The sequence below is a fragment of the Typopeltis vanoorti genome, chromosome 15, assembly GCF_054136105.1.
Source record: "Typopeltis vanoorti isolate ZY-2024b chromosome 15, IOZ_Tvanoo_1.0, whole genome shotgun sequence".
NCBI classification, from domain to species: Eukaryota; Metazoa; Arthropoda; class Arachnida; order Uropygi; family Thelyphonidae; genus Typopeltis; species Typopeltis vanoorti.
In genome coordinates, this window is record NC_143563.1 from 39571596 (window position 1) to 39643684 (window position 72089).

The 72089-nt window shown below is 37.5% G+C and overlaps 1 protein-coding gene across 1 annotated transcript; it reads left to right on the forward strand.

Annotated features, from left to right (window-relative positions):
* Positions 1–13570: 13570 nt before the first annotated feature.
* Positions 13571–46213, forward strand: LOC150098667 (uncharacterized). The gene is made up of 3 exons (XM_090405011.1): positions 13571–13808; positions 30753–30838; positions 44335–46213. The coding sequence occupies exon 3, from the start codon at positions 44615–44617 to the stop codon at positions 45893–45895; it is 1281 nt and encodes a 426-aa protein (XP_090261137.1). The 5' UTR covers positions 13571–13808; positions 30753–30838; positions 44335–44614; the 3' UTR covers positions 45896–46213.
* Positions 46214–72089: the final 25876 nt, after the last annotated feature.

Consider the following 72089-nt stretch of genomic DNA (forward strand, 5'->3'; position numbering starts at 1 on the left):
GTCCTTTGCATCAGTCACTCTATTCCCATTTCTATCCCACACTGTCATTCTCCCACAATCATTTCTCCTCCTACTGGCCAGATAGCTAAGAAATTCCCTAGGATTTTCTTTGGATTTTGGGGTCAGTCTTCTCATATTCCAGTTTTGCCTTCCTTACCATGCCAGTCACTCCCCTGGCCTATGTCTTATATTCTTCATGCATCTGCTCTTCACCTGTCTCCTTATATCTCTTCCATAGCCTCTTTTTCACATGCAGTTCCTGTTTAATATTGTTTGTCATCCACTTTACACCAAATTGGGTCTTCTTCTTCACTTGTGGAATACAGCTTACTATTGATGCTAACAAATATTCCTTCACAATTTCCTTACAGGTGATTATAATTACAATTCCACATATGTTCCTGTCTCTTCAATACTCTTGCATGTCTATTCATCTTCCAAGTCAAAACCACATGGTCACTCTCTCCAACTGGTAGGCATGTAATGAGATCCTGGACTGTTGTGGGATGGACATCCATTGCCTTCACCCCACACTCCAGTTCAATCCACAGGTGTTCAGTGGGGTTAAAATCAGGGCTATGTGAAGACCAATCAAATAAGGTGACATTCATGTCAACAAACCACGTAATAGCAGCAGTCTTATGACTACGTTTACTTGCTGAAAGAGACAGTGATCAGTTCCACAGAAATGCCTCAAAGCAGCTTTGCATTGTCCAGAATGTTCAGATGCCTCAAAGTTCAATGTAGGTCCAAGTGTAAACCAGGAGCATATCATCACATCGCAACTCCGAATTTCATAGTCGAGGTTATCACTAGTGAGAGATGTCCACCAGGCATCCGCCACACTCACGCGTCATCTCAGTAGAGGGGATGTGATATGTCACTTCATAACACAGCTTTCCAACCTTCCACGTCCCATTATACATACTCTACACTGCTGAGGATGACAGTGCATGTTGGATCATGTCATGTGCGACTTTAATATTGTGGTCCTACCATGGAAACCCATGTGGTGAGCCTCTGTTCAAAACATGAGAATGTTTTGTGCACATTTTTGTTCCAGTCAATGCTCGGGACTCCACATTGAACATGTTGACTGATGAATGACAATTTTTACATATCTTCGTAGCGCACTACACTATGGTCACGTTTGGTGAGTTATTTTTGATTTTTATGGCACAAAGACATACTGTACCAGGACACAGGTTACAGCATTACATATGGTAAATGGTTAGTAGGATAGTCACATTCATGTCCCTTTCAGGATTTGAATCTGCAGCCTCTTGGCTGGAGAGTGGATACACTAACCACTCAGCCAATCAGGCTGGCCATGTTTGGTGAATGTGATGAGCCTCCACCGCCAGTAGCACTTGCAGTTGACTCGATGCACTTCCATCTCAGTCTGGGTTCACTGACTGTTGACCTGAGATGGCACAATTTCTCAACAATTTGCCAAACATAGGTCTGCAACAAGACATCGTATCATAAAGCCCCTTTCAAACTCCCTCAATTCTTCTCACAGCCATTTCATCTGGATATGGTTGAACGGACTTAAGAACATCATATTTCTCCAATTTATGCTGGCTATAAATATGTGAGTGGTTTCATGACACAATGAATTGTATCATGAAATCACAATTTCATGATACAATGCATTGTGTCATGAAACCACTTGTGGGTGAATGCTGACTTCTTTTCAAGCAGTGTATTCATTCCCCACCCATAGCACTAATGTGCTATAAATGTTTTAACTCATGTAGATAGGATTTTAAAAAATTAAGTTACAATCACATATCAAGGGAGAAGGGTTTTTCCTACTATAAATGCATGAGTTTTATCCTTCAAAATATATCAAACCAACCAGAGAGAACATTTAATTAAAATGTGTGCAATTTTTTAATGTGCAAACGTGCAATTAAGATATGAGCCTCCTAGCCTTTAGTAGCTCTGGCTGTAATTTCAAAGCTGCAATTCAAAATGCAATCACATGACATCGTTAATTTTAGGTCTGGATGGACATTGGAAAATATGACGCAAAAATGAAAACAAAAAACATTGCATCTTGTAATGTAAGATGAATATTTAGTATTCACTGGGAGATGTCTAACAGTATCACTTTCATAGGCATCAAGGTAGACAGCAAGGCCCCAAATCCTAACAGGTATATATTGGTGTCTGAAACAGTTAGATCTACAGTCAATTTTTGAGTTTTCCTTGAAGAAATACCTGACCTGTAACAAACGATGACTTAATTTTCGAACTGGTTGAAAAACTACAAATGTTCCTCTCTGTCAAATAGAAATTGAAACCCTATTTGACGTTCTTCTAACGGTTAACACTATAGGCAAATAATATTTTCACTTTGCTACACGGCCACCTTTTGTTGCTAAGATATATGTAAATTGATCAGCAAGTGGTTGGAAGTCAGTTACAGATTATTACTTTATTTATGTTAGGTTGAATAATCATGAAAACTTTATTTTTTATTATGTGACATCCTCCAGGGAGTCCAAAGACTCATCGAGGGAGGGCACCTATTCTATATAACTCTGTCTTCACCACTCAATCCACCAACTACAATGAACCGCAACTAACTTCATCATCTACACCAACACTATCTTCTGTTGACCACCACCACCATTAATATTTTTGCAGACAATCACAAACATCCATGCCCATGGCGGCTTGCAGCCTTTTGGCTGGAGAGCAGATATGCTAACCACCCAGCCAACCAGACTGAGTAGTTATTTTCGGGTTGTATGTTAGTATTTTTATTTTTTTAGAGTTTTTCTTTCGGAAACGCAGGTTTTTTATCGTGTAAACTCAAGCAAACTAGCCATAGAACTCGCACTGCTTCAGAAGACAATTTTGCATCTTTCAGGTCCATCCAAATGTCATTAATTTGTAGATTGAACTACTGTGATCTAAAGCGAAATCCATGCGAAACTCCATTTACATACACATTGACATCTGTCAGTAAGCCGCCCACTGATCTGAGTAATTGCTTATATTTCAATCCCATATTCTCCAGTTTATACAAAAGTCATTCAGGTGGTATTCTATAAAATGATTTAGTAGTCTTGAGCTTATAATAAAACACCCTCCTTATTCAACTCACCTTAATTAAGATGATTACAAAATTGCTGAGACGACTTCCATTTAATAATTCCAAGCTGTTCCTTGTAGAGCAAGGAATATATGTTAACCCATTTCTCTCTGAGTTCCAGACCGTAATAATACATAAATATAAATAATAATAAGATAACGCCTTTTATTCCCTTATAGGGAGTGAGTGAGGCCTTTAAGTTTTTGGAGGCTGAGTGAATAGTTCAGTCCCCACCAGTAGCCAATCAGAGATAGCTGGCCCATGTCTATCACTAATTATAGCAGCCACCGATGAAGAGGCTGGCAAACAAGTGCTGACATCTCTTGGTACCTAACCCTAACAAGATATGTTACTGTCTTGAGTTTACTGGATAAAAAAACCGAGTTTCTGGGAGGAAAAAACCCGCTTGCCGTGCCAGAGATCGACTAACTCGGGAATCGGTCGAAGAAAGGCTTAGAAAAAGTTCCTCCAGTTGGCGACTGGACTTGAACTTGTCTGACTTCGAGCGACCAAGTGCAGAGGACGCAAGTGCCACTTCCACTGAGCTACACAAGCCTTTCCCATCAGTTACAATGTGATAATAGTAATACGTTGTATTTAATATTTCTGGTGGTGTGGAAGAGAAGACCTGTGGCTTTAACTCCACCAGAATAAAAAATAAATTATTTAAAAATGTTGCAACAATCTATTAATAGCCTCACATTTATGATCCTTACTTTAGGGACCCGGAGCTTATTCGTTTGGAATTTAACCGCTGGCCACTGATGAAGTGACTGGCATCTCTTGGTAGTTTATGGGAGAAAAAACCTGCTTGAAGAGATTGACTAACTCGGGAACCGGTCGAAGAAAGTCTTAGAAAAAGTTTCTCCAGTCAGGGACTAGACTTGAATCATAAGTCTGTCTTCGGGTTCGGAACCAACTTCTTTAATCTAGACAAACTACAGCGATAGATATCAAATTTTACACTACCTTATACAACTGGACTCTCATACAATCCATTACAGTGGGATCTTTCCGAACAATGTCAAACGCTTTACCAGTTCCACTGAACATTCCTTTAGTGTACGTAGTGATTTCCCATCTCTCCCTGTTACGGAAATCTTATTCATGTTATGCAGCCTCTCTAGAACCTCCTCGTGTGCTTTTATCTCTTCATCCAATCTAGCAGTAGCAATGTAAACTATAATACACCTGGTTGATAGATCATAATGAAATCAGCACTCGTTATTTGAACGTGCGCATGTGGTGGTATAACTACTGAAGGCAGATATAATTCTGCATACCTGTTTTCTTTTACTTGCAGCATAGCGATAAATCTCTTTAGGGATGCCTTTATCTTGCACAGTCAGTCTCTTTCCATGCTCATTTTCTGCTGTGCACTTTATATAAACTTTGACAAAATTAAGAGAAGAAAGGCTAATATCAAATATTTGGTAAAATAAGTGTTCTGATATGCAAATTCCGACTATGCAATAGAAATTATATCACTCGCTAAATAGATTCACAAACCGTGCAATTTTTAAGATGACAAGTCATCGTTTAGATGATTCTTTAGATGGTTGGACAACTTGACGCGGCAGGCGCGGGCGATATGCTATACTGGATTAATGTCTGCAAGTGTCATTTTAACACTATGGATGCACTTTTAGAATGCAGGAACCATTACAAGAAGAGATAGCCAACGTTGCACGAAAATTACGTTAAAAGAAACAGATCCCTACCTGGTTCTAACAAGACGGAATCCTAGGATGACCCTTCACCAACTCGCTGCTCTTGAGGCTGTAGTGGCCAGAGGTGAAAACATTTTCAACCAGGCTATGTTTAAAAGGTTAATTCAAATGGACTGTAAGCAAGGAAATCAGTGGTTTCTATGCAATTAATTTCTGGAGGCCGTAATCTTCCACAGAGCTCTTCAAATCTAGTGTCATGAACTTACGACAAGGAGGACTGACAAATGGGGAATAGTTCTGTTCTTTTGATGAGTCCTGGTCCAGCCTACAAAGGATTCCAGTCCTCGTTTGTTCTGGAGAGAAAGAGGAATTATGTATCCTCCTTTCAGCTTCTGATGACGGGATGGTTATGGTGAAGGTAGTGTGCGGAACAACAACCAGTGGCCGAAATACTCCATGTTTTTGACGGGATACTATATCTTCACAAAAGTATCGAGAACAGATAATTGACCCCCATGTATGACTTTATAGTCGATGAAATTGGTTCAGATATTTTGTTCATGCATTATAATACTGCTACCATAGAGCTCCATCCATCTGTTCATGGTCACTCAGATGCTTGGTGATGCACCACAGCAGTCAAGTGGTCCTGCTGTGTGTTTTTCTGGAGGCTACAATTCTCTGAACATCAGTTACTCTAGACACACCATCCATCTCACTGACGGGCTATCTCTTCTTTTTCTCCTTGTTCAATGTATTCGTGACTATGTGATAATAAATAAGCAGATTGCTAACACGTGATCTTACTTTAGCAAACCCATGTAGTCCATTAAATGAATTCTACTGGGGTCATTCCAGTTCTGCCTTTTCTCAGATCATCACAAATCTCATTTGTAGTGCAGTTCATAACAACACTTGGCATTCCTCTGGCATAACAAACATTTCGCTCAATAACTTCCACACTATCGATTTCCACACTTCAAATGCAAACTGCAAATCATACCTAATTATGATTTTAATATGTCTACTAATTTCAAAGCTAGTATACCCAAATCCAGAAACAAAGATCAACTCTCTTTTCTGAGATAGTTCTAACCTTAGCAGTCTTTAAAGAATAAACATATCAAAAGTTGTGTATTTTCAGCATTTTAGAAGTTACATTGTAATGTAAATTCATCCTAACCGTGAAAGGTCTTTTTAAAGTTTAGTTTTCAACTTTATCTTTAGAGTCAACTCTGAAAGAAAGAAAGAAAAAGGAAAGGTTTAACTCGGTAAGTTTGCAATCACGATTGACTGCAATTTAGCTCTTACTAATGCGCTACTCTCAATTGTACATATATATATATGTACAATTGAGAGTATAAGGGATTAATTTGCAACCTTCTTCGAAATCTGTTAAGTTATAGGGCTGATATTCAGAGCATTTACAGATAAACTCTAAACTCACATATGTATTTTCTTCCTGTTTATTCACTAATTCTTCTAATTTATAGCATTTACTCTTGAAATAAGAAATTTCAATTATAAGAAAATTATAATTGAAATAATTATAAGAAAACGCTCCTTCTTTCCCCTCGAATTTTGGTGAGTTTTTAATTTATTATATGTTGAACAAGATTGAGACTTTGCAATTACATTTAAAATGTTTGGCATCACTATTATCATCAAATTCCTGATATGTAATATCAAAGGTGTATGAGATAGTTATTTTATTTCATTTGATGATACTGTGTTCCCCCTTTTTACGGGAGTTCACAGCACCATCTAGTCCACTCAAATTTTATCCAGGCTCCGGAACCGGCATAGACTGACGAATCAGACCTATGGCTGGGTCAGTATTCCTGACTGTAATTAGTGTGTCCTCAGACTGGTTTGCCTGCTTGTGGGATGAAAAACACCAGATAAACTGGCGGAAAAAACCCTGCTGTCCACGCCCAAGAACAGCTAACTTGGCTATGGCTGAGGAAGATCCTTAAGCTCCTCCCGTCGTTGACGGGAATCGAACCTAGGACACTCCTTCCCCATGCATATGGTTGCGAAGCGCAAAGCCACTAGGCTAACTGCGCGGACTATGGGATAGTAGGATACTACTACGTGAATAAGTTTTCGTCATTATTAATTTTCAATCAACAATATCCTTCCAAATTATTTGTCAGGTCTTTAATTGTCAAGACTGCAATTGTTGGATCCCTTATTAGGACTCCATAATATAATGCTGCCACTAAAGCAATCTGATTGGTCTCTTAATTTTTTTTCAAAACTCTCACAGCTAGAGCCTGTGTAGCTTAGTGGATGTGGCGTTTGCATACCAAAGCGCTTGGCCGCACGAAGGAAGGGTTGGTTTCGAGTCTAGTCGGCGACTAGAGGAAATTTTTTAAGCCTTTTTTCGACCGGTTCCCGAGTTAGTCGATCACGGGCAAGCAGGTTTTTCCTCCCGGAAACTCGGGTTTTTCGTCCTGTAAACTCAAGAAAATCGACCGTAGAACCCACATTATTTCAGACATTAAATATATTGTGTTAGGGTCAGGGACCACGAGATGGCGGCACATTTGAGCCGTCTCTCTTCACTGCGTACCACTTAATTAGTGATAGTCTTGGGCCATCTGTCTCTGATTGGGTACCAGTGGAAATTGAACTGCCCACTCAGTCTCCAAAAGTTAGATAGGGCTAAATGGCCTCGCCTACTCCCGTTTACGGGAATAAAAAGGTGTTAGTTGATTTTTTTTTTTTTTTTAACTCTCACAGCTCTGGTCTCTTGTCTCTGATTTATAATTGAATGTTTAATTTACTACATGGTTTCTCTTTAGAATTATGGTAATGTTTTGCAGTTTCCTGCTTATTGTCACTATTGTCTTCTTACTGCTGATTTTTATGTCCCGTTTGTTAAAGCAACAATTAAATTTAGGAGCATAACATCATTTGAATAAAGTAAGCAACTTACCGTAGTTCTAAAAAAAAGCAGCTAACGCCTATGTTGTTCCCGTATAGGGAGTAGGCGTGGTCGTTTACCCTATCTAACTTTTGGAGACTGAGTGGGCAGTTCAGTCTCCACTGGTAGGCAATCAAAGAAATAGCTGGCCCAAGGCTATCACTGATTCATTGGTACGCAGTGAAGAAGGCAGCACGCTAGTGCCGCCATCTCGTGGTCGCTAACCCTAACACAATATTTTTAATGTCTGAAAATAGTGCTGGTTCTACAGTAGATTTTCTTGAGTTTACGGGATGAAAAACCCGTAAGAAACGGGCCAACTGGTTTTTTACTCCCGTTTCTGGGAGAAATTTTCTCTACTCGGCGACTAGATTTGAACCACCAAATCCTTTCTTCTTGCGGTCAAGCGCTGTAGAATGCAAACGCCACTTCTAGTTAGCTACACAGGCTCTCTACAACTTAGTTGGATACCCCAATTTTGATATCAGGTTTAATGCCACTTTCTTTCAAAATGTGATATAGATGATGAATAAGAGTAAACCACTGTGTACCTTAGCCTTTGCATCTGGTTAAACTGCCATCCTGCAACGCTTAATGAGAAGTTAAAGGATATTAAAAACAGACTGTGTACCGCTCTACATAATGTGTTGCTTATACATAGCATTTTGAACTTCATTTTCTGTTGGCACTTTTTGTATGCGTTCCATATCGACAAATTTTAAGTATATGATCTACATACACACAAACACACCATGATTTCTGAGCTATTTGTCTTAAAGAAAATACCTGATTCCAACAACTTCTATTTGGCCTGAAACCTGGTTGTTCTTTTTGAGAAGATGTTAAGAAAATTTGTTGAGGTTTGCTTTTTATAAGTTTTCTTAACTTTCTGTTAAGTGTATCTGCATGTATCCTATTATTTGGAGTAGTGGATGGAAAAATTCGTTTGTAATTCTTATAATCAGTTTTATTTTAGTTTTTATATTCATTATTTAGCAGAATTTCACTAATTTAAAGTATTTTTGGTGTTCGTTAACACTAACTATGTTGAGAAGGTATTTTTGTAGTCCTGCTGGTTAAATCTCTTTTTAGTTAATATTCTGACGATGAATGTGTTTATCTTCGGTTATGCTGATGACAAATATGTCTCAGTAGCTGACTTTTCACTATATATCCTGTTCTCTGGCTAAGACAGCAGCAGCAACTTTCTTTAACCAAAGCAATCTCCCAGTCACCATGATATTTCATCATGTTTACTATTTTTGCTTCTGGTTTTCACTAATGCATAATTCAGTTTAGGTGTCTAAGACAAATTTCCATTCCGTTCACTTTCGTTCTGGAGTTATCCAGATAGATGCCTAGTAATGGGGTACACCACATGAACTTTAGGATTGGATACTAGGTCGAAATTTCTGGTTTGCTCTCTGCTTTCCTTAAAGGGTGTGTGGAGACGTGGAGGTCTTCTCGTATTTATTTAGTTTTTTACCCTTAAGTGATTATAGCACGGTGGAGACTAAACTGCCCACTCAGTCTCTAAAAGCAAGATAGGGTTAAAATGCCTCGCCTACTGATTTATTTTTATATTAATATTATTATTATTGAACCTTTGTAGCTCAGTCGGTGCAGACGAAGAGTTTTGGTTGGAAAGAACTGGATTCGATTCCTGCAGGTCTCCTAAGGAGGTAGGGTTTTTTCACCTGGAAACTCGGGTTTTTCGTCACACAGAACAGGCACACTTTACACTTGTAACATTGAATGGAAATTCAATGTTACAAGTGTAAATCTCCACACAACTCATCCATTCAGACAACCTGTTTAGGTCTTCTTGAAAAGCTACATCTGCTCTACTTCTCATAACTCTCCCCAACTTTGCATCATCTGCAGCCATTCAAGCCCTTTCCAATGTCATTTACATGCAAATGAAACAACAATGATCCCAAAACAAACCCTTGGCATGCCACTGGTGATTTTCCTCTTGTGGGATATCACTCCCTCCATAATACAACCTGTTGATATCTATCAGACAGCCTCCAGATCACCAATCCAAGGAGGCACTAATTTAGTATCCAACGCAATATGTTCCAATTTAACTACTATTTTGTCATGTGTTAATCTGTCAAAAGTCTTTGCAAAATCTAATTATACTACTGTATATGCAATATGCATCTCCTTTGTCCAATATATTTGTCACCTTGCTATAATTATAATAAGTAAGCAGATTGTAAAACACGATCTTCCTTTACCAAACCTATTGTGTCTGTTAAAGAGAATTCTACTGCTGCAACTCAGTTATGAATCCTTATCCTCACTAGCTTCTCCAGCACCTTGACCAAAACTTCAAACAAGCAGATTGGCCTATGATTCGAAGCTTTAGTCTTATCACCGCCTTTAATGCAGAACACTTTTGCCATCTATCCATTCATTTGGGACATCGGATAATCTAAGATTCATGTTGAAAATGTACATTAAATGTGCTGTTAACTCTCCCGAACATTTGCTCAAGACACGAGGTGATATACCATCAAGCTTACTGAAATCCTCATATACCTCCTGTTCACTCACCATTAGAAGTTCCTCTCCTATTCCCACTGCTGTCAAGCTCTGCAATATGTTTCAATCACAAATATAGAATTCTTTAATGAACTGCTCATTTAACGTCTCTATTATATCCATCAGCTAAACCGTTGCCAGATTAGATCGCGCCCCGAGGCGAACAATTAAATATCGTCCGTGATGGATTATAAGACCAAAATATAAGAAAATCTCCAATGGCTATTTTGTTTTTATTACAAGAGAAACATTAATGCAAAACGATTATATAACAATATTAATTCAATGTTTGTTCTATGGGGATATCGCACAATAAAACTGTTTATAAGCTCTTCTAAATTTAAATTATGAGCTAGGTACGCCTCTATCGATATAGTTGCTAGACCAACCAATCTCTCTTGGGTCATTACTGTTCGCAAATAATTTTTAATCTGTTTAAGCTTGGAAAAACTTCTTTCCGCACTTAAACCCAACTACTCAAAAATCGACCATTAATAAATTCATTCATGTATACCTGTTGGCCTTCGAGCTTTTGTCTGCGGCACAATAATTTCGGATGCCTATGCATTCAGTGATAGCATTGGACTCAGCTATTAGTGAAAGCCAAGTATTGAGACCAGCTGCCAAACATTCTCCCCGCCAAAAAAAAATAAGTAATAGTTAGTTACGGCTTAAGGAGTTCCAAATACCGAGTTCCCACCTGGTAATATGGATGGTGCTGATAGTGAAATGTATAGTCATATTAGCCAAGCAAATAAGAAAAGGGTGATTATTATGGGTGATTTTAATTATGGCAATATAGACTGGAATGATGAGATAGCAACTGGAAGTAAAGAAAACGAGTTTCTCGAGTTTTTGAGGGATAACTACCTCAGACAGTATGTAACAGAGGGCACACGAGGATTAACGGTCTTGGATTTGATCATCTCATCAGAGGATGTAATTATAAATGAGATGTCAAATCATCCACCAATTGGTGAGAGTGACCATGAGGTAATTACCTGGGTGGTTGCCAGCTGCGCGAGGACGCCTGTGAGAAAAGGGTATATGTGGAATTACAATGGGGGATTATGAAGAGCTCAGGAGACAGCTTGTGGGTGTAGCATGGAATGAGGAGTTAGCTGGAAAAGAGATCAACGCAGCTTGGGGGATTTTCAAAAACTATCTAGTAGATGCAATGTCGAAATGTATTCAAAGTGTGAGAAGGTTAAATAATATAGGTGTGAGATGGATGAATAAAGCGATTAAGCATGCGATACGGAAAAAAGGGGCTTTGTGGAGGCTGCATAAGAGAAGTGGAAATAACCAATTTCATGAGGTCTACAAAGACTAAGCAAGGAGGATGACTTGGTTGGTGAGAGCAGCTAAAGAGAGGTATGAACAGCAGTTAGCTAATGAAGCCAAAGAGAATCCTAGGGAGTTCTTTCAATATGCAGCCAGCAAAAGAAAGAATGATTATGGAAGGATGACATTGATTGGAGGAAATGGTATAAAGACAGCTGTTGCAGAATGTGTGGCGGAGATACTTAATGAGCAGTTCATAAAGATCTTCCAATCTTGTGAATGGGACTTCATGGAGAGATTGAGAACAGTGATGATGGGGAGGAGAGACTGACTAAGTGAGCAAGAGGTGTTTGGGGAGTTGAGTAAACTAGATGTAAATAAGGCTGTGGACTTGATAATATATCACAGCGTATTCTGAAGGAATATGGCAGGGAGTTGACACCTGCCTTGACATATTTTTTAATACGAGTCTTGCACTTGGCCAAGTTCCTGAGGAGTGGAAGGAAGGCAAGATTGTGTCACTTCATAAAGGAGGTGATCGAACTCAAGCATCAAACTATAGGCCTATTTGTGTGTCAGGTGTTGTGGTTAAGTTGTTGGAGAAGCTTGTGAGAACTAGGATCCAGAGTTGGGTTGACAACAATGGTATTATCTTTGATGGACAGCATGGATTTGCTAAAGGAAGGTATGTTTTAGTAATCTACTTACTTATTACAATAAAGTGACTTGGACAGAGGAGAAGGATACACAGTAATATACTTGGATTTCGCAAAGGCTTTTGATAGAGTACCTCATGATAAGTTGACAGTCAAACTTGAGCAGATGGGGTTGGGTATTAGATTAGTGCATTGGATTGGAGACTGGTTATCTGATAGGTATCAACAAGTTGTGTATGGGGGTGCGATATCCAGGAAAAGGAAAGTCACTAGTGAAGTGCCTCAGGCGTGTGTTTTAGGGCCATTTCTGTTTATCTTGTATATTAATGATATTGGCGAAGATTTGGATGAAGATATTCAGTTGTTTGCAGATGATGCAAAGTTGGGACGAACCATAAAGAGTAGTGAAGATGTTGTGGCCTTATAGGAATACTTAAATAAATTGAGTGATTGGGCACGGAAATGGGGATGTGAGTTCAATGTTGCAAAATGTAAGGTTTTAAAATTTGCAAAACAAAGATGGGATGCAGAATTTATGTTTGGTGAGAATATATTGTTGGAGGTAGAGGAAATAAGAGATCTGGGGGTGATAGTCGATAAGGATTTAGGTGACACATCGCCAAAATTGTGAAGACAACACAAAGGCTTCTTGGAATGATGCGGAGGACACTGACGTGTAGAATTAGGGAGATTCTGGTTCCGTTGTATAAGGCTTTGATTAGGCCACACATGGACTATTGTGCCCAGATTTGGTCACCGGGTTTTCAGAAGGATGAAGAGATGTTGGAGAGGGTTCAAAGGCGACTGACTAAGGTAGTTTCTGACCTCTGGAATGTTGAGTATGAGGAAAGATTGAGAAGATGTAATTTGCAGAGTCTGGTGGAGAGAAGGAAGAGGGGAGATATGATAGAGACCTAGAAGTTGGTAAGCGGTTGTTATAAGATCAATGGAGGAGAAGTTCTACAGACAATAGTGGGAGATCAGGGGAGAAACTGTGTAAAGAGGGTGTGAGTAGGGGAGTGAGAGGCAAGTTTTTTTCGTGCAGAGTTGTGAATGATTGGAATGTCTTGCCTGAGAGTGTGGTGTCTGCAAGGAGTTTGAGTGTGTTTAAGACACGATATGATGAGATGTGTGTGTGTGATAAAAGGACCTCCCAGATGAGTCTTTGACTCCATGAGGTCTTGGAATAATAATAATAATAATAATAATAATAATAAATACCCTCGTTGATATCAAAGGTGTTAGAGGATTTATATTTGTTTCCTTTTTTTCTATTAAACATAACATAAATAAGAAATATTTCTTTTATGATAATTTTTTTTTATTATACGAAGTAATTCTGGCAGGACACTGCTCTTTAGCTGTTGGTGAATATTGCAAGGAAGGGTTTGCTAAATGATTTTTTTTTTTTTTTCAGTGGCGCCTCTTCAAATAAGGCAGCTTTATGGCTTTGGGGAAATCTGTTTTGGTTTTTGTTAAATCGTTTTCTTTAACTTAGGCGTGTGATATTATTTAAAGTCGTTTATCCAGTTTAGTAAACAAAGAGCGGCTTAAAAATTTTCAACGTAGTTGTAGCGGTACGGCGCATAACAAGTTAACTAACACAAAGATGTGTAAGTATCCAATTAACATTAATATCCGTTAAACATGCGTTGGGATTAGAAAACGTTTTTTTCTCTTGCTGTTAATACTATTCTTCAAACTTCCATAGAGTCGTAGAGATCGTCGCTTCGATTTTCCGCAAACCACAATGTGTGTAATACCTTCTGAATTTATTTTGCGTTGGTGCACACTCCAGCAGTGCAATGCCACTTTACGTCTTGCACGCGTTGGAAAAAAAAAGTTACTATTACAAAGCTTCCAAGGTTGACCCTCGTTTTTCTTCTCTGTTACACTATGCAGTAATTCGCCTATGTGATAAATTCCTCTCACTAACTTATGTCTCAATCATCATCAATATTTATTATTACAGACAACTTCAAGGAGTCCTTAGACTCATCAAGGGAGGCCCTAAATCATACTTTGCTTTTAGCTCATTCACAGTCATGGAAGCCTATTCCATGCATTCAATACTTTCCAAGCTATAGACTTAATTCTAACATTCTTGGTAACTGTTGTAAGTTTTCCACTTGGTTATGCTATAAATTAAAGATACCAAGAAATTATATTCTTGGTTTAATCCTTTATCCAAATGTAAGCAAACAAGTTTGCACCTGAACTATTTTCAGGACTGTGGCAACTGAAGCTAATGACTTCACATCACTTGCCTTAGTATCCCATAATACAAAGCACATATCCTTATGGACATGTATAATGCTATGCATTATGGGAAGGGTCACTACCTAGACCAGTTTTGACCTTTATTGAGGTCCAGGTCTGGCTCCCCCTGATGAGACCTCAGTAAAGATCGAAATCGTCGGAAATGAAGCCTTCACAAAAATGATTAGCCAGCAACTAAACTATTTCTTTTGCATATGTTACCTTCTACCATGAGCATTGTTTAAAGTCTTTCTGCCATAGTCATTTCCCCTCATATTTGCTACTTAACAAACAAACAAAAAAACTCTTTTGGGTTTACATTAGCCTGCTTAGTTAATTTTCATAATCTGATTTGGACTTTCTTACTACACTAGTTACCCTTCTTGCTTGCACTTCATACTTATTAACAGTGCGAAAGCACTGTTAATGAGTATGCTGATCACATTTTTCTTTATATCCCTCCACAGTGTTTACTATTTTTGCAGCATTTGCTTTATATCTCTGCTCATCCACTTAATTCCCAATTGGTTTATCCTACTGACCTTGGGTGTACAGTCTGATACTGCTTCTCTCTAACAATCCCTTACTTATGCACTTCTGACATTCTTTCATTGTAGCTTCTCAAACAGTGGTGCTGTTCAAAGATGACTCCTAAATCTGTCATAATTATTGACTTTATGGTTCAACATAAACCCTTTCTTGACAGAGAATTCCACAAGTTTGTGAACTTCCCAGAACAAGACTCCTTGGTCGCTCTCCCCAATTGAGGTAGTGCTGCTAACGGCACTAGACTGCCAGAAGAAAAAATGCCACAGGTTCTGTTCTAGTTACCCACTAGAGGGATTTTTACTAAACTTTTTTTTGCTGGGCTGGTTAACGTATCCGCTCCCCAGCCAAATGGCTGTGGGTTCGAATCCTGCTATGGGCATGTATGTTTGTGATTGTCTGTGAAAATACTAGTGGTGGATGGCATTGGTGTAGATGATGCCGTTTGCTGTGGTTGGTGGATTTGAGTGATGAAGGCAGAGAGTTGTGGAGTGGATGCCCTTCCTCGATGAGTCTTTGGACTCCTTGGAGGTGTCACTTAATAATAATAATAATAAAACCCTTTAAATAACTTAAATGTTTCTATCATATCCCCTTAATTATTAAAAGAACACGTAAGGCCACCATATCTGTACCTTTATTAATTAAAATAACTTTTAATTAATAAAGGTACAGATATTTCGTACCAAAACTAATAGTACATCTTCAGTGTCAGTTATAGGAATGGAATACAAGTAACGAACTTTCGGTGGACTTGCCACGTGCTAGGAAATGATAGAAAATAATAATTAATCTTTTATTGTAATCAATAAAAAACCAATTATCTTAAAAATTAATTATTATTTCTATCATTTCCTAGCATGCGGCAACAATTGTATTTTAATAGGTGATCCACCGAATGTTCGTTACTTGTATTCCATTCCTATAACTGTTTGTGTGACACTGAAGATGTACTATTAGTTTTAGTATGAAATATCTGTACCTTTATTAATTAAAAGTTATTACTGTGGTCTTACGTGTTCTTTTAATAATTATACTATGCCACAGGTACCTCTAAAAATAAGTATCATTTCTCCTATTTTTCTCCTGTCAACAAACTAATGCAATTCACACATCCTCAACCTATATTCATAGGGAACAGTCCACAGACCATTCACCATCTTGATCACTTGCCTCTGAATCTTCTCCACCACTTCCCCATCCCCAAGAAACCCAGGAGACCAGACTTGAGCACAGTAATCTAGATGTGGATATATCGTAAAGTAAATTACTAAGGTATGACCGACCCTTCAAAAGCCATGTTGTCCCTTCATACAGTCATATTTTCATCCACCCATTCTTGAATTCTCTTTTTGACCAATTTTTCTAGTACTTTTATCACCACACCTGAGATACTCATTGGTCTATGTATACAAAGTAGAAGATGCTATTATCAGATCCAATACTCTCAAAGCTCCTGGATTCCCTATATAAATTCCACTTCCATCTTGCCGTGTCCCCTTTCTCCATGCACTCTGTCCCCATAGTTAAAGTGTCCCATAATAATTGTTTAACACGCACTCATTATGCTAATCTGATGATACATGGTATCTGCATCTTCCTTTAGACTCCCCCCTGGTCTAGAGAAGCAATCAGTAATATGTTTTGTCTGATTGGCCTCTATCTTACACCAGACAGCCTCAAATGAACCATCCCCCCCCCCACCTAAAATCCTTAAACTTCTTATTTTGTTGGTTGTAATTCTTCAGCTATTATCAGAATATCCCATCTCTGGTTCCTATTCCCTCTATTTTCCCTGAAAATAAAACATCCTTTTCATTCTATTTCTGCAGCTATATCATTTTCTGTCAACCAGATCTGAGTGATGCCTATAATTTTTGGCCAAGTTGAGCAGACAAAGCAGCCTTATTCCTGATATTTCTGGTTTACATGCATTTCAACATCTTGCATCCACAGTCAGCCTAGTGTAATGTCATTAACAATCCATTTGAATTGGAAACCTGTGAAATCACATTCGGCATATTCAGCCACATACATGCTTGATTGTACCCTTCTCCTTAATATCTACTTTCCATGGTTTTGCACTTCCAAACTCTTATTAAACAACAATTTCTCCAAATGTCTAATTCCAGAACCATTAAATGTCCTTTTGTACATCAAATTTACTTCATGCATTAATAAACTGCACACCATTCATCCTCTTATGCAGTGTTTCCCAACCTTTTTGAAGTCGCAGACCCCTGCGGTGAACGCTAACATGTCACAGACCTCCTGTAGTGAATTTTAATTCACCAAGGCCCCCATAAAATCCAAAATGGAAATTTTTTATATTTTACATATAAAGATGAAGTAATAAATTACAATTTTACAACACTAAATGTGTCATTTATGACAATGCAATACTGTTATAAATGGAGATATTCCGAAGAATATGAACATATCAATTAGGCCAGGTGTGAACAACAGGTATGAGCAACATGATAAGATAAAGTTTAATGAAAATAAACTATCCCGCGGACCCCCCCCCTTTGAATTACTCGCGGACCCCCAGGTTGGGAAACACTGCTCTTATGTATAATCCACATCCAGTGTTGTGTGAGATGTTGCATCTGTTGTAAAAATGAAGACCCTTAATTTAATGTTCGGTTGTGTTGGATTCTCAGCCATTGGAATTCAGGGAAATGAGACTGCAGATACAGCAGCTAGATCACCTCATACTTTTTTCACATACTATGTGATAGTACCATATATAGACTATAGACAGTTTATAAGATTAAAGCTAATTACCCAGTGGTAGTCATCATGGCAGGAAGCACTGATAAACAAATTATATGATATTAAGCCTGAAATCAAGCATTGGCATTCTAGTCTGTGGAAACAGAAGAGAGGAAGTTGTTCTTGCTAGGCTTTGCATAGGTCACGGTCATTTAACACATTCTTTTTTTTTTTTTTACTGAGAGCTGATGATTCGCCTATATATGAAAAATGCAACATGCATCTTACCATTTGCTATATTATCGTGGAATGTGATGAGAGAGGAATGAAATTTTTATATATCTAGCTGAGCCATATACACTCAGGTAGATGTTATCAGACTCAGACTAATTGCATGTTGTTTTTAACTTTTTACAAAGAATTAATTTATGCAAACACATTTGATTATATATTTAAAAAAAAAAATTCAGCTAATATCTTTTATTCCTTTAGGGAATAGGCAAGGCTGTTTTAGCCGTATCTAATTTTTGGAGACTGAATGGGGAGTTCGATCTCCACTGGTACTCAAAGATAACTGACCCAACACTAACATTGATTATAAGTGGCAACCGATGAAGAGACTGTCAAACAATTACTGCCAACTCATGGTCTCTAATCCTCACAGGAATATGTTGATTTTTTTTTATTTTAATGGGAGAAAAAACCTGTTTGCCCGTGCCAGAGATAAACTAACTCGGGAAGCGGTCGAAGAAAGGCTTAGAAAGAAGTTCCTCTAGTCCGCTACTGGACTTGAACTTAAGTCTGTCTTCCATTCATGTGGCACTTTAATGGAATAATTTACAGCACAAAGAGAAATAATTAAACAACAGGTTTCATAGATTTCAATATTTTGTCTCTCACAGAGACAACATCAGCAATACAGTGTTAAAATGGTAATAACACAAAAACACACAAGAAACAATAAGTGGGAGAAATTAGCTAGAATAAATAGATACAAGTCCAATGAGGGACACCCTCTATGTCTGCTGTTAGCTAGAATTAGACTTTGAGTGGAGGAGGCCTGAGAATTAAAGGTACGGGAGTGGGGATCCAGTTCAATGTTGCAAAATGTAAAGTTTTAAAATTTGGGAAGCAAAGATGGGATGTAGAATTTATGCTTGGTGGGGATATATTGTTGGAAGTGGAGGAAATAAGAGATCTTGGGGTGAAGTGGATAAGGAACCGAAATTTAGGGGAAACATTGCCAAAATTGTGAGGACAACACAAAGAATTCTGAGAATGATGCAGAGGACACTGACTTGTAAAAGTAAGGAGATTCTTGTTCCATTGTATAAGGCTTTGATTAGGCCACAAATGGACTACTGTGCCCAAATTTGGTCACCTGGTTTTCAAAAGGACGAAGAGATGTTGGAAAGGGTCCAGAGGGGACTGACCAAAGTAGTTTCTGATCTCTGGAATGTCAAATATGAGCGAAGGTTGAGAAGATGTAATTTACAGTCTAGTGGATAGGAGGAAGAGGGTGATATAATAGAGACGTACAAGTTAGTAAGAGGTTGTTATATGATCAATGTTGGAGAGGTTTTACAGAAAACAGTGGAAGATCAGAGTAGAACCAGAGGTCATCCCTGGAAGCTGTATAAGGAGGGATATGAGCAAGGGAGTGAGAAGCAGGTTTTTTGCATGCAGAGTTGCAAAAGATTGGAATGCCTTGCCTGAGAGTGTGGTGTCTGCAGAGAATTTGAGCGTATTTAAGGCATGGTATGATGAGCTGTATGTATGACAAAAGGACCTCCTAGATGATATATAATAAACGATATGATAAATAATAATAATAATTTTATTTATTTATTTATGCTTATGGCTACATGAAACTGGTAAGTGAAGAATACAATCGCAATTTCCAGCAACAAATGATGAAAATCTTAACATATAAAAATTCATTACATAAAAGGCACAACCAGCTTTCTAAGTCTTTCCATTTGTTTTTTGTTTTTTAAATAAAGCAAAAGTAACTTGTCATAATCAAGCCAAGGGCAATTATCATCCTACTGTAACAGGTATGACAAGGCTGCATGTTCTCACAATGCTTTACAACATAAATGTAGCCGTATCCTAGGTTTAATTAGAGAGCAGTTGTGTCTTGTGTGAGAAAACTTGATCCATTCGAGGGGGCCCATTTCACATTACATCATCTTCTAACATGAGGAGCAATTCTGTTGATACCATGACGAGGACAAAGTGACTACGAGAATAACGTCTTCATGGTGAGATGGGACCGTGATCTTCTGTTTCCTCCATAACCATTGCCACATCAACTACAGGTCAAGGTCCAGGTTGGAAAGCCAATTTAAGGCCTCATCCATCCCTTTGTGGATGTCCTGTAGACCACCACCATGAAATTGGCAGCTTGGGCAGTCGTACACAATATGAGTAATCGTCTGAGCCACAGGAGAACAATCACAATAAGGGTGATCTGACAGCCCCCATTTATGTAGAAGGTAGCCACATCTGCCCTGACTAGTTCTGATCCTGCTTATTGATGACCAAATTTTCCTAGGAAGATCAAAACCAGGCCGCAGAGCACAGGGATCTTCTACTAGGAAGCTGTTTGTTGGACCAGTGTTGTCTCCATATGTCAGATATTGGTGGCAGTACAGCTGAAGAGAGTTCGTCCATGGACCAGAGAGGCTTTCTAGATTTGAGGCGTAGACTAGGTGGGTTTATGAGAGTCTGATGTAGGGGAAGGAGTGGGTTGCTCAATGCTTTATTAAATTCCTTAATCGAAGCTTGTCTTCACCGTATGTGTGTGGTGGAGCAATGTTAGATAGAACAGGAAGCCAGGAGAGAGAGTAGTGCTTCTCGCTGTCCCACTAATTGTGCGCATGGTAGTTTAGCTGGTTGTCTATGATGTTAGTGTGGGCATTTCTTTCCCAGACAGGGGCACAGTATTCTGCTGCAGAGAATGTGAGGGCTAGTGCAGATGACCTTAGGACTTCTGCACCACAACCCCAGGTTGTTCCAGCAAGTCTTGAAATTATATTATTTCTGGTTTTAATTTTATTGGAGAGGTTGATGATGTGCTTTTTATAAGTTAGGCTTCTGTCCAGGCTCACCCCAAGGTATTTTGGGTGAGGCTCGTGTTTTACCATTTTTCCACAGAAAGAAAGGTTGAGTTGTCGATTCGCCTCTGCATTGTACAGGTGGAATACTGAGGACACTGTTTTCGTTGAATTTGGCTTCAAGTACCACTGCTTAAAGTACTCTTTCAGCAGTGGTTCAAGTCTGTATTCAAGGTTGATTCTAGGTTGGTAAAGGAGGTGGATTGATGTAAGATCGCTAGGTCATCGGCATACATATACTTGCTTGATCTGGTATGAGGTAGATCATACACGTAGATGAAAAAGTATAAGGGATAACACAGAGCCCTGAGGAAAACCGTTGTGAAGGAATCTGGGCCTGCTCTTTTTTCTGCCAATATGGACCCGGATCTTTCTGTTAGAGAGAATAGAATCAAAAAGTTGCAAAGTTTTTTACACTTTATAATATTTCCTAGTTTTAGGATGAGGCCCCTGATCCAGACAGTGTCATAAGCAGATGTTAGGTCAATGAAAGTGGCTCCAGATTTAAGTTTCTTCTGGAAGCTATAATAATAATGTAGTGGTAGCACTGTGCATCAAGTTACATACACAGGTTGATAGATCTTGGTGAAGTGAGTACTCATTATTTTAACTATTGCATTTGCTTTTGATACAAGGATACCATCTGCATTCAGTTAAATTCTTCCACATTCATTCTTTCTTTAATTTGCAGTATAATGATAAAATTCTTTTGGATTGACTTTAGCCTGAACAGCCAGTTTCTTTTCAGATACTCTAGTTAGCTATCTGTACAATACTCTGACTGTTTGCTTGATATTTGAATTAGCTTGATTGTTGGCAACATTTCTGATTTATTATTGAAACTGGAATGACACATTAAACATAAAGTTTGCCTCTATTTTCATTTTGCTACACATGCTTTTTTTTTCAATTTCAAAAGCCATCCAGCCCATCTGAATTCTTTTATATTTCTTTATATACTGCTCAAAACAATTAGGGAATATTTTGGTTTTCTTGTAAATTATAAATTTTTACAAATAATTTACAAATGTAACACATTTATTTTAAAATATTCTTAATATAAAACAGTGTAGAACAGGTTACCATGTACAAAATCATGTTAAGACTTGTTGAAAAGTGTCTTAGCCATATTAGCATGTGGGGGGGGAGTATAAAAAGCATGGCTTGTTGCGCTCACTTCCACAGTGCATAATTATCACTTCAATTGTAAACTTGTGTCACCTATCACCTATTATTTTGTTAAAAATGGCAGAGCAACATGATATCGCAGAATCCATGGCTTGGAGAGCCATTGGTCGAATAGAAACTGGACAAACGCAGCAAGTTGTTACTCAAGTGTGTCGTGTATCGCAATGCGTAATTTCGCAACTTTGGAATCACTTTCTGGAGACGGAAAATGTTCGAAATTGTCTTCATGCCATAGGTTTATATGCTCGAAGACCAATGGTTTGCATTCCACTTACTAAAAATCACAAAAGAGCCAAAAGAATTTCGGCACAGGAACACTGCAACTGGACAAATGAGGATTAGGCTTGTATACTTTTTTAGCGACAAGTCCAGGTTCACTCTGCAACCAGATAACCAACGTATCCTGATATGCTGTAAAAGTGGAACAAGAAATAATCCACAGTTTGTTTGTGAAAGACCCAACATCAACGTGGGAGTTTGATGGTACTGATCTCTATTTTATCAGAAACAGTTCCTTAACAGCCCAAAGGTATCGCAATGAGATTTTGAAAACTATAGTTCATCCATATGCTGCTGCAATTGGTCAAGAATTTATTTTTATGGATGAAATGCTTGTCCACACCATGCAAATTTGGTACAAGAGTGGGTTGAGGAAGAAGGTATTGAAATAATGGACTGTCTTGTCTCTTCACCGGATGGTAATCCAGTCGAACATGCATGGGATGCTTTAGGTAGGCTGTTTCTGCTCGACTGGTGCCACCACAGCCGCTTCAAGAGCTCGAAATTGCTCTCACAGAAGAGTGGGGAAATATCCCACAAGAAGTGTTTGATCATCTTATCCAGTCCATGCAATCAAGATGTACCGCTGTTTTGACTGTTAATGGAGACCATGTGTCCTATTAAAAATTAACAAAAGCATTTTTAGCTATTCTTGTTGTTATTCTTGTTAAAATTGTTTCATGCTAAAATGTATAATTTGTGATAAATATTGATTATTTAAATAATATCTCATCAATTACACCATATCCATAAGTAAGAAATATTTATTCATGTATAATAAAATACCCAACAGTTATAATTATTTGCAGAAATTTATATTTTTCCGACAGAAATTAAAATATCCTGTAATCGTTTTGAGTAGTATGTGAAAGTTATTGTGAAAGTTTTTCCAAGGTGCTCTATTTAGCTCTATTTTATTATTGTCTGTTATTTGTTCTTCAGTTATCTGGTTTTATTCAGTATTTTTCATTAATTTTTTTCATAGTTTATATATAATCCTAATTTATTTGATACTGATTTAATTCATTCATAATTTCTTCTAGTTCTGTTTTTCTATTGGCAATTACCATAATGTCATCAGTGTAGTGTAAATGAATCAGTTTTGTACCATTCATATTAATAAAATTTCATTTTATTAATATCAACAGTGGACAAGGACCTGAAATTCAGGGGCCACATTGCACAAGTTGTGAAGACATCACATCAGATAATGATGCAAAGGACCCTGACATGCAGAAATAGAGAGGTTATGATGCCATTGTATAAGGCCTTGATCAGGCCTCATATGGATTATTATGCACAGATTTGGTTGCCGGGTTTTCATGGTGATGAGCAGTGGCGGCTGGTGATAATAGAAACAGGTTGGGCCAGGGGGAAAAACAACTTAATTTTTTTTATATTTATATAGTGGTTCTATTATTGATTTATAGTTACTATTTCTATTACAATAATGTTTAGTCAGACTCCACTGATGCATTGAGCTATTAATTTTTTTTAAATTGGAAAAACAAGAAACGTGTTTCCGCGCGGTTAGCCTAGTGGCTTTGCGCTTCGCAACCATATTCCTGAGGAAGTAGTGTCCTAGGTTCAATCCCCCGTCGACGACGTGAGGACTTCGAGGATATTCTCAGTATTTTTTCTCGCATACATACAAATCGGCCCTTCAGAACACACGCAATTTACAGACAAAAAGAGGTGGGCGGTAGATGGCGTTGATTCGTAGTAGAGGTAAGGTGTAGAGATAGTTGAAGATGTCCTCCCGCGATGAGTCTTCGGACTCCTTGGAGGTATCAGGAATAATAATAATAATAATAATAAACTATCGATTTTGTTCATAGTTAAAATATATTGTTTATGGATGTAATAAAAATTTAAACTTTAAAATAAATTATAACAAAAAACGACAACAAGAATAAATAATAAAACAATGAAAGAATCGCACGCTATTTACGTACAAACGCAGTGATTGGGCCAGACTAAACGGGTCCCCAAGATAAGCGTTGCCCCTTGTAAACAAACATGATTGCTACTGCACGTACCTCATACATGCGATGTGCTCTACACGTATAAAATAGTATGGTCTCTGGTGCCAGCCATGGCTGGCCCGAGAGACCATACTAAGTCGCATTATACAATATTCCACAAACCTCTACAGTAATTTTTTTATTAAACAATAAAACAGATCAACAAAGAGAGAATAAATAATAAGACAATGAAAGAATTGCACGCTATTTACGTACAAATGCAGTGATTGGGCTAGACTAAACGGGCCCCAAATTAAGCGTTATGCCTGGTAAACAAACACGATTGCTAGTGTACGTGGTTCACATTCAAAGAATCGCATGCTATGTACTTACATACAACAGTGACTGGGCTAGACTAAACTGGCCCCAAGATAAGCGTTGCACCCGGTAAACAAATACGATCGCTAGTGTACGTGCACATACATGCCCTGTGTTCTACACGTATAAAATAGGGCCAACCCTGGCTGGCCCCAGAGACAGTACTAAGTCTCATTATACAATATTGCCACCAAATACTATAGTATTTTTTTTATTAATCAATAAAACATGTTGGAAATAGATCAAAAAATAAGGTAATAAGGTGGGGCCTGGCCCCTATAGACAAGCCGCCATTGGTGACGAGGATATGTTGGAAAGGGTCCAGAGAAGATTCACAAAGTGGTCAGTGATCTTTAGAATGTGGATTATGAGTACAGATTGAGAGAATGTAAGTTGCAAAGTCTTGTGAATAGGAGGAAGAGGGGGGGGGTAGTTGAGACATATAGGCTTGTCAGTTGTTATTAGGTTAACAAAGAAGAGATTTTTCGTACAATGGGAGGGGGGGGGGAATAGAACAAGAGGCCATTGCTGGAACCTAAGGAGGGTGTGAGCAGAGAAGCGAGGAGCAGGTTCTTTGTATGGAGAGTGGTTGGTGAGTGGAATGCATTGCATGAGTTTATTATGAATATAGACACATTGAATCAGTTTAAAGCACAGTTGGATGATCATTGTGTGTAATAGTGTGTACTTCCCACGATGAGTCTCTAACTCCATGAAGGTCAGATGTTAATAATAATATTAATCCTTTTATCGCTCTAGTTTAGTTCACTTAAGGCATATTCTAATACTGCATTCAATAATTTGGGTGAAACACTATCTCCTTGCTGCACTCCTTGATTTATTTTTAGACTGCTCTGTTCATATATAAGAAGATATGTGAAAAAGCAGTTGCTTTTTCATATATCCCATTGTTTATTATTTACATATTTATTATACTTCTCCTTGAACTCATTCACTGAAAAAGCACCTGCATCTGTATTCTAGCAACCCATTCCACAACAAGGCAAAATCATTGTTAACCACATTCTTATGTTATTGCCAGAGATGATCCCTTGCTCTCGTACTTCCCACCATGTATTGAAAAAAAAAAAGTGTTCTGTGTGAAGCTTATAAAACCCCTTTAATTGCTTATGTTTCTATTATATTCCCTCCTTTTATGCCTATCAACTATCCTTTGTAATCCATAGGCCTTCAATCTCTTCTTTGGGAGAATTCAGAACCTCTATGGAATGGAATAGAAAGAATTCATCAGACAGGAAATTTCTCCATTCTATGTTTTAAAGATCTCCTCTGGGATCCCACAAAATTGAACATATTACAGTTATGTAACAGTTGCATATGCATGTACATACTGCAGATTAGGCATTGCATTCTGCATCCACTCTCTCTTCCTCACCACAAAAACAAACAAACACAAACAAAAAATTAATTTACATGCTCATTATTATCTGACACGTCCAAGGACACATCACTGGAAGGCACTGCTCTGCTCCACTTCATTATACACACATCTAACCATCTTCCCTACTACTTAATTCTACTATTACACACAGCTACCATCAATGCTATCTACTGCTCACTGTTATTCTGCTTTGTAAAGTTTCTTTTCCCCCTTGAAATCCAGATTAACCAGTTTGCAGCACAAGTCTCCAGATGTGTTCTGATTAAGTTTACTGGAGAAACCAAACCTGAACTTTGTCTCTACTGGTTGGTCCTCAGCCACTTCCAATATTGTCTCCATCTATAGAAATCACCTATTTCTGAATGCCAAAATTTAAATTCTTACACTTGACACATTCAATTGGCATATCCATCTCATTTGCCCATCTTCTCTTTATTCAGGTGGAAGACTTAGGAATAAAGGGAAGGTAGGCCATTACATTAATACTATTTCTGATAATAGTATTAATGTGGTGACCTACATTTCTTGACATTGTATCATCTGAAAACAGCTACATATTCCTCTGCAGTCCTCTCAACAATATCATTAATAGTAACTGTTCCATAGGTGGTTCCCTTTGAAATCCACTTGTTACCCTCCTCGTCCTTAATGCTACTCCTCACATGACTTTTTGGAATATGCTACAGAGCCAGTTGCTTATCCAGTCTAATATAGTAGCTGATTATTTAAACTTATTATTGCAACTTAAATATTAACTTGGCATCTGACAACCTGTGAAAAGTCTTTGCAAAATTCCGAAAGATCACAGCATATTTATTTTCATCATCAACTACTCTTTTTACCTTATTATTAAATGCTTCTAAATTTCTAGACTGTCCACTAACATATTTATGCTATCCCCTATATTAGGCTCTTGTCTTCATTCTCCTATTCTTATACATTATTGTTATTATGTAACACCTCCAGGGGATCCAAAGACTCATCGAGGGAGGGTACCTACTCTACAACTCCCCGTTGTCAACTTAGCTACAGCTCTTGTCTTCATTCTCCTATTCTTGTACATTATTATTTTTACATAACTCCTCCAGAGAGTTCAAAGACTTATCGAGGGAGGGCACCTGCTCTACGACTCTCCGTCAATCCACAAACCGTAACTACCTTCACCATCTACACCAATGCCATCTACTGCTGACTATCACCACTAGTATTTTCACAGACAATCATGAACATCCATGCCCATGGCGGGATTCGAACCTGCCGCCTTTTGACTGGAGAGGGGATATGCTTACCACTCGGCTAACCAGGCCAGCGTACATGACCCCTAGGCATGTGTAAGTACTTTCATGCATTGCTCCAGTGAACTGACTACTCCCATTCTTTTATGTAATCACAGAGCAGGCAGCCACTTGCTGACATCCATATACAGTTCATTTCGAAACTTATCAAATTATCATCTGCCTTAATCTACCTCTGTTCTTTGAACAGCCTTCTCCATACTGTTTATAATCATTTTTGTTGTCTGCTTTGGTAGATCATAGAGGTTTTTTTTTTTTTTTTTATATCCTGTTGTTTTTGCTGTCTACCTCTGTACCTTCTATAAGGTTAATTTAACCTTTTCAAATCCTAGTGACTAGATCTAGACACAGTAATCTAGATGTGGCCTGATCAGTGATTTATACAATGGAATCACTGCATTTTTTATCTCTACTGATTTCAGTCCTTAGTATTGCAGCAGTCCTCTAGGTTATCTTTGCCAACTTCACAATATGGCTCCTAAACTTCAAATTTTTATTGACTATCACTCTCTAAGTTCCTGCCACCTCCACTTCCTTTATTATGAGTCCATGAATAGAGTATGCAGTCTTCCATTGTTGGATCCACTCATTTGTCCATCTGTCCACCTTATTTAAATCCTACTGAAGGGCTACCACATTGGCACTGTTACTAATATGAGGGTGTTAAAAGTTTATTTTTCACTTGGTTAGACTATAATAAATTTAATTTAATCCTTTATCCAAGTGTGAGCAAACAAAATTTGCACCTGAAAATATCTTCAGGACCGGGGTAAGGTAGTACGTACTACCTTACCCCGGATTAAACTAAATTTATTATAATATGAGGGTGGTCTGAAAAGTTCTTGGCCTAACAATGGAAAAACAAATTTATAATTGCAAAATTATTTTTATTTATCAACATAATTTCATTTCTCTTCGAATCACCTCTTGATTCGAAGAGAAATGCTGACCAGCAAGGAAGAGTTTTGGGAGGAGACAGAAGTCAGAGGGAGCCAAATCTGGGGAATAGGGTGGATGTTCCAACAATTCATAGTGCAGATCCCTTAATGTTTCCATTGCCAAAACACCTTTGTAGAACTCTAGTCTTTCGTCCACATGTTTTAGTTAGTTTTGTGCTGCTGTGTGTGTTTTAAAAGTCTTATTTTGTACTCCCTGACGATGTCTATGCAACTGATACAAAATATTGGAAGCATAAATAGTACTTTTAATCATTTCCTAGTTCTGTTTCACTCCATTAAACTTTTATCGTGAGTTTTTCCTAGCACTTAATCCTTAACACACAGATAATGATCCAAAGTGAGTGACCAAGATGGTATGTGGCCAGTGGAATGTTCTCTACAAGAATAGATTGAGGGTTTGGTTGCAAAAGTTGGGTGATACACAGAAAAGAAGAGATGCGATAGAAACATATGTTACTAAAATGCTTTTATGGAATTCACACAGAAAAAAATTTAACACATGGTTAGAGAAATCAGAAAAGGAGTTATTCTTGAAAATTAAGTAAGACTGGTTAGCATGGGCATCAGAACTAGATTTTTTGCTTGGAGAGTGTTGAATGAATGGGTTGTCAGAATCTGTTGTGAGTGCTTTGTTGATAATGAATGTGTTCAAGGAGAGGTATGATAGGCATAGTGTGGATAGCATAGGCTTTGGATTCCATTGATATGTCCATGCAATAATCATAATAATGCATTGACCAATAGTATGATTGAGTTCAGAAATAGAATGTGCTTAAGATGTACAGAGGCTGTTCAATAAGTTATAAGACTATATTTATACAGAAAACAGATTACCTTTAATCGTCATCACTTACATGGTCTTTTTCGAAGTAACTGCCATGAGACGCGATGCATTTGTCCCAACGTTGCGTCCACTTCTTAAACGCATGGGAAAGTCTGTTTTTTGAGAGTTCTTTCAAAACCGCCTCCGCAGCTTTTACATGCTTTGTTGCTTTCGAAATGGCGGCTCTTAGTGGTTTCTTGAGCTGAGGAAACAGCCAGAAATCACATGGTGCGAGATCAGGACTGTATGGAGGGTGTGGTAGGATATCTATGTTGTTCTTCTGCAAAACGCCCACTACACAACCAGCAATATATGGCCTTGCATTATCGTGGTGCAATAAGAAGCCATTCTTCAATGGACGCTTCCTTTTGACGTGCTGTACCATTGTCCATAAAACATCCGCATAGAATGAGCCGTTTACAGTATTCCCGGGTTCTACAGTGTGTTGGTAAACAATGCCTTCGTAGTCAAAAAATATTATGGTCATAACTTTACCAGCCGATTTTACAGTTTTTGCTTTCTTGGGGGTAGGCGAAGACGGATGCTTCCATTCACTGCTTTGTTGTTTCATTGTAGGGTCATAGTGATACAACCAAGCTTCATCTGCTGTAATGATGCATTTTAAGAAGTTGTCGCCTTCTTGTTCCAGTCTTTCTTTCCATTCTGTGCACGCATCCACTTGATGCTGCATTTGCTTCGGTGTCATTGGGAATCCATCGGGCACAAACACGTTTCAGTCCCAAATGTTCAGCCATGATTGAGTGAACACTTCCCACAGAAATATTCAGGACAACATGCAGCTGGCGTACTGTAATTCTGTGATCCTCCTTGATGATAATCGCTGCTGTGTTGATCATTGTCTCTGTGATGGACGTTGAAGGTCCTCCCTCATGTTCAAGATCTTCCATATTTTGTCTTCCTTCCTTAAAAGTTTTATGCCAGCAAAAAACACTTGCCCTCAACATTGCTTCATCGTGGAAAGCTTCGCGTATCATGTTAAAAGTGTCCGATGCCGATTTTTGCAAATGCTCACAAAATTTAATCGCATAATGCTGTTCCAAGGACGCTTCCATTTCGACAACTGGTCGTGGCTCGTAGGCGTGCCGAAACAAGCTTGCATTTAGTCACGTGACACTCTGGCACATCAGCGTGTTGTTAATACAGACAGCATTTCTTTATTCCACAGAAATTAATATTGTGATGAGTGGTTTCGCTACAATAAAATTTGTCTTATTACTTATTGAACAGCCCTCATAGTTTCTTGAGCATTGCATTTGATTGTAAGTATCACTTGTGATGAGGCATTTCACTCCATGGAGTGAGTACTAAATGATGTGATGAATACTAAAACATCACCTTTGTCTCTACTAAATACAGTAATCTATTTTATGCATCCATTTTGCTTTCTTGGGCACTCGTTCACATCCTGAATCTTTGTACCTAGAAAACATGATTTTGTCACTTTCCACAATGACATCAATAATTTCACAAAAGTAAAATTACATTTGCACAAAAGATTTCTTTACTTATAGATGCAATTCTAAGTTAGTTTTTTTTTTTTTTTGTAAAATTTAATTATTTTACAGAGATATTTTCTACACTCTGTTTTATTACTTTTGTGAAATTTTAGATGCAAATTCGCTGTTGATTACTCATGGTATCTACAGGTAGATCCCAGTGAAAAATGCTTAGATCAAAAGAAAAGAATCTAATGAGGTAAGGAAATTATTCTTTTTATTTTATTATCATTATCAGGTCTCCATGGAGCCAAAGACTCATCACAGCAGGTCCTCCATCACACACACACATACACACACACACACACACACACACACACACACACTGCTCATCATACCATAACTTGAATATATTCATTGTCTCAATGTCCACCACACTTCCAAGCAGTGAGCAATGCATTCCACCCACCAACCACAACTCTCCACACAAAAAAAACCTACTCCTCACCCTTTAGTCACACTCTCCTTATACAGCTTTCAGGGATGACCTCTTATTCTTTCTGTTTTATATATCAGATGAAAGGAGGAAAATAGATCAGATGAAATATCTGATCCACATTAATCTGGTAATAACTCCTTATCAAATTATATGCCTCAATCGTCCCCCCCCCCTTTCCTTGTATTCACTATTCTTCGCAATTTGCATTCTCTCAATCTCTCTTCATATGAACATTCCAGACACCACCTTAGTCAGTCGTCTCTGAACCTTTCCAACATCTCTTCATCCTTTCGAAAACCCGATGACAAAATCTGTGCACAGTAATCCATATGCAGTCTGATCAAAGCCTTATAGAATGGAATCATAACATCTTCACTCCTACTTGTCAGTGTTCTCTGCATCGTTTCCATAATGCCTCCCAATTTTAGCAAAATGTCTCCCCAGAATTTCAGGTCCTTGTTCACCAGCACTCCAGATCCCTCATCTCCTCCCCCCCTCTAAGATATCCCCATCTGTGATTCCCAAACTTTAAAAACCTTACACTTTGCTATGTTGAACTGGTAGCCCCATTCAAAAAATATTCAAGTCCTCTTTTAAGGCAACAACATCAGTTCTACTGCTTATAGTTCTTCCCAACTTTGCATCATCTGCAAACAACTGTATATCACCATTCAAGCTCTTCCCAGTATTATTGACATGTAAATTAAACAGCAATGGCCCCCAAAGCAGACCTCCTGGCCACATCATTAATGACTTTCCTCTCTTGGAATATCGCCCCTTATAAACAACTTACTGATGCCTATCAGATAGCTTATTTCCAATCCTGTGCACTAACCTGTTATCCAACTCCACCTGTTCCAGTTTAATTACCATTTTGTCACGTGGCGGTCTATCAAAGGCTTTTGCAAAATCTAAATATAACACTGTGTATCGAATCCTACTCAGATACTGGAACAAGCTCAACATCAGCAGCAGAACTGAAGATACTTACAATCAGGATAAGACATATCAACAGAAAAAGAAGTGCATCTGACAGAATTAGAGAATTATGAGATCAGTGGAATTGATGTTACCAAAACAAAGAAGACAAAATTGGGTGTGATTCTTCTAAATAATAAATATGAGATATATTCAGGCAATCATGATCAGGGAAAGAAGTAGATATGGTATTCAATACTTAAGCACAAGAATAATCTTGAATGGCAAGCAGTATCAAGTAGAGTGAAGTTTTTACTGAGAGGGATTTTTTGAGTCATTAGAATAGGCAGCTAATACAAAAAGCTTGCCCTTATTACAGATCTTAACAGCAGTGTAGGAAGTGAATACCAGACATATAGAAATGCTTGAGGAATATTTGGAAGTAAGAGCAAAGCTAATAATAATGATACATAACCTGCTGGATTTCTGTAAGCAGAAGAGTACATGTTTCACCTATTGTTGTGCAACCTTTCTCATGTACTGTGAAGATATAGGTGTCATATTTTGCTTAATTAACATATTATGTGATTCAGTTCAATTATTTTTAATAGTTATGTGGTTAATATTCATATATCATCATGTTCATCAAATTACTAATAAGTACCGTCAAGAGATGTACAGGATATGTGTTAATAATGACATAATTAGGTTTGCATTATTGCTAACTTGCCATCAAGGATTTCCTTTCAAACTGATCTGTTATTTATTAGGTCTCCTGTATTGTCAAATCTTATGTTTTGCTATTAAGCAATTACTACTAACTGCTATTCCAGCAACAACATGCTATCCTTATCTTCCCATTCTGTTTAAGGGAACTATGCTTACACTAACAGTGCTACGTTCTTGCTAATATCTTCATTTTTAATATGATTTTGCCATCTGTTCACTCTCCTAATTTTTCTCAGAACTTTCAGATCTATGGTCTTTAATGTTTAAGCAACTGCTTTATTTCTAACCTAACCTTCACATCTATAAGTTAGAATTGGTTTTTATAATGTTTTGCATGCAGCCAGTTTAGTGTTTGGGCTAATTTTTTTCTTATTCCTCTGTATCCTCTAATGCCATTTATTCACAATGGGAGCAAGCAGAGCTCGTTTACCCCTAATAAACTTTTTGGCTGCCTTCAACCCTTAGTCTGCACTGAAAAGTGAGTCCAAGGCTTTAGGTGGTTTCATAGGCATAGGAGAGAGAGAGTAGTGCATCACTAAAATAGTTCTGTTTTTATCAACTAGAATCAGTTTCTTCAGCTGGCTACTCACCATAATGACTTTAGCATTATCCATTTCCATATTTCATTTGCTCTCTTCCTGAAAAATTGTGCCTGAATAGCTGAAACTTTACTTGCTCTATATGTGTTCTCCATTGGGGATGCCATTAATGTTTTCCACGTTCATCACTATTTTCATAGTTTATGTACTGCCTTTTTCATACCGAAAATCTTACTTCACTTATTCAGTTAACATGTTTTTATCCTGAAAACTTATTCTGAAAAAAAAAAAAAAAAAATATATATATATATATATATATATATATATATATAGTTGATGGAAGTTTTTTCACTTGGCTATGCTACCAATTTGGTTGGTAACTCAACCATATTTGGTTTAATCCTTTATCCAAATGTAAGCAAACAAAGTTTGCACCTGAAGTATTTTCAGGACAGGGGCAACTCGCGGTAAAGGTGGTATAAGTTCTCATCACTTGCCTTAGTATCCCCCATAATGCAAAACACATCTCCTTGTGGACATTATGCTGTGCATTAAGGGAAGGGCCACTACCCAGACCAGTTTCGACCTTTATTGAGTTCTCATCAGTGGGAGCCAGACTCAGAGGTAGTGTTACTAATGTGTAAGTAATGGAGAAGTCATATTTACCTATACCAGTTGCCAAAAAGGTGTCACACCTTATTATTAAAATTCTCTAGATTAGAGATAAGTTGATGGAAGTTTTTTCACTTGGCTATGCTACCGAAAATACTTCAGGCTCAAGCTTTGTTTGCTTACACTTGGATAAAGGATTAAACCAAATATATAATTGATATATTTATAGTGTCTGTGCAGTTAGCCTAGTGGCTATGCACTTCGCAACCATATGCCTGGAGAAGGAGCGTAATAGGTTTGATTCCCATTGCCAACATGAGGAGCTTAAGGATCTTCCTCAGCCATAGCCAAGTTAGCTGGTCTTGGGTGTGTACAGCAAAGCCCCCCCCCCAGTTTATCTGGGGTTTTTCATCCTGCAGGCAAACCGCCCCATGAACACACACACAGATTACAGTCATGATATTGCCCTTAGGGGATGCAGCAAGGAGTGGAACCAGCTGCATTAATTCACCAGTAACCCCTCATTAAGAGGGAACTCGACACGTCCTAAGGGACGAATAAGAAAGATAGTATATATATATATATATATCCTAAGTATAACATTGTCTTCATGAAGTAAAGAGCTATGTTGAATATTTCCAATTTTTATATCAGTTTAATGCCACTTTCCTTCATAATATGATCCACAGTAGTGGAGATAGTGCTCATTCTTGCCTTATATTTGATTTATCATGAAACCATCTTCCTGTGCTACTTTAATCTTAACTGTTTACTTATAAATTAAATATAAGCCATATGTACTATATGGTATAATGTCCCACTTACACCATATATGTCAGTAATAATGTTTTGGGTTGTTTTTCTCTTCGCATCTTATATGCTTTTTTTTATTATCTACAAAACCTCGGATCCTTGTTGCATTTCCTTAATTTCTTGATTTTGTCAAAGTTAGTCTGATTCTAACAATTTCAGTTTAGCATAATTTTTGTTAATCTTTTCTCAAGTATGACTATGTAAATCATACTTGAAACACTCAGCATGGAAATTCCACTGTAATGTTCATTTAGGCTTATTGTCATTTTTATAGATGTATTATGATATATACTCAGTCATCTGGAAGTCTGAATTATGCATTGTTACCACCTATGCACACATTATGCATCTGATAACCATCATACTTGAGCTTTTCTAGTGTACTGTCATCTACTCCAGTAGTTTTTCCACATTTCATGTTTCTGATAGCTTTTTCCACCTCAGGTATTGATACGTACTCCTAACTATATTCCTCTTGAATATTTTTTACCACTGCTTCTCATTTAACAATCTTTACAATGAAATACTCTTAAGCATTCAGAATATTTTTCTCTTTTGTTTTATCACCTTTAATGCATCTGTTTTCCTGTATAGTACCATTCCTCAATTTTTAAGCTTTTAGTAAGCATTATAAATACTCCACTAGAAAACATCTTGGTAGATTTAGAGGGCCTTTTGACTTACTTGCCAGGAACTTTCAATGCGATTTCTTTTCCAGGACTTTTTCTTTAATTTATTCATTCCGTGAATATTTTTAATCTTTGCAGACAACTTCGCCATATGCTTCCCAGGCTGAATCGATCAATGTTTTCTTCACTTATTGTGCTGCTGGGTGTTTAAGTTTTTATATACTGTATTTGCAGGCATATAAGATGCACTTTCTTTCTTTGAAAATAGGTCTGAAAAATAGGGTGCATCTTATGCAGCGATACTCAGTTTTTTATTACTTTCATTCCTGGAAATTTTCTCTGTTCCGAGTTACATGATTTCTTTCTTGCTTTCTTGTGGTATGCGAGAGTATTCCAGTTACGTTAGTTATGTATTCCAGTTACTAGAATACATTCTAGTATTCCAGTTATGGATAGATAACATTTGGTCTAGGTGCTCTGTAGGACTGTTGAAGAAGCCTGCCCTGCTAGTATGGGATTAGTTTTGTTCTCACAGAACAGAAGATGTTAAAAATAAACTCAAGGAATTGAAAACGCGGCTGTAATTCCAGGAGGTCTCACTAATCAGCTTCAACCCTTAGATGTCTGTATTAATAAACCATTTAAGGATTTATTAAGGAGAAGTAGAACATGGATGCAATCTTTAGATTTTGAGGAAGGAAGAGGCCTAGCATTTCGCAAGTTTGTTAGTGGGTCAAAGTTTCATGGGATGCTGTGAAAACTGAGACAGCGGTTAAATCATTTAAGAAGTGTGGCATTAGTAATGCACTTGATGGTACAGAGGACAATTTGTTGTATGAGGACTCAGATTCTGATTTAGAAGAGGTTTAAAGTCTCTTATTTAGCTCTGAAGATGAATTTCTGGGTTCTGACAAATAAGATTAAAAGGTGGGTACTCTTTCCTAGTTAGATTAGGTATTTGTTGAAAGTAGACCTACTTATTACTTTATATTTGAAATACTGTAAATTCATTAGAATATTCAGTGATAAAGTTTTTTTCCTAAAAAATGCGTACAAAAGAGGGGGTGCGTCGTATAGGCCAGTGCATCTTATATGCCAGCAGATGCATTTTTTTTTCTTTTTTCTTAAATATCTATGTCCACAGTTCAACTCTGAATTCTTTTAAAACTTTCATGTATATTTTCCTTTTCAGTATTGATATTCATGTTACTCTTACTCAGAATTAAATGGTAATTCCAAATCCCCTGTATCCTAAACCTTTGTGAAGATATCATTCTAAATGACTTTTCTTCTGTCCATGTGAATTTATGCATATCTTTATTTTGGAACATGATGTTAATAATGCCTAGTCTGTCCTAAACAGAAGTATGTATCTACCATTACTATTAGCTTTGCTCTTTTTTTTCCTGAAATTTCATAAATATTTTATATTAATTTCCTAGTCCAGTGGTGGCGAACCTTTTTATGTGCGTGTGCCAAAAATTTACCAATCGATTTGCTGACATGCTGAGCAGTTTTTAATAGGGGAAAAATTAATAGAAAATTAATCTAACTTAATTTTATTTATTTATAATATTTATTTATATATAAATTTATAAGGTTATTCAGTGTAAAATTGATTATTGTATTATTAAATTGATTTTCATTATGTCAGTTTGAAAAAGAAAAAGAAAACAGTAGTGAGAAAAATATTTATGCATTGTAACTCACCATCGAAGTTAGCTGAGCAAGGGAAGCAGCAGAAGGATGTCAACTTGTCGGCGAAATGCTTACCATATGAAAATAACTCTCCCTTGCATATAACTGGCACCCCTGATTTTACTTTACAAAAAAAGACATTAAAAAGTGTTGCATATGCCTCGCACACAAAAAATGTTTAAACATGTTCATGTCGAGGCAATAGTAACTCGCTTCCTGCAATTAACAACACGCCCTCCCCAATAGTCATTATACTGCAGATGCAAGAAAAACAAGTAGTTTTATTGTATCCCTGATTAAGGTACAGAGGCTTTTGCAGTCTATGTAATATATTTTTCAACAAATAGTGCAATCAGAGACAGCTGGAATAAAAACAGCCCTAACTAATGAATCACATTTCCCCTCTTACAGAAACTATGCTGTATAGACTCAAGCAAAACCATATGTTGCACTGGAAACACAGCATCTAACTAAAAACTCTTGTCCAATTTTTTCAATTACATGAAATAAGTGTTTGTTTTATTGCATTTGAAATTCTTGATGTCATTATGACAGATCACAAAGGCTAATTTCAAATAAAATTCTACCACGAATTGAAATATGCTATATAATGCATGTGTGAGTTCCTGTGCCAGCTCAAACACAAACAAGCATCAATAAAATTCAACCAAGGGTAGAAACTTTGTGTGAGTTGAGCCCACCGATAAAGAGAAGTTCTGTCAGAACAATAAACGGCACCCTGTCATGAATGTGTTAAAACTAAGAAATATATAGTGAATGTTGTTATTACAGTTTCAAATGTTATGGAATTCGGTTGAAAAGAATTAGCATTTCAACTCAACCATTGTAGGTTGCCTTTGTCTTTGGGTCAAATGACCTTTTGTTAATACCACACCAATCATATGCACATCTTGATAGCTACTCTCTGGTGTAAAAACAAAATTCAACTTGTGCGTATTGTAACAATTTAAAAAAAAAGTTGAATAATTTATAAGCGTATAAAAGGATATCACCTGTAAATCGTTGCCGTGCCAGCAAAATTCTTGGACGTGCTACCTCTTGCATTCGTGCCATAGGTTTGCCATCTATGTCCTAGTCTGCTAATTTGATCTTTAAATAGAATGCTTTCCTCTTCTTTGTCATCTGCCCTCTTTAATTATTTCAGAAATTTCTCTACCTCTTGGAACCACAGATACAAATAAATCTTATTCAGTTTTAAATTTGCCCACATTACTCTACTGTATTTCCCAAAGTGTGCTATGTGAAAGGTCTTTGGGATTAAAGCACTTTTTTAAAATTTTGCTTACTTTTTTTTTTCATATTGCAAATAAATACAGGTCTATTCTATAATTACTATTTTAATAACTAAAAAGTTAGATAGGGCTAAATGGCCTTGCCTATTCCCGTATACGGGAATAAAAAGGCGTTAGCTTTTTTTTTTTTTTTTCAACTTTTTTTTTAAATTGTTACAATACGCACAAGTTGAATTTTGTTTTTACACCAGAGAGTAGCTATCAAGATGTGCATATATAACTAAAAAATCTAAAGGAATTTTTAAACAAAATCTATCTCTTGGCATGTATTGATGACCTCCATTACGGCCCTATCTGGTTGACAGCATGATCTCATTCAGCTTGCACTTGTTCTTATAAAAGAAAACTGCTACCAAAAGTGTATAATTTATACAGACTCATTGAGCTCTTTACAGGCTGCTCCTCTCCTATGCATAATCCACATCCAGTACTTTATGATGTGTTACACCTCTTTCACAAAATGAAAATCCTTAATTTTGATGTTCAGTTGTGCTGGATTCCCAACCAGCACAATTAAGGGAAATGAGGCTGCAGATGCAGCTGCTAAATCAGCTCAAACTTTCTCCATGTATTGTTTGACAGTACCATATACAGACAGCTTATATGATCAAAGCTAATTGCTCAGTGGCAGGAAGCATTAACAAGCAAATTATATGACATTAAACCTGAAATCAAGCAATGACATTCTAGTCAACAAATAAAGAGAAGAGAGGAAGTTGTTCTCACTAGGCTCCTTAGGTTACAGTCATCTTACACATTCTTATTTACTGAGAGCTAATGACCCTCCTATGTGTGAAAAAGGCAATACACATTTCACTATTTATTATAAACTGGTAGAGTGCCAGCACTTTGCATGAGAGAGGAATGAAATTTTCCTACCTCGACCATATACAATCAGGCAGATGCTGACAGACTCGGGCAGATTGCATGATGTGTTTAATTTTTTACAAAGAATTAATTTATACAAACATCTGACTGTAATTTTGTTTATATATGAATACTGTATTGCTTCGCTTAACTTTTGTATGTATATAATTATAAAATATGTAATTTTTGTGATGTATATGTGCAGGAGTTGAGTACTAATGTATATATTATTCATTAGGTTAATTTCTGACCAATCATGTATTTCTCTAGCCTTGTGTTACCTTGTTGTAATTTTCTTAATATGTAAATACCACACTGCTAAACTTAATTTTTATGCATACATAATGTATAATAATTCATCTTTAACTCTATATATTACTGTAATAACATTTGTTGTAAACTTATTGTAGTAATCTTATATGTAGATACTGCATTCTTTGGCTTGGTGTTGTACATGCATTTTGTTTATTAACTTATATTGTTGTCTAATTATGTACTGCCTTAAAAGCAGCAGTAATATTTTGTTTTAATATTAATATTTTGTTTATATGTAGATACTGCATTGCCCAGCTTAACTTTTGTGCATACATATTATTTACTAATTTTTTTGACTAATTATGTATTGGTGTAGGACACCTTGTATATTTGTGTAACCTTCTTGTGATTTTGTTTATATATAGCAGTGGTTCTTAACCTGGGGTGTGTGCAATCCCCTGGGGGGGGGGTGCGAGAGAAGTTTCTAAATTTTCGATGGAAACTACCGCCTGACTGCCTGTGAGAAACTAGCAAATTCTACGTCAACTTTTGGGACCCCCACTTCTACCTTTGCCTCTACTTCTAAATTTCAGTATGCTGAAGTTTAGAAGGCATATTGCAACTGCTGCAAAGACTGCACATTGTAGTAATGCTAAGTACTCTAACATGTAGGGAGATAAGTGCTTGTGCCATTGTATAAAGCACTAGTCAGACCACACTTGGACTATTGTGCTCCGAATTGATCGCCTGGTTTTAAGTTTGACGTGGAAACATTGGAGAGGGTCCACAGAAGAGTGACTAAGACAATATTATAACTTTGGAATGCTGGCTATGGAGAGAGGTTGAAAAGATGTGGATTGCAGAGTTTGGTGGATAGGAGTAAAAGACGTGATATGATAGAGATGTTTAAGCTAGTTAGTCAGAGGATTTTATAAGATTAATCCAGATGGGATTATAGAAAGAGTACAAAGCGAGAGAGAGAGAGGAACAACCAGAGGACATCTCTGGAAGTTATGTAAGAGTGTGGTGTGAGGAGCATATGACAAAACATATGATAAATATGTTTTCAGTTAAATGAACCTTGCACGATGAGTCTGCCGACTCCCTGGAGGGTGCAACAATACTAATAATAATGGGATGTTCTTTTTGATTGTTTCTGACAAAGCACCTATAGTGAAGTTCACTGAGTTATTCAATAGTTTTTCGAAGCGTTTTTTTTTTCACACTAAGAGTTCTTCATTTTTGTCTTTGGGTATCTTGCCATTTTATCTTGTATTGGTGCATAAGACATTAGTTACCTGATACATTTCTCTGATTTCGTGATTCTTTTGATGTAGTTGTAATTTGTGACAGATAACCTGGATATGGTTTCCATCATCATTTTGAAAGGCCATATGCTTGATCATTTGGTTCTATTGCGTGTGGAGATTGTGCATCCTCTGATTCCTATATTGCTGTTTAATGTCATTGTGTTCCTTTATCTGATCATCAGTTGTTTGTGTTACCCATTTCCTTTGAGAAGATGAAGCCTTAGTGACCACCAAAGTTTTTTGCTGCTACTTCATGGAGAGAGTGTACAATATAGGATGTGACTGCATGTGTAGACAGGAAAGGAAGGGGATGACCTGGGATCAAGAGGAAACAGTTGGATTTGAAGAGGAGTTCTAAAATGAATAAGCAGAAAGGGAAATGGTTTGAGCTGAGCATGGAGAAATCACGTCAAATGAGTGATATCAGTGGAACTAGCTATAGATCCAGGAATGAGCTGCTGTGTTTGTATACAAATGCTAGAAGTGTAAGAAACAAAGCAGATGAAATGGTTGCATTATTATTATTCACGACACCTCCAAGGAGTCCGAAGACTCATCGCAGGAGGACACCTATTGTACAACTCTCCATCTCCACCACTACACCGAACCTCTACTACCAATCATCTACATCAGCGCCATCTACTGCCCACCACCACAACTAGTATTTTTTGTCGGTAAATTGCACGTGTTCTGAAGGGCCGATTTGTCTGTATGCAGGATGAAAAACCCTGCTACCTCCATATGAGATCGGCTAACTCACCTTCGATTGAAAAGTCCATATAAAGATTCCTCCCATCATGACGAGGCTCCAGCTTAGGCCCATTTCAATTGAAGGGCACAACATACTGTCGTTCTTCCAATTGCACTACGAAGACTCTTAGTAATATTATTTATTATTAGGTGACACCTCCAGGGAGTCCAAGACTCATCAAGGGAGGGCACCTACTCTACAACTCTCCACCTCCACCACTCAATCCTCCAACCACAACCAACAGAAACTACACCAACACCATCTACCAGCCACTACCTCCAAGGACAATCACAAAAATCCATGCCCACGGCAGATTCAAACCTGCAGCCTTTTGGCTGGAGAGCCGATACACTAACCACTCGGCCAACCAGGCCGATAAAAATTACTGTCAGGAGTGGGATTCAAACCCATGCCCACATTCGTGAACCAGAATTCACAGTCGCTTACACGAAAGGAATAAAGGAAATTTTTCAGAAATGGCTAGATTTGGGATGCAGAATTGCAATGAAATTTAAGAAAAATTCTGCTTCTGGACAGCTCAGATTGTTTGAATAACATTCATCTTGAATTTCTTCTTGCTAATACCATGTCCCTGGTACAGCTACTGGACATGGGAATCATAAAAAATTTGAAGACGTATCGTGGAAGGTTGGTAGACTACATCCTTGAAACGACTGAAGAAAATCTACTGCCATCATCCTCAACATCCAAAGAAATCAGCGCAGAGGCTATCATTTTACAGGCAGTACAATTTGTTGCAGATAGTTGGCAATAAATAAGCAGCAAAACAATTCAAAACTGCTTTGTTCATTGTTGTTTTAAGAATTCTGACCAGCATATGGCAGATATTATCGATAATAAATGAAATCATTTTGGAACTGAAACATGTCAGAAACCACAAAGAGTTTTTATGCATTGACAATAGCCTTAAATGTTACAATGAAAATGAACATTGCGAGGATACATTTGATGAACAAATTGCAAAAAGAGCTAAAGACCCCAGAAGATAAGATAAGTAATGAAGATAACACACCTGAACATGAGCGAGTGACTAACCAGGAGACAGGAAATTTATCACTGAATTATGACACTTCTTTATGCAAGAAGACAATGAAGGCACTCCTTTATCTGAATTAGATACCTGTACTGATTTTGTTCATTTGCAGTCTAGAAAGGGAGGATACACATCATAAATTTCTCCAAAATAATTATTAGAGAAAATATGCTTCTTTGATAGATACCTATGTATAATTAATCTTTTTAGGGATACTGACACATGAGTACATTTAGTTTTTTTTTTTTTTTAATAAAAACATGGTTAGCAAAGGTATATTAAAAGTTTGTCTATTTTTAAACATTACTTTTTGTGATATTCTAGCTTTTTTCTATAAAATTTCACATAATTTAGGCAACTGCTTAATTGAAACAAAGTGTTCTACTCCTGATGTATCCCAATTAATCAGAATAGTTATGTATCAGCAGATATGTCTCATTAATGGAGGAATTGGAATCCTAGTGAAGAGATTTCCATTGTCAATTCTTATTAATAGTGACTGTGAAAATATCTGCAGAAAAGACATGCAGCAGCAGACATTGAATTATAAGAAAAATTCTTATATAAAAAATTTCTTATAATGTTGAGTAGGCAATAATTGTAATATGTTATATCAAGAAGCATTTGAGGGTTCGACTTCTCTTTACACATTATCAAAAGTACCATCTGAAATCCCCACTGAAGAATGGTTTAGAAATCAGAATTTAATATTATAATAGGAATTCTTTTCAAGATTTTTCTTGTATAGTGCAAGGATTGTGAGATGAGAGGGAGGAGTTCAATATACAGCCATCACAAAAACTGTGGATTGGATTTGAAGTTAGTTGGAGAGGGTCCTTGATAGTGATGATACATAAAGAAGTAATTTGGTGAAAGAATAGAGCCCTTTAGTTACGAAGTTTAAAAATGATGATTCATTCACTATCCTATCTGAGAATGCAGCATACAACTAGGAAAAAAAAAAAAAATGGCATTTACCTGTGGCACAAGAACCCATTCAGTAAACTCGAGTAAGACAGGACCTTACTTAATAGGCCTTTGAAAAAGATATAGCTATAGCTATACAGTTTTCAATATTATAAGACTTTTTCTTGTAATTCAATTTCTGCTCCTGCATGTGTTTTCTGCAGATATTTTCACAGTCACCATTAATAAAAATTTCATATTTGATATACCCTTATAGCTTTGTATCAGTAAGCCTGTCTGTTCAAATATATCGAAAAGGAGATTGTTTTTTCTTTTGAATCTTTATTGATTTCCAACAGTGAAATAATTTTGTGATAACTAGGTAATGAATGGAAGAGTACTTTCATAATGACTAAGTACAACAACTATGCATGGTTTTTAATATCAAATAATCCATACTGACCACAAAGACTTATCAGGTTGTATATAGAGAGGTACAGTTTAAATTTAGCAAACATATTTTAGTTTGTTCTTGCTAAAATTCTTGGTACTTTTTTTATGCACTACCAAAGAGTGGGAGGGAATCAATGTTAATTGTAATGTATCTGCATTGCGTCATTTTATTTCGTTTTTTCTCAAATGTAATCAAATAATGGAAATGTATGTGTATAAGTGTGCATTACATACCTTTTTTTTTTATTCCATGCAAGAGACCATGAGATATTTTCTGACTCTCCATTTTTGTGTATATGCTTCTTAAAGAGAATATACATAAATTATGAAATGAGGAATTTTTATATTTATTTTATTTTATGTATCTGAATTAAAATATTTAATTAATTAATTTATTTATTTTGTACAGGATACAAAACCCTTCAAGAAAGATAACTGAAGAATTTTGAAAAAAAAAAAAAAAGAAGAAACTGAAACTCGGGTTCAATTTTATGAAATTTTAAGTGGAAATTTAGCTTATGTATGTGCCATTCAGAAAGGCACAATTTCTTTGTCTTTTGCTAAATATTGCAGCCACTTAGCAACCAAGTGAATTTATGCTATAGAAAAGAATGTCATCTAAAATTTGTGGTAAGACTAGTTCCCAAACATGAAATCCTGCTGTAAGTAAAAAAAAAAGGGGGGAAAAAATGCACAAAAATAAGAAAAGATTCCTTTGTAAATTTTGTGGTAAGACATTTTCACAAGTAGGACATCTTTCTACACATGAAAGAATTCACACCGATGAGAAAGGATCCATCTGTAAACTGTGTGGTAAGAAATTTTTACGATCAGAATACCTTGCTATACATGAAAGAATTCACACTAACCAGAAACCTTATCTCTGTGAATACTGTGGGAAAGTTTTTGCAGGTTCCAGTAGTCTTATCTATCATAAGAGAAGCCATACTAACGAAAAACCTTTTTCATGTAAAGTTTGTGGCAAAGCATTTCCCCGAGCTGATTATCTTACTTCGCACTTCAGGATACACACACGTGAAAAACCGTACACATGCAAAACATGTGGCATGTCATTTGCACATGCTTCCCATATTTACCAGCACAAAAGAATGCATTCTAAAGAAAAAAGATTCACATGTGAAACATGTAATAAAGCATTCTTTTGGCCCTCACTCCTACTGTTACACAAGCGAATACATAATAATGAGAGGCCATTTGCTTGTGATATTTGTGGAAAGCAATTTAAATATTTTGAAAAGCTCACTGTTCACAAACGAATTCACAACAATGAAAAACCATATACATGTAAAATATGTGGAAAAGCATTTGTGGAGTCAGGAACTCTAAAAAACCATTTAAGAGTTCACACTAAGGAGAAACCATATACGTGTGAAATTTGTGGCAAAGCACTGGCACGTCGTGATAGTCTTAAAAATCATCTGAGAATTCATACACAAGAGAGACCTTATGTATGTGAAATTTGTGCAAAAGCCTTTATTACATCCGGTAAGCTTAAGGTTCACATGAGAGTTCACACTAAAGAGAGACCATATACATGTAATCACTGTGCTAAAACATATTCGTCTTCCAAAGCCTTGAAGATACACATTCGTGCCCACACTAATGAGAAACCTTTTGCATGTGAAATATGTGGTAAAGCATTTTCAGATAATGCTGCATGTAAATTACACAAATTAATTCACACTAATGAAAAGCCATTTACCTGTGAAATATGCAACAAAAAATTTTCACGCTCACATCACTTAGTTTCACACCGTAGAATACATACTAATGAGAAACCATATACATGTGACATTTGTGGCAGAAAATTTGCACAATTAAACACTCTAAAACTGCATTTAAGAATTCACACCAAAGAAAAACCTTATACTTGCAAATACTGTGGGAGGTCATTTTCTCAGTCAAGTAGCCTTCGTGGACATATGAGGAATATTCATGCACAAAACTAATACTGTACTTACTTTCTGAAAAACATATGATAAAGCTTTCATTTGACATACTGTAGAGAAATATTTTTTTGATGGAAAATAGTTTCAGAAATGAATCTTGCAGGATAGTTGTGCATAAATGGAAAATACCAAATCTGTTTTTTTTTTAAATTGACATTTCAGAATAAACAATGGTGACCTTTGTTCATATTTGACATTGATAAGAAAATTATACCTGTAATATGAATTGGTTTTAATAACTTCTTATTGCTTTGTGAAAAACCTATGACACAAAGAAATGGGTATTAAAATTGTGTGATTTTACATTATGCTACAAGATTGATTGGGATGTGATTAACTGCTGATGTGATTATCTGATTAGATCATAGTTTATTATAATTCTTCATGAAATATTAACCAAAATTTTGGGAAATTTCTTTTAGGCAAGATAGAAATTTCTATATGATTTATATTGATTGTAAATTTGATACACACACACACACACAGTCGGGTCTCTTTTTATGAGGTAGATATGTTCCACAAAAAAACGCATATAAAAAATTGCACAAAAAAGGCCTAACTTATGTTGAAAAATTAGGGATACATTCCATAATTTTCTAAAACCAAAGCAATGAATTAAAATAAACCTAAAATCACATTAAAAAAAAGTTTATGAAAATTCAGGAAAATAAGAATGCCTAAGTTTCATTTAAAGCTTTATTCATTTAATTTTATTTGAAAAGTAACAGTTTTTTTTTTTTTTTTTTTTTGTCATCGGAATTATTGTTGCTATTAGACAATATTTGGCAACATTTGCAAACTTGTGCAAAATCACTTTCATCCCCAGAAGAGACAGTCAGTGCATCAGGTCTGTATGGTAAAGGCAATGATTCTTAACAAACAGAATTAGCTTCACCCTTGTTCTGTGCTGATTTTTTTCTTCTGACAATGTAATCAGTAATTAAACTTTGTAATGATGATTTCACTAATTTTTTATACAGCTCGCGATGTCCAGACATACAGTTCTTCAGCTCATGTTGGAATTTAAAGGCTCATTCAGAATTCGTGTCATTAACAAGAAAATGATTTTCCAATTTATTGCACAGTTCAAGATCTTCTCGAATTATATTTGCAGTGAGGGGGGGGGGACGGGTTTTCTTCACAAGTTCGTATTGTAGGGTGAAAGTGCTTGTTTAGAAAAGTTTGTGTTTTAGATTTTTCCAGATCATTCATCATCAGTGACCATGGGTCCAATGCCTGTTGGTGTCTGATTGGTTTCACCATTCCTTACCAGGTGATTCAAATCCTGCAAACTCTTTCTGCAGGGTTTGAATTGTACCAAGCATGAAGGTTTGGTCTTTCTAATGTTATCCATTCTGCAGATGCGTCCAAAAAAAAAGCTTTAGTTTTTTTTTTCAAATTATTCTCTGCATTAGATTCCCTTGGCAGTTTACTTTGCTACACAGTTCTTCATTTGTTACTGTTTGCACCATTCAAATTTGTAGAATCATTCTATCACATGTTCTTTCGAAAGCCAGTATTTGCCTCACAAAGTCTTTAACCATTACCCATTTCTCACAACCATATAGAGTGTTTGTGAATATGCATGTTTCCAGCAGTCTCAGCTTTATGGGAAGGCACATTAATTTATTTACTTTTCCATATCATAACATAACCTGTAGTGCCGCGATTTTTTAAAAGTAATAGGCCTACAGATTTAAATTTTAATATGAATAAGGGACAAGGGACTTTGTTTAATTTTGGTGTTAAGAAATCTCTTATTGAAGGTGTTTGTGACACAACAGATAGTGATTCATCCACCACCTCCAGCCTACAAAGTGATCTCCAGGATGTACAAAAAAAAAAGAGGGGGGGGGACTATCAGCCCACAGGAGAAAAAGTCTGCATTCACTCGTAAGTACTTATAATAATATTATAAATTTTTGGTGATCAGAATGGGATATTTCAATGAAAATCAGCACAAATTAATTTAATGATGTTTATGTTTAATTAACAATTAATTAATACATTACTAAATAACCAAGGTGTTCCGTGAAAATTTCAGGATTTGTGAAGTGTTCCTTCGTAGAAAAAGTTTGGGAAATGCTGGATTACCCTATTATCGGAATGGATTCTCCTTCTGTGACATGTGCAGAAGTGTCGAAAGGTCTCGTATCTTGAAGTTATGCACCGCATAACTTCAAATCCGCATAAAAAAAGATACGCATGAAAAGAAACCTGAGTGTATATGCTACCAGATGGCATTGGAAGAAGATAAAGATCAGCAATAGAATTGCCCATTTCAAGATAAGGTTCATTTTCTGAAATGCTAGTGAAAAAATGTTTGCATTTTGGTGAAATTTTGTATATTACTGATAGTTGAGACTGGATGTAGGGTATTTTGTTGAGGTTGTGAGGCAGGTTTGGTCATGATTTTTGTGTAATTGCAGAGTATGCAAAGATCTGTTTTCCAGAAACAAAGGCAAATAGGGTGATTGATGCTTTTTATACAAGAAATAAATGTGTGAGAGAGAAATGGTGGTAGTTGTGGGAGTGAATGAATGATTTGGTTAGGCAATAGGGGTATTGTCATACTTATGCAGCACACTACTTGAGTTGACAGTGAGCAAAAGTCATAAATGGTATACCATTAGAACTGTGTTAGAAGAAAGGGATCCAGTTCGTAGATGTGTGGAATGCATTCAAGGAATGAATGGAATTGTGTAAAAGTTATGGGTTGCATTTAAATGAATTTGGTGTGAATCAGCTGAAGAGACTTATTAAAAGAGTGTGATAGGAACTGGGGAGCAGAGGAAGTTACAGTGATGCAAAAAAGCAGGGGAGTGGAACAGGTGAGACTGAAGTGTTTGTGAATGGTGTGGTGAGTAGAGCAGAGCAGAGTGAGAGAAAAGAATATGAGAATAGGAATACAAGATGAACAGGGAGATGTGAATTCTGGAAACATTAATGGTGGCATATATTGGAATGGTCATCATGGGAATGAGATGGGATGTATAAGGAGTAGTTGTATCTGAGGAGATATATGAACTAATAATTATAGTTCATATTGATTACAGTCAGAGGTGAGACGGGAACATGTATGGGCAAGGGATGGCATGGGTAGGAATAGTTTTAGACCAGGAAATGAATTGCAGTGCTGATTTATGAATGCTAGGAATATCAGAAATTCCACTTGGTTGTATTATACTTTGTAACTAGATAGGAAAAAACTTTCTATATGATTCATTAAGTTAGTATCAGTTCTCTAGAATGTGAAAAATGAAAGAAGAATGAGGGAATGCAATTTGCAGAGCCCTGTGAATTGAAAAATGGACATGTGATATGATTGAGGGATAAAAGTTGGTGAGCGGTTGTTGTCAGATTAACGTGGAGAAGATTTTCATAAAATAGAGAGAGGCAAGGGTAGAACATCCCTGGGAGCTGTATAAGGAGGGATGATCAAGGGTTCCCTGCATGGAGAATGTTTGATAAGTGGCAACTGTTGAGGAGAGAGTTTAAGGCATTTGATGATCTTTTTACGTGAGAGTGCAGACCTCCTGTTATGAATCTTTTGATCCCATATGGATCTTGATATATATGTACATATCCTCGTCCATCCTAAGAGGGGTTAAGTCTCCTCCTAATGAGGGATTACTGGCGTATTAATGCAGTCGGTTAGCCACTCCTCTGCTGCATCCCCTAAGGGTAATATTCATGACTGTAATCTGTGTGTGTGTTCATAGGGCTGGTTTGCCTTCTTGCAGGATGAAAAACCCCATATAAACGGGGGGGGGGGACCCTGCTGTCCATGCCAAAGACCAGCTAACTTGGCTATGGCTGAGAAAGATCCTTAAGCTCCACACATCATTGATGGGAATCGAACCTAGGACACTCCGTCCTCAAGCATATGGTTGTGAAGTGCATAGCCACTCTGTTATAAATCCTCATGCAACAGTTGAAAAAATTTTTCAACAGTAGATTTTGCTTGGTGTGGATGTAATGACAAAAGTTTGATCATAATTGGACTTTTCTAGATGCTGTAATTTTTTAGCCCATTTTTGTACATTTTACAAGCAGCTGTTTAAGGAACCACAAGATATGTGGATGGTAAGGTACCTGTTCCAGGACTGCATTGTATTATTTAGGGCATGTTATTTTTAACTTGGCCATTAATGTGATGCTGAGATACCTGGTGGTAATAACCACACAGTTGTCACTATATGTCAATAAAACATAATTTACAAATGATACAATACTGAGAATGTCACCTCAGTATTTCTCGTCAGTAGTTCTCACATTTGCGTTATAAAACCATAAACATAATCTAGCTTATGTTTAAATGCAGCCATGAGCCGTTGTTCGTAACATCTTAAAGATGTTAATGACAATGAAAATAACACAAGTAATAAACTTTATTTATTAAATACACCAACTGGTTTACCATAAAATGTTGCAGTTTACTAGAGTAATATTATTTAAAATATATATATTTGATATTTACATAAGATGAGAATCTCCCAAACTTTTGATAGAGTGAGTGACAATTCCAGTTCAGGTTAGATCGGTATAAAAGGACTTCACAACTTTTTTGAAAAGGCATTCATATTTAAAATTGCTCCTATGAAGATTAGCTTCATTCCACAGGATGCTGTCTTTAGTATCAGTAGTACTATGCTGTGTGAGAACAACTTTTGAGGTTTGGTATTCTGTGTGTGTAATATTGAAGTGCATTGATTCTCTTTTTTTCTGCAGAGCAGCCTGTCTGCTCATAATATGTCAAATTGCATTCACAATAGTTCTTGTTTTAAGTTTGAGGGAAAGGATCAAACATGTTCTCTATTAATTAATGACTTGACAACACCGATTTTTTGGGAGGTATGATGAGCAGGCTTTTGATGAATGTACCTGCCAGTAAAAGTAGTTTGGTTAACAAAGTATTGGAGGCTGAGTGAGTTAAAAAGATGTCCAAGAATGGTAAACTATCAGCATTTTCTTTTTCCATGGTGAATTGAATATGTGCATGAAGGCTGATCTGCTGTAGGAAGATGGTAAGTTCATTTTCAGAATGGGACCAAACAGCAAAAATGTCATCAACATAACAAAACCAAAATGTGGCGCGAGATTCAGAAAGTGAATTGGATTGGATGAGGCAAGAAATGAAATGGATGCGGAATGAAATAAGAGAATTCAGGTCAAAACTATTAAAATAAATCATGATGGCATGAAAGATGAGCGAGTGGCATACGGCGACTCCATTATTAAAGGTGTGCTAGAGGATAAAATGCACAAGGTATGTTTTCCAGGTGGTAAAATGAGTAGAGTGATTGAGGCATTGAATATGAGGCGGGAGCGAGCAAAAGAGTTAATTGTATTAAGTGGTACAAATGAGTGAGAACAAAGCATGTCAGGAGGCTGCTTGGAAAGATAAAAGAGAATGGTGTGACAGGAAGGGTAGTCAGTGTGTTGCCTAGGTATGGTTGTGGTGAAATGAGGTGGAGAGCAAGGATTATGAATGATAGTGTGGCTGAAATGAAATGTGAGGAGATGGGAGTACAGTTTGTTAATGTGTGGAATGAGTTTGAGGGACGATGGACTGCATTTGAGTGGTTATGGTGTGAGTCGCTTGGAGAGACTGCTGCTGGGAAGGTAGAGAAGTGAATAGAGAGAATGAATCAGATTGAGAGGAGAGTGGTGTGGAAGAGCAGGAGAGATTGAAGAAGTGGAAATGAATGGGGAAGTGAGTGGTATGAGTATAGAAAATGAGAGAATGGGTGTGCAAGAGGAGCAGGGAAACGGGGAGGCTCAGGGTGGACAGGGGTACACAGCGTGAGAAAGGTGGATACTCCAAGAGGAGGTGAGAGCATGTGTAGGCAGGAAAGAAATGGGATGACCAGGGATCAAGAGGAAACATGAAATTGAAAAGGGTTCTAAAATGAAGAAGCAGAAAGGGAAATGGCCCCAGTCCAGCATGGAGAGATCACATCGAGTGAGTGGTATCAGTGGAACTAGCTGTAGATCCAGAAATAAGCTGTCATGTTTGTATGTATACCAATGCTAGAAGTATAAGAAACAAGGTGGATGAAATGGTTGCACTAATTGCGTCTGTTCACCCAAAGATTGTCAGAATAAGTGAGACATGGTTAGATGAGGATGACATCCTGACAGGAACAGATAGCAGGGTGTGATATGTTTCGTGAGGATAGAAGGGATAAAAAGGGAGGGGGGAATGCTATTGATGATAGAGAAAGAGTTATGTCCATACAAGGTAGAGATGCAAGAGGGAAATAGAGCCAGTGGTTTTGAGGCAGTATGGTGTGAGATAGAGGTGAATAGAATCAAATACTTGGTGGGATGTTGTTATAGACCTGGTAATGTGAATGGTGGTGATAGTGAAATGTATAGTCAAATAAGAAAAGGGTGATCATTATGGGTGATTTTAATTATGGCAATATAGACCGGAATGAAGAGATAGCAACTGGATGTAAAGAAAACGAGTTTCTTGAGTTTTTGAGGGATAACTACCTCAGACAGTATGTAACAGAGGGCACAAATTATTTTTAGTAGCATTAAAGTTAAGATGAGAATCCCATTAAAGAATGTTTTGTTAATCAGAATTTATTTTTTTTTTATTAGGCTTCAAATGAGAAAGCACAGTGTAAAGTATTATCAGCCCATTGGATATGTAGTCAAATGGGGGTATTTTTAAAATCAATGGGCAGCCAGTTTCATTCCTTCAGCCTACCACTGTCAAAACATTGTGTAGAAGGAAGAGAATAGCAGAAACCCACAAACCCCCCAGGCACTAGTTGCAAAGTTAGAGGATACAGAAGATGCCATATATACAAGCTTCAGATCTCTAAGAATCAAATTACTTTTCCATGGCATCTGTTCACCAAAGGAAGGTGAGATTAGCACTCATCTGTTTATTGACTACTGTATTCCATACTGGCGATAATTAATAGTCGAGAGGTTTCTCGGTACAGAAGTGAGTATTCATGGTTTTCTTTCTTGCTTTACAGAAGTAAGGAATTGGCAGTAGTTTGACAACGTTTTGTAGTGCATGCAATAATAGTATTTCGTAATTATTATTTGACACCTCAAGGGGGTTCAGACTCATCGAGGGAGAGTGTACCAACAGCATCGAACGATTGCACCCATTCCAACTACTAACCGCGCTCAAAGTTGCTTAACTTTTTCCGTGAACCATTAGTAGCAGAGGCTTTACCAATCGACCAATCTTTACTGGCAGTGATTTGATCACTCCCGTCATTGCGTCCAATGATGCAAAAGATCACAGGCAGTGGATAGATATGACATGGTACTGTTAATGTTAGGTGTTTCTCAACCCTGCTTCGTCTTTTTTGTTCTTTGGTTAAAACTTCGTGACTGGTTGACTACCGCCATGTATTTATTTCTACTAGATCTTATGTTCTCATGCTCTGTAGTCTAACAAATTTATTTGCTTTACGACTGTGCCAGTTAGACTATGTATTGAGTGCGAGATATTGTCTAACAATATCTAATATTTGTTAGATATAGTTAGAATTCCCCGCATATGTTAATTTTTATCTTTAATAATTAGTCTTGGCTTGATTATTAATTATTAAACTATTTTATGGAGGTTCGAAATTTTTAGGATAGTGCATTGACAAAATCAGTCCAATGAGTTGTTCACAAACATTTAATTAATTCAAAAGGTATCATTTGAACAGATTGATTCACATTATACACACGCGCACACAAATTGCATTATAAATTATAATTTTTTTTGTTATTTTCAATTCTTCCTAATTCAAAGGTCTAATTTTCTTCGTTTAAAGCTAATTCACAATCTAGAATATCCTGCCAGTCATATATACACAAACTGACAACAATGCATACCTTGAGTAAGCTTGATTCAGTATCAATTTACATTATTTTATTGTACCCATAAGCAGACACACTCGATGCACGTTCTTGTTCGGAATTATCACATAAGTCCTTACAATTCTCGTTCAGCACTGCCTTTTATTTTACATGAATCTTTTGTGCACACGAAAGTGCTCCTCTTTGTCCTTTCCTTTTGCTAGTTCGTTCTCTTTGTCCGAGTCATCGATTATTCTATGCCTTTTGGACCATTAACATGGCGACAATGGGCAGCTCTTTTCTAGCAAGACGATCGACATAATAATATTTCTCATGGCGGCGAACCCAAGTAGGAGACGAATGAGAAACCTCGGACCTACGAAACTTCACTTTCGATTACGACATCGGACCTCACGCGGCGGCGGATCCAGGTAAGAGAAAGTGAAAACCCTAAGACAAAGTCCTCGACGTTTTGCCTTATAAAGGCCCGAACGTCTGTTATTCGCATGAGTGCGTCTCTCGAAACAAATTTCGTATATATATAAACTTCCATATATAGTCATGCATGACATTCGACCACCATGATGACAGCATACTTCGCACGTATTTTGGAATTGCTATATATGGACAACTTATGGATAACTTAACCTTCATTACGTTAACAGCGTTACGTAATGAAGGTTAAGTTATTATTATTATATATATATAAGGTGCCTCCATGGAGTCAAAAGACTCATCGCAGGAGACCCAAGACCCAACATTGACATACCGTTATTCAAACAATATCTATCATACTTCTCCTTAAACTCATTCACAGATGAAGAATTCACAACCACCTCTGGGAACGCATTCCACCCATTTACAACCCTCCAAGCAAAAAAATCTAACATCCTTGATAACCACACTGTTACACAATCTCCAGGAATGACCCCTCGTTCTCTCCCTTCCTGCATTGGTCTTAAAAAGTTATCAGTATCAATCCTATAAAACCCTTTTAATTTTAATAATTTATATGCCTGCCTCTATCATATCTCTCCTACGTCTATCAACTAGTTTTTGAAGCCCACAGACCATCAATCTATCCTCGTAGGAGACATTCCACAGGCCTGCAATAATTTTCGTAACCCGTCACTGAATCCTCCCACTATTTCCACATCACCAAGAAATCCAGGTGACCAGATCTGTGCACAATAGTCCAAATGCGGTCTTATTAATGCTTTCTAAAGTGGGACAATCACTTCCTTATCCCTGCTTGTCAGTGGGTTCTTCAATAACCATAACCATGTAATCTGATGTGAAGTTTTGGCAACCTTTGCAATATGCCCTCGAAACTTAAGTTCTCTGTCCACAATAACTCCCAAGTACCTAGCCTCATCAACTTCTTGCATTTCAGTTCCATTAATATATAGTAAACTGCATGTGATCTCATCCTTCCGAAATGCATCACCTTACACTTGGCCAATTAAACTGGCAGCCATTTAGTTTAGCCCAAACCATCAGCCTATTTAAGTCATCCTGCAGATATCCACATCATCTGAATTAACTATCGCTCTTCCCAGTTTTGCATCGTCAGCAAACAGGTGGATATCTCCTTTTAAAGTATTCCCAATATCATCGGTGTACAAATTAAATAATAGAGGACCAAGCACTGAGTCCTGAGGCACGCCACTTATTATATTACAAGATTATTACAGACAAAACTCGACATTCCTCTAAGTGCAATCTCCTTAGGAAAACGTGTAAAAGCGAATATGATAAGTTACATAAAGAAAACAGGCTGTACGAGATGCACACAGCGAACCAACGACATACATATTAATCAAAGGTGTCACTGTTTCTCAATTTTTGTCAATTACTTGTATGTTTACAAATCATTAATTATTAAATTGTAATATAAATATATAATATAATACATCCATTGGTTTCAGTACTTAAAACAAATTTAAATCGAAGCCTTTCCACTAACATTTAGTAGTTTATTGTTTATTTTTCTGTATGTGTGTGTAGCCCTGCAGAAATGTTTGTTTATTCCATAGCACCAAGCTAAGTTCAATTCTAGTCTCTGACTAGATGAGCTTTTCTAGACCTTTCTTTGGCCGTCCGTGAGTGAGTCGATCTTTGTCAAAGACAAATACGATTTTTTACCTCCCAAATATACAAATATATTTGATATTTGATTTTTTAATACATCGCAGATAATAATCGATAGGAAGTTTACACTAATACACACAGTAATATACTGCTTGAAAAGAAGTCGACGGGCACTATAGTGCGAGGAACAAACAGCATGGCGCCCTCTTTAATAAGATGTAGGATCTCCTTTCGTTACTGCGATTGCAACAATCCTACGGGGTGCACTTTCCACAAGCATACGATAGCGATGAATGGGAATTTTGGACCATGTTTTCTGTAGACATGTAATGAGCTCCAGAAATGTTAGGGGGAAGAACATAACCCGACGCCCAGTTCATCTCAAAGATGTTCAGTAGGATTGAGATCAGGGCTCTGTAGAGACCAGTCAAGTGTGGTGATGTTCATGTACACAATCGCACAACCTTATGACCTGCTGCATTGTCTTGCTGAGAGAGAGCGAGAGACTGGTCAGTTCAGTAGAAACGCCATAAAATAGGAATCATTGCATTGTCCAGAATGTTCAGATATCTCCTGGAGTTCAATATTCGTGGTACCAGAAACAGGGGTCCTGGGGACAAACCAGGAAAAATAGGACCATTCCATCACACCATTACCTCCGTAGTTCATGGTTGGGGTTACGCATTCTGTTAAAAGATTTTAACTGGCATCTGCCACACCCATACTCATCCATCTGTTCGGTAGTAGGTATAGCCCGATTTGTAGCTCCATAACACAACGTTTCAAGCTTCCACATCCCATTGTACACTCTTTGCACCACTGAAGACAACGCTGCATGTTGGGTCGGGTAATGTGGGGCTTGCATATCTCGGACCTGCCGTGAAAACCCATGTTGTGAGTATCGGTTCTGAATATTTTTGTGCAGATTCGTGTTCTACTCGATGCCCAAAACTCCGCATTCAATGTGTTGGCCGACGAATGGCGATTTTAACATATTAATATTAACATATCCTTCGTAGCACCGTGTGGTGGGTCGTCCACTGCGGGTAACCCCCCCCCCCCAGTTGACTCGTTGCTTTTCAATTTCAATCTCAGTATATAGTATCACTCATTGTTGACCTGAGATGATCAAATCTGTCAACAATTTGCCTGTTTTAAATTCCCATGAATACACTTCTCGCTTCGCAGCCATTTTACCTGGACACAGTTGCACTGATTTGGGAGTATCATTTTCCTCCGATTTATTCCGGCTACAAAGACGTGTTTCGTTATATGACACAATGCATCTTTCCCATGAAGTGTCCATTGACTTCTTTCCAAACAATGTAGTTAAGAACAAATTGTTAATAACAGTGACCGATTGCATCGAGAGTAAAATGGACGATTAGCTAATGCATGCAATGTAAAATGATTATCAGAGAGGTATTAAAAAGTCGATGGCGTGTATAAATGAAAGTAGAAAGAAAAATTAAAATATGACAGATCAGCATGGCAGACCAAAGAAAATCCAAGAGAAGTGTTTTTGTTATGCTTCAGTAGGAAGGACTTTGCTGAATGGGGGATGTATATGAGTGATTGGTGCAAATGATATTGTTGAACTCTTCAGTGATCACTTTATTATAGAATTTCATTATTTTTCAAATTATTTCTAAATGGAGGGGGGGATACATTGAGGATTTTATACTAGACAGAGGTAATAAGTTGAATGATTGAAAGTGAATGAAATCGGTGTATTTGTAGCATGAAATACTCTAGATGTCAAGAAGGCTTTTGGGTTGATGACATTGTCATGTAATTTTCAGGAAATGCTCTAAGAAATAAAAAGCCATTGAGTTAATTGCTTATTGTGACTTAAAATTTCAAATCCTCGTGAGTTGGATGAGGACAAAATAACGGTCGCATAGAGGTGGAGCCACACTCTAAACAGGAAACTACAGGAAATCCAGTACAAAAAAAAATCAACTAACGCCTTTTTATTTCCTAATAGGGAGTAGGCGAGGCCTTTATTTTTATTCCCTAATAGGGAGTAGGTGAGGCCTTTATACCCTAACCAGCTTTTGGAGACTGAGTGGGTAGTTCAATCTCCATCAGTAGCCAATCAGAGATAGCTGGCCCATGTCTATTACGAATTATAGCAGCCACCGAGGAAGAGGCTGGCAAACAAGTGCTGCCATCTCTTGGTACCTAACCCTAACAAGATATGTCACTGTCTGATATAATGTGGGTACTACGGTCGATTTTCTTGAGTTTACGGGAGGAAAAACTCGCTTGCCCATGCCGGAGATCGACTAACTCGGGAACCGGTCGACGATAGGCTTAGAAAAAGTTCCTCCAGTCAGTGACTAGACTAGAACCTAGGTCTAACTTCAAGCGGCCAAGCGCAGAGGACGCAAGCGCCACTTCCACTGAGCTACACATCCAGTACAAAGGAATAGGAAAGTAATGAGTTTACCTGCACACTCGTTACCTAAGAATTTTAAGGTATAATGAGGATGATCGGCTTTAGAGGACCTAGAGCTGATCACGTGCAATAAATAACTTGATCCTATAATATTCTATGATGATGATAATACTGAATGAAAAATTAATGAAAAACTAGTCAAATAAAAAACTACAAATTTGCCATAATCATGTTACTTAATCTTTGAAACTTAAACATCTACTTCCTGTTATTTATCAAATATATTTATTTTGATTTAAAAATTCCACTAACTCCTTTGAATTCCCTTATAGGCAGTAAGCAAGCCCGTTTTAACCGTATTTAGCTTTTGCAGACTGAGGGGATATTCAGCCACCACCAATAGCTTATCAGAAATAGCTAGTTGAAGACCATCACTAATTTTAAGTGAAAAAGCTAGAGAGAGGTGTTGCTATCTCATCATCACTAACTCTGACAATATGTTATTGTCCGAATATTACATCGTATATTTTCTTTAGTTTGGAAAGGAAAAAATTCTAGTTTCCAGGAGAAAAGCCAGCTTGCCCATGCCAGAGTTCGACTAACTCAGGAACCAGTCGAAGAAAGTCTAAGAAAAAGTTCTTATAGTCGGTGACTAGAATTAAAGTTTGGTCTTTCTTTGGCCAAGTACTGTAAATGCAAACATCACTTCCACTAAGCTACGAGTTCTGAGTTTATTTTTATGTTAATTATAATTCATTGTATAGATTATAATCATTATCTGAAAGTAAGGCTTGAATCAAGAACCTAAGTTATCTCAAATTTAGAGGTTGAAAGAACTACAAAGGGATGATTACCTAAAGCAGCATGACCTGGAGTGACCAGGGAGTTTTCGTGTGCGGGATCTAACAATAGCTTCAGAAGATGCATTCATAACCAAGGTATTCATTTCCCACACTGCCTCCGATTGGGGAAAATACATGTAGTATTATTCTGGAGAGTTACTAAACATGGAATTCTCAGTCGAGAAGGGGTATGTGTGAAGCTACAAAGACAGTTTATGAGAAATTTAGAAGTTTGGGCCATTTCCTCTATGCTACTGGGCTAGTTTTTTATGCCATGGCATAAGAAACTAGCCCAATAGCATAGATGAAATGGTCACCTGTTCTTTAAGGAAAGTAGAATCAAACAGAATACCCAGGGTCAGGAGGATAAACCAAGCAGGAGTTAATGGATTCACTTTAAAAACATTGTTCAGTGAATATAAAGAAAAAGGTGATTAGCATACCCATCAGTAATACAAAGCACACGAAAGAAGGGTGACAAACTGGTAGAGAGGGATAAATCGCATGAAAGAATTAGCTAAGAAGGCTAAAGGAGATCCTAAAAGGATTTTTCACTCTGTAGCAAGTAAAAGGGAGGATGATTATAAAACGGAAACCTTAATCATTACTAATGGGAGGAAAATGCCAGAAGCAGAAGAAATAATTGAGTTCTAAATGATGACTTTGCAATGGGGTATCATTCAAGCTGAGACTTTTCAGTTGCCAATGTGAGAATTTTGGTAGACGAACTGGAGATGCTCAGTATATTGAAAAATATCAATGTGAATTCAGCATTGGGACTGGGTGGCATGTTGGTGTATATGATACGAAAATGTGCAGTTAAACAACGTCAGGGAAACCTTCAGTCTGTCTGATAAAGTTGATTAATCTGTCTCAACTCTGGTAATGTTTCAAGAGAGCAGAAAGCAGGTACAATAATTCCATAACATAAATATGTCTTGAAGTCATAAGTAGAAAATTACCGACCACTTAGTATATCGGGAGTGGTAGTTAAGATATCGAAAAAGTTCGTTAAAAGTAGAATTAAACAAAGGGTGGATAGGAATACTGTAACGTGTGTAACATGGACTTGTAGGTCCTATCTTAGCGATTTGCTATTACATTTTATAATATATTAACAGCTAAATGGATAGAGGAAATTGTTTTGCCATAATATGGACTTTGCAAAGGCATTTGATATGGTACTGCACGTAAAACTACTACTTAAGTTGGAGTAGATGAGAAAGGAATCAGATGTGATGCTGGTGGCATAGATAGGAAGATGGATAATAGACATCAGAAGTACTATGTGGTGGAGTGTTACTAGAACGCCTAGTAACACTCGTCGGTTGTAGTATGTGGTCGAGCGCCTTCAGACTCTTTACTAGGGATCACGGTTTCCGTATATTTGAGCTATAAAGAATGTTTTTTTGTTGGTGGAGGCGGGAGTATTCAAATGTTTCTCAATTACTCCAAACTGAAAAGGGCAATAATTAATAAAGATGTAGAGCTCTTGCAAGATGATGTAAATAAATTGCAATGTGGATAAAGTAGTTTAATGTGCTAAAGTGTAATGTGTCATCAATATAATATGAAGTCTGCACTTTGGGATGAAAATATTACAGACTTTATTTTACACTGATGGCAGTGACTGAATTGCAGAAAATTCATGAGGCTAGAGATTTGGAATGTGATGGTAGAAAGAGAGAGAGTTGAAATTCAAAGGACATAATATGTCCTTTGAACTTCATCCATTGTAATATTATTACAATGGATGGTAAGACAGCTGAAAGAATTGCTTGCATGTTGAAGAACACATTGAAAATGTGAGAGGTTATTATTATGCTTTACAAAGGTGTGCTAAGCCGCATCTTGACTAAGTGCAGACTTGGTCACCTGGGTTTCTTCGATAATAGATGGTGACAGAGTATCCTTCTGGTTCCTTTCCTATCTGTCATGAACTGAAAAAAATTCTTTCGTATCAATTTATAGAATCCCTCAAACGTCTCTATCATGCCTGCTCTTGCATGCCTGTTAACTAAACTTAGTAACACACACACACCTTCAATCTCTCCTCATAGGGAACATTCCACGTACGTCTCCACTTAGGGGAGATTGAAGGTGTGTGTGTGTGTGTGTGTGTTACTAAGTTTAGTTAACAGGCATGCAAGAGCAGGCATGATAGAGACGTTTGAGGGATTCTATAAATTGATACGAAAGAATTTTTTTTCAGTTCATGACAGATAGGAAAGGAACCAGAAGTCACATTTGAAGAGTGTGATTAAGTATGGTATGCAAGCCAGATATTTTGCTTGGAGAGTGGTGAATTTAAGATGCATCATAGGTTTGTGTAAAACATAGTTAATATAGCCCTCTCGTTATGAGTATTCTGACGACTTGGAGATATCCAGATAATATTTATAATAGATTATATTAATATAAGGGCATAATCTGCCGACCTGTTTGGCCGAGTGGTTAGCGTATCCGCTCTCCAGCCAAAAGGCTGCGGGTTCGAATCCCACCGTGGGCGTGGATGTTTGTGATTGTCTGTGAGAGTACTAGTGGCAGTAGATGGCGTTGGTGGGATGACGTTAGATAATGAAGGTCAGTGGAGTAGTGAGACGAAAAAGTTGTAGAGTAGATGCACCCCTCGATGAGTTTTGGACTCCCTGAAGGTGTGATGTAATAATAATAAATATGAAACGTAAATTAGAATTTTTTTATTGATATTAGTTTGCATGTGACAGTATAACTTTATGGTGACCAATATTTATACTGGCCATCATGAATTCTTTGCACTGTCCGTTCTGTATTACCATGTATAAGGTAATAATGTCTGTTCTGTTTGGCTTGTATTACCATGTATAAGGTAATACAAATAATGCTAAAGTAAGAATGGCCATGAATGAGAATGGCAGAAGAAAAAAAAAAAAAAACGCTGCCGTTTCCAGAAATTTGATTTGTTGGCGGTTGCTTCCACAGCGCTATCTGCCAGAAGAAAGCCCCGATTAGAGGAACTTTTTCTAAACCTTTCCTCGACTGGTTCTCGAGTTAGTCGTTCTCTGAAATGGGCAAGCGGTTTTTTCCCCCGGAAACTCCAGTTTTTCTTGCCGTAAACTAAAGGAGAATAAACATTAGAACCTATACTAATTCAGACAATATATGGTTAGGGACAACTAGACGATGGGACCTGTCAATCATCTCCTCACCAGATGTAGTTTGCAATCAGTGATATGCTTGGACCAGCTATCTGTGATTGCTGCCAGTGAATATTAAATGCAGTACCGTCTTAATAGTATTCTAGGCCCCTGGTAAAAGCAATGCACTGGAGTTCCCACCCACCTACGGCAATAAAATTAAGCCTATAGATTTATTGGTACTTTTAATAAAATAAATGTTTAAACATTAAAAACATGCTATAAAGTGATGATTAATGAACACAAACGTTTGCGAAATTTCTTTGCAGAGAAATGATTTATAATTCGCTTAAAGTCAATAGTTTTCAGGATATCATTTTCCATGTACATGAGTGAAAGCAGGTTCAAACGCTGCTGCTCTTTCTCAGCTCAGCAAGAGATCGAGTGATTTATACACTCTGCCAAGAGATCTCTTCTGAACATTATGGCTACATGGGGCATCTGCCCAGTACCTTAAGACAGTCCTGACTCAATTGTCCCCTCAGTCTTCAAAAGCTAGATAGGACAAACTACAAACGGCCTCGCCTACTCCCTGCAGGGGAAAAAGGATTTAGCAGATTTATTTTTTATTCTTGTAGTTACAATGAAAACTTTACTTTGTTTTTGATTATTAATGTGTTCATTTGTATACTTTCGATAGATTATAAACTGTTATGCACACTGCTTGTAAAGAAGTTCAACGGAAACTAAAATCCAACGGGGAATATTTCCCTCAACCATACGATATTGATCAATTGAATTATTATTATCAGGAACTCGTCGAGGGAGGCCACACTATTCACACAAGCAGCATGCCTGTTCTTGAATTCATTCAAGTTACTTGCACACACAACATCCAAAGGCAATCGATTCCAATCACGCATTGCTCTGAGAGAAAAAATCTAGCCCTAACCCATTCTCCCCCCCCCACACACACACACTGCTCGACAGCATTCATTCTCAACTTCCATGAATGCCCTCACGCCCTTTCCCCCACACTACATAAAAAAAAATTCCATCTACTGAAATTCTGTATAATCCTTTTAGAAATTTGTTTCTATCATATCACCCCTCTGTCTCGTGTTTGCTAGTGCCTGTTTCTCAATCTGTCTTCATAATCAGTATTCCACATTCCTGATATTATTCTTAACACTCTCCACTGTACCAGAATCATCACGGAAACCAGACTTGCGTGCAATAGTCCAAGTGAGGTCTTATCAAGACCTTTTAAAGAGGCAATATGATAGGAGTGGACAAATTATCTGTAATAAAAGCATATTTTACTTTTACTCTTATACTCTTATATGATACTTTTCATACATTTCTGAATGTTCAAGAGCCACAGAAAATATTATTTTAAAATTGTATTTATAAATAATAAAAAATACAACTATATAGTTGTCCTACTCACCAAAGAAGAATATATTTAATCTCTACTCGTTGAAGGCTTTGATTGAGTCTTCATTTATGCAGTTAATAGTTTAAAATCTGGCTCGCAGCATATCAAAGCTGTTCTAAGCTCAGTGAGGTGGCTGTTAGTGAAGATAGCACGATGTTTTGACTTGAGAAATTTCATTGCAGAGAAGAGAGAGATTCACAGCAGTAAGTTATCCCAAAAATAGAGTATTCGGAAGCCAGTTTTCTGAAGATTGGGATACTTTGCTTCTGGGATTTGTTTCGAAAAGTCAGTTACAGATGAGCTTTTATGTGATAGCTTCAAACCCACATCTTCCTGTAGCTCAATAAGCTCTGTCTCTATTGAAGCAACATCCACGGTAAAAGGTGCAACAACAGGACATCCATCTTTGATGACATCAAACACAAAAGGATTCACAAGAAATTCAAAACATGGCTTTAACTTTTTTTTAGTTTCTCAAACCTATTCTCAAAATCATTATAAAGTGTTCAAAGTTTCTTTCTTGTTGTTTCAGTTTACTGTGTTTAATTTCAGCATCAGGGAAAACAATTATTCTTAATTTAAGGCTGGGAAAGTGTTCAAATTTCTTTGTTGCTAGATCTTTTTGAAAAAGCTTTATTTTATTCTGAAAACTGATTGGGCAAGTTCTGTAATAACTTTGTTCCTTCCTTGAAGTGCCAGATTTAAATACTGGAGGTGTTGCATTACATCTTGTAAAGAATATCAGAGGATCTTCTAATTGGTATTTCTTTTTCTTTTCTTTCATGAAAGCTATGATTGGTTCAAAAAGACCGACAAACTTATTCAAAAGATTGGTAGTTGATACCCATCTCACAATACAATAGAATGAAAGGTCACTTGGCTTTTTTTCAAGCTCCAGCTCATCAATAACATTTCTAAATTCACTGTGTTTTTTGAAGTTGTTAGAATGAAATTCACCATTTCCAAAATGCAATTTCTGACATTATTGAACTTGAAGTGTTTGTTTACTAAATGCTCAAGGTGAATGATACAATGAATAAAGAGACATTCAGGATAGTTGATATCATGTGTCATTTGCCCAACTAAACCATTGTTTTAACCTACCATAGCTGGTGCTCCCTATGTTGCAATGCTAGTTGAGCATTTAATAAAGCTTTGCTAAGTGCATTTTTAATGTCAATGCCTTTTGTGTTTTCCTTTAAGCTTATCAAGTCTAAGAATTCTTCTTTTACATTTCCATCGTTTGTAACATACCGAACAAATATAGTTGTCACTCAACAAAATAGTTCATTTTGTTGAGTGACAAATTATATTTCAAACGTTTTATCTTGTTTTTTCGCAGTTCTGATTCTGGATGAAATTCAGATGCAAACTTTTTATGATTAAATTCATGGTGGCACTTTAAATTACTGGCTTCAAAGTGGCTGATGGTTGTATGACAAATAAGACACAGAGCCTTTTCACCCTTTACAGTAGAAGCAAAATCGTCCTTCCATTGTTGGTTAAACACTCTTTTCTTGTTCGTATTTCCGTTTTATACTCTTCTGTTGCTCAGTCATTTGAAGCATGGGTTTTATGACTTTCACTTAGTGAAAGTCATAAAACCATAAAAACCATAAAAGTCAGAAAATCAGTCTTCTTAAGTATTTATTAATCAGAAAGGTACTTATCTACACTAGTTATGTTCGCTACCACCACACGCACATAACATCCCTTGGCCTCACCGAACACTCGAATTCATTCCAAAGATGTTCTTGGGATGAACAAGTCAAGTGTGGTGATCTTCATGCACACAAGCCATGCAGTTACAGTAGCAGCCTCATAACCAGGTGCATTGTCTTGCTGAGAGGCAATGGTCAGTTCCATAGAAATGCCACAAAATAGGAAGAATTGTATTATCCAGAATGTTCAGATACCATTAGGAGTTGAATGTGGAATCAAAGAAGAGATCCGGGGACCAATCCAGAAAAAAAAAAAAAAAAATAGGACCATGCCATCACACTGCCAACTTCACAGTTCATAGTTGGGTTATGCATTCTGGTAAGAGACGTTCGCCGGGCATCTGCCACTCCCACACCAGTCCATTTGCTCGGTAGTAGGTGTAGCCTGATTCGTTGCTCCATAACACAGCTTTTCAAGTTTCCACATCCCACTGTACACGCTCTTTGCACCACTGAATAAAATGCTGCCTGTTGGTTCGGGTGTTGTGGGATTTGCATGTCACAGTCCTACAATGGAAACCCATGTTACGAGCCTTGGTTCTGAATGTTGCTGTGGATATTCGTGTTCTAGTCGATATCTGGAACTCCGCATTCAACATGTCGGCCGACAAATGGCAGTATTAACATATTATCCTGTACAGCACCCTTCGGTCACGTTTGGTGAGCGTGGTGGGTCGTCCACTGCAGGCAGCACTTGCATTTGATCCCCCTGTGCTTCCATATCTGTATGGTATCACTGATTGTTGACCTGAGATTGTGCTATTTGTCAAAAATTTGCTAAACAGATAGGCCTGCAACATGGCATTCTGTAACAACGCCTCTTTCAAACTCTGTAATCATAGACCCCTAAGAATCAGTCTCACGAGCTTATAGAGGCACTGAATGATAATAATCATACTGCATTCCTAAAATACACAGTATAAAAAATACATCACAACTACAATTGTTACAAATTATTTACTGTGATTACATAAACGGACGCAAGCATTGTCATGAGGTTACTGTATTAGTAAACAGTTTCAGAAATGATGGCTTTTGGTTGTTATGTGCCATTTAGTCGTTTTCGACTCTTCGTGATCCTCCCACTTGGCGTCTTTTCCTTTCTTTCAGTAATTATAAATTCAAGTATGTTCTTTTATGTTGTCCATTCAACACTTCTGTATTCTTCCTGTTTTTCTCAATCTCTCCCCTCGCCCAACATACCTGACTTTTTTCAATGATTCATCAGCTCGCATATGTCCCAAAAGTACATCAACTTCTGTTTAGTGATAATCGACTACAAGGAGCATTCTGTCATAACCTTCTTATTGGTTATTCTTGCAGTCCATGGGATTTTTAAGTCTCCTCCATACCTAGTGGTGAGCTAAGAAAATTTTAACAAAGGACTCGAATAGTCGAGCAAAAAAAAAAAAAAAAAAAAAAAAAAAAAAAAAAAAAAAAAAAAAACCTTTTAAATACAGCTCGTGTACAAATTACAATCAAAAAGTATGAGAAGACAATCAACCTCTAAAGGGCTATCATCTTTAAACAAATATTTCATGATCTAAACATGAAATATTTGCACCCAGTCAACTGTGTTAATTTATCTTACATAAGAAAAACATGATGACTGATGACTGATGTGACATGATGGATATCAGTCCCATGGACTCCGATCCCTTCGTCGCTATGAAATAATCTTGTATTAAAGATTAGCGAGCACCTAGCTCACCCTATTTAGGGCTCTACCGAGGCACCTGAACCGATAAGCAGAGCTGCTTTCGGGCGCTTATGTTTCCACCTGTCGTGTTCGTCATAGTTAGATGACTCTTGAATGAGTTGATTTGGATGAACAGCTGCTTTAGCAAAATAAGCAGCAGCACTGTTATGGAGGAACGTGGGAATATCAGGAATATCGGCATCACGGTGTAAGAGAGCATTTCTGACAAACCACGGAGCGTTAAAAATCATACGGAGGCATTTGTTTTGAATAACTTGTAGCTTTTTGATGTTGGTGGGGGAAGTGTGACCCCATGCCGGTAATCCGTAAGTTAACGATGGTCTGATAATTGTTTTATAGATCCGTAGTTTGTTTTCAGTGCTGACTTGACTTCTTCGATTGAGGAGAGAATAGAGTTGCACAATTGCAGAGTTTGCTTTTTTGCATGCATAAACTATGTGGGAGTTAAAGCTTAAATGATTATCAAGTTGAATGCCTAGATATTTGGTGCTAGTTCTCCATGGGATGGCTGTGTTAAAAAGTTTTTCTCCAAAGTGAGATGCTTGTCTTCTTGTGAAGAGAATGGCAGTGCTTTTATCAGCATTTACAGATATTCTCCATTTTCTGAACCAGTCCTCCAAATTTGTTGCTGCAGTTTGTAAGCGCTGCATAGCTATATGTGGCCTGAGAGATATGCTAAGAATTGCCATATCAACCGCATAACTAGCTATAGTGGTTAGTGATGTGCTAGGAACATCAGAAACAAAGATGTTAAAAAGCAGCGGTGAGAGCAGCGAGCCTTGAGGGACACCAGCAGTGATTTTTTTCGATGAGGATCGAATTCCACGCAACTTGACCTGGATTTTACGGTTTTGTAGAAAGGAGTCAATAATTTTAGTAAGGTAAAGAGGGATGTTGGCTGAAATTAATTTATAGATGAGACCTTTGTGCCACACCTTATCAAATGCTTTTGCAACATCTAAAAAGATAGCTCCTGTGTGCTGTTTCCAGTTAAAGCCTGTAGTGATGAATTCAGTCAGTCTGTGAATTTGCTGTGTAGTGCTGTCCAGTACGAAAACCAAATTGTTCTTTAGGAATTATGTTATTTTTATTCACTTCCTCATTAAGTCGGTTGAGAATGACCTTTTCTGCGATTTTTCATAGGCATGATAAAAGACTGATAGGTCTATAGTTCTGTGGCATTTGAGGTGCCTTACCAGGCTTGAGTATAAGGAATATATCAGCTTGTTTCCATCTTGAGGGGAAATAATTTAATCTCAGCATTGCATTAATAATGGCTGATAATAATTTCATCTGGACCAGGGGCTTTTTTGTTTTTAAGCTTCTTAATGATTGAGTAGACCTTTTTAGGTGAGGTTGGACAGATATTTTCACGGTTACAAGGTTGCCGAAGCGCGGTGCGTACTAGACGGTGTATTTTCTCTATGAAGACCAGATCCGCATGTGCATAATTAGGACAGCACTGAAGTTGGAGAGCATCAGCGAAAAAAAGCTTCTGCTTTTTCATTATCTCTGTAAACAAGACCTCTTTCTCCGTGAATGGGCTGGATGTTAAAGCGATCCGTACGGAGAGCTTTAGTCAACCTCCACAGAGAATTATCTTCAGTATTGAGAGAACAGAGTTTTCTTTCCCATGTCTCGTTCCGGTGATCTTTTAATGCGTAACGGACTTGGTTGGACGCTCTATTTAGTTCTCGACGGTCTTGCAGAGATAGCGTGTTGTGATAGCGGCGTCTGAGTCTATTTTTGTTCCTGATCAGAGCAAGGATTTCTTCAGGAAGTAAGTTTACTTGAGCTGGGGTGGAAATAGAACAAGCTGCGGATAAGCCAGAGTGTATTTTACATTCAAGATTGCTGACTGCCACGTCAATTTCTTCACGGGAAGAGATAGTAGTAGGTACTGAGTCTATGATAGTGTTCATTTTAGCCTTGAATTTTGCAAAATTAGTGGGATTGGCTGGGAATGAGCTCAGGCTCCCCTCCTAAACTTAAAAGTATTGGATTGTGATCTGAGCTAAGTTCGTCAACCACTTGAAGTTGGAATCGATGAGAAATGTTGTTAAATATAGCAATATCCAAAACATCAGGTCTGCCGATCACTCTGTAATGTGTTGACTCGATCGGGCCTGCAATAACAATATTTCTCTTCAAGGCAGAATTGTAGAGGATCATTCCGTTGTTGTTAAAACTCTTGCTGTTCCATAAAGGATGCTTGGAATTGAGATCTCCTGCTACAATTATTGCTTCAGTGGTGTCCAGTAGCTGAGAGAGATCGGAGGGGAGAAGTGGTTTGCCAGGGGGGTTGTATACAGAATAAATCTTTAAGCTGCCTGCATTGTTGGTATGAATTTCTATGCCTGTCTCGTCGAGGTTAGATGTATTAGTCTTCTTAATCTCATTATAGCGGATGTTTCTTCTGACAAAGATGGCAGTGCCTCTACCTCTAGCATTGCATCTGTCATTTCTAAGTAACAAGTAGTTTCTAATTTTGGGATTATCGCAGGGATGTAGGTGAGTCTCGTTAATGAGGAGAATATCAATTTGTAAATGATCTGTAAGTTCCTGTAGTTCCAAAATTTTGTTGTTGAGACCATTTGCATTCCAGAATACTATCTGCATAGAATTTGATGTTGAGGCCGGATTAGTCATTAATCATAGAGAAGACGACCTGAGTATTCCTAAGGAATTTGTTGGTGTCGGCCTGGCTTGGATTTGTTTTGCTAAAGGCCGTTTACATCTTCCCTAGTGAGGCAGCAAGAATTGCTGAGGAGTTTTGACTGCTAGTTGCAAGGAGTACCTCGGTGTTACGTGAGGAAACCGCCGAAGCATAAGATTTATCTGGCGTAACTACCCACGCTTTGATTTCAGGTGCAGATCTCATGATATTTTTCTGAATGGATGAGAATGACTCCTGTCTAAACTTTTGGAGGTTGGATGGATGTAGAGAACAACCCTTGTAATTCACAGGATGTGGGCTGCTGCAGTTCGCACATTTAGCAGGTATGGTCTTTGGCTTGATGCAAGTGTGCGAGGGATGGTTGCCACTGCACTTTACGCATTTGTAGTCTGCTCTGCATAGCATTTGTGCATGCCCATATTTTTGGCAGCGATGGCATTGACCAGCCGATGCCTTTCTTCTCAGTGGCTTAGTCCTGATCACCAAGTTGCAGACTATTCTGAGATCGTAGATTTCTCTCTGATCTTTACTGATCTCCACTAAGACCAGAGGCATGGGACGCTTGTCTGCTCAATACAACGAGAAATCTTGATCGGCTCCAAGCCTTGTGATCTGAGGTCAGTAGCTATCTCTTCTGATGTTATGTTTTCTACCAATCCTCTGATCACTACCTTAAGGTTTTTTTCACTTTTTAGTTGGTAAGTATGGTATGGTAATTTTTGTTCATCCATAAGCCTGGTGAACTGGCGGTAGTCCGTTGTTCCTTCGGGCTGTATATGGACTCCATCATTTGTGTTTTTGGCTGATGAGAACTTGATGTTATTGTTCTTCATCATTTGTGCAAGTGACGACCATTTACCCTTAGATCTCAGAATTACTGGTGGTATCCTCTCTTTGGGCTGTGTCAGTATATCTGTCTCTGTTCTTGCACCAGATAGCACTGATGTGTCCATTTGATATACTATTTCAGGCTCTGCTGCTGGTGAACTTCTTATGCTTTTTTCTGCTGACAACCTGATCGTCTGTAGAGTTATCTGAGTCCACTAGGGGCTGGTCATTAACCGGTGACATAATCTCTCTGGTGTTATCTTGAGAAGTGCTGGGGAGAGGATCAGGGGATTGAGTCCTCTGTATCCACCTCTTCTACTTGGTGGATTGCCACCTTACCTGGCCATTTCCTTTGTAGAAGGCCTCCAATATGCTTAAAGACATCCAACAGCTGTTTGAAATCAAGCTCGTCGTATGGAGAGTCCATAGTTTGGCTTGAGAGAAACTAGCAGTTTCCCGGGTAATCCTGTAGACTGAGAGTCTACTAGCAAATCCCGTAGACATCTTAGAATAAGCATCTACCAGCAAAAAGTTAGTCTGTTATAGGAGACTATCCTAAAAAACGAGGAAAAAGGAGTTTCAGGAGCTTACTTGGACACAGTGCAGCGATCTACCTCCCTAAAAAATCATTCAACCAGCACTAGTCCTCATTGCGGGTGGGGCCTGCCGGCCATTAGACCTCTGCATATTTCATACAGAGGGGGAGATAGTAGATCACAAACTGTGTTAGTTCCAGTGCAATGCGAGCTTCCCGAAAAACCCTATATAAAAATCAACTAGGCAGAGTCTAAAGGGATACGTCCGATCACAGTGACAGCAAAAACCCGACCTAAGAAAAACATTTTTTAACTATCAAAATATATAATAAGAAAGAAATCTTTAATAATCTTTTATACAACATTTGATTGGCTACTGGTTTTACCATACGATTGGTTACCAGGAGAAGGGTAAAAATAGTGCATGTGCTTATTTTATTTTGAAACTTGGAAGCATTCGTTATAGAGGAGTTGAAACAAAAAATCAGAAAGAAAAAAAAAATCAGCTAACGCCTTTTTATTCCCGTATACGGGGAGTAGGTGAAGCCATTTAGCCCTATCTAACTTTTGGAGACTGAGTGGGCAGTTGAATCTCCACTGGTACCAATGAGAGATAGATGTCCCAAGGCTATCACTAATTAAGCGGTACGCAGTGAAGAGAGACGGCTCAAATGTGCCGCCATCTCGTGGTTGCTAACCCTAACACAATATATTTAATGTCTGAAATAATGTGGGTTCTACGGTCGATTTTCTTGAGTGTACAGGACGAAAAACCTGAGTTTCCGGGAGGAAAAACCTGCTTGCCCGTGCCAGAGATCGACTAACTCGGGAACCGGTGAAAAAAGGCTTAGAAAAATTTCCTCTAGTTGCCGACTAAACTCGAAACCAAGTCTTCCTTCGTGCGGCCAAGCGCCGTGGTTGGCAAACGCCACATCCACTGAGCTACAGAAATAATTCGAAATAATCTATACACTGCCGAATAGACTAGTTTTTGTTAGCT

Excerpts from the sequence above, each read along its gene's own strand:
- LOC150098667 (XM_090405011.1), top strand. The coding sequence starts at position 44,615 with ATGCACAAAAATAAGAAAAGATTCCTTTGTAAATTTTGTGGTAAGACA.